General features: G+C 36.7%; 1 protein-coding gene across 1 annotated transcript; it reads left to right on the top strand.

Annotated features, from left to right (window-relative positions):
- The first annotated feature begins 18,569 nt into the window (after positions 1 to 18,569).
- On the top strand, positions 18,570 to 55,588 carry LOC127803300 (ATP-dependent RNA helicase DEAH11, chloroplastic-like). The gene is made up of 3 exons (XM_052339425.1): positions 18,570 to 19,587; positions 48,209 to 51,350; positions 54,191 to 55,588. Exons 1-3 carry the CDS (start codon positions 18,721 to 18,723, stop codon positions 55,402 to 55,404), a joined length of 5,223 nt encoding a protein of 1,740 aa, XP_052195385.1. The 5' UTR covers positions 18,570 to 18,720; the 3' UTR covers positions 55,405 to 55,588.
- The last annotated feature ends 16,501 nt before the right edge of the window (positions 55,589 to 72,089 follow it).

The raw sequence follows: 72,089 nt of genomic DNA, 5'->3' as shown, positions 1-72,089 counted from the left end.
CAATGACTCATATTTAATTTAAATTAAATCATACTAATAAAATCCTCAATTCGTATAATTAATACATGACACCGAAACGAATTAAGGGAAGACGAGGGGTTCACAAAATGAAAAAAGATCACAATGGTAGAGGGAGCTTACCTCTATTTAACTATTTACAGCGTTTCCACACTTAAACACCACCAAATTAATACATGCTGTAAATTAATATACATTCCCAAAATTAATAAAATTGAATCCAAAATGAAATTTCAACCATACAGAATGTTTAATACATAATTCTCTACATACCTGGCTAATTAAATCGCATTTAAACCTTAATTAATCTTGAAATTTCTCCAAAAAATTAGCCTCGGCACTGCTTCTTCTCCTCCAATTTCTTCCTCTGCTCGCTGCAAATTCTTTTGGCCAAAAGATGCTAAAATCGGTGCTTAAAAAGGAGAAGAAACGGGCCACCAGAAGCTACCGCATGGCAGCCAGCTGGTGCCACCGCCTAGCCCCAAAATGACGTCCTTTTGGGGGCTTGGTTTGCTGAAAAATCAGCAATTTTCTTCCCCCAGCGCGCGGCCGCCTCCAAGCCTCGAAATCGTGTCCCCGCGTGCCAGCTGCGCTAGCTGTTCCTTTGATAATATATACAAGGCCCATTAATCTTAAAGAAGTCTCACAGCACTTCAGAAAATTACATTTAAAACCCCACAACTTCTAAAAATTAACACATACACCCCTAACTCTTTTTCTCACTTATTCAACTAACACCAAAAGTTTCCAGAAATTCCACCAAATTAATTTATTTTCCTATTTTCCTAAATAGTCTCTAATAAATAATTATTTTCCCAAAATTACATAAATAAACTTTTTTCCTAAATCCTCAAATACCCAAATAAATTTATATTTTATTTGAACCCACAAATATTCAATAATCACCACAAATACAATAGTTAATAATTATCAACCATTTCTAAATAATTTAATTAATTACCTTTAATTCCCTATTTTCCTCAAAACCACATAAATAAATACTTCCTCTTAAATTCTCAAATATTCAATAATACCCTCAAACACAGGTTTGAATAATTATTATTTATTCTCAAATTTTGGGATATTACAGAAGCAGCTAAGCCTTATCATGTAACTTGGTTCTAGAGCACGAAAACGGTTTAGATATGTCGTTTTGACATTTTTGAACTATTTTTGTAATTTTCGTTTTTGGTCCATTTCGGGGACATTTCATAAATTACAAAAAAATTATTGAAAATGTGTTTTCGGCTGGAAATGCATTTCAAGCAACCAATCCAGTGTTAAGTTCAGTCTTCTTCGTCTTTGCATTTTCAAAATTTCCTTGCAGTGCATCAGAGCTTGTTGCTCCATCGTTGTTCCCTCGTTATCAAATCTCGAAGACCGAGTATCACTAAATGTCGTTTCCTCTTGCAATCGTCATTGGTCGTTCCCTCTCTTAGTTGCCAGTCATTCCTTAGAGATCTGGAACGAATTTGTGTGAATCGGATCTACTCCCGCGTTCATCTATTGCTTTAGCCTTGCAACTTTCGGGGTTCAATTTTGCTTCCTCCATGTGGTTGCTGCTTGCATGTGTTGCTGCTCCATTCTTTCCTATGATGTCCATCTTCTTTGTTCCGTTGCTTTGTTGCGCCTTGCCTGAGGTGGCTTGGCTTTCTCAAATTCCAATTGTCGCACTCATCTTCTCCAATTTTTATATTCATGTAATCTCCTTATAATTTTTTATTATTTTATTTTTTCATATTTATCTTCAACCTCCTCCAATTTTAATCTCCAATTCGCCACACTCAATTTCAATTATCTTTTTCAATTTATATATATATATATTTTTTAATTTACATTTAATGTAACACCCATTTTCTCGAGCGCATTATAACTTGAAACAATTATAGGACAATAAATTTGTTTCTTTCAAACTTAATGCTAAACCGCATCATTCCTTGTATCCATTCCAGAATTTTCAATCATTTTTCTCGAAAGAGAATTATTATACACATCAAATTACGGAAGCTAGAATCGAACCTGATATCTTAACATTGATTATAAATCAATTCTTACATCTTTATTACTCACAAATAAGGATTTACATCATCATTCATCAAAACGTTCAGAATTCAAAGTAGTAGAACTTAAATACATGAGCTACATTACATACATTTCATTCATCATTCAATTCATCATGCACTTTGCTAAATGCCATTTCATGCATCATTCATCATCGTTCCTGCTACAATCTCCACCTGGAACGTTTGAATATTCTGGGGCAAAATCCAAGTTAGATAATGAATCATCTAAGTAAGGGTACAACAACATATTTTCGTACATGGATACAATATGCAAAATGTCATTTTCATTTCATTTCAGTTTGAGTTGGCCACACCCAACTGCTACTCCAAATTTTTACATTCTTCTTACCAGGCCGAGGTGTATGGGTGCACCATTGACAGAGCAGCGGTGCCAGTCCATAATCCCAAACCCTTATGCGATGCATGATCAATAATATCATTGTGAATATATGCACATTTCATTATCAATACATGTAAATGCAATCTACATGGTATTTTCATATCAACGCATGACAACATGATAAAATCATTTACTTAAAATTGGGTTTTTGGGTTGAATCATTTACAAACTAAGCATTTTTCATAAAATTAAATCCAGTTGGGAAGTACCACTTACTTTCTCGAGCTTATCGAGCTACCTTGATATTCGTGCCTTGCCTTGAAATTCATGCATCTCCCTGATTTGTGTGTCAACCTCAAAATTAGCACAAATCACTTCAACTTTAAGGCTCAAAACATCCTAATCACCATATTTGATTAAATAAGTATTAAAACTTATTTTTTCGTAATTTATTACATTTTTTTTATTTTTCTCTCTATTTCTTTCTATTTTTCCTCAATAAAATCAAACTAAATATTTCTCAAATATTTCACTATGACAATTCATAAAATAATATTCTTAAATTTCTGAAATTTTTTAGAGAATTTTACTTACCTTAACTTAGCCTCTCAAGCTTCCTTGGTATGTGTGCCCTAATCTCGAAACGTGTGCCCATAACATTTTCTCACCCAAAATCTTCGAAATATTAATAAATATCCATTTCCCATTTTTCGGGATTTTTCTAGCATTTTTTCCATTTTCTTTTCCTTTCGTTTTCTTTTCTCATCTTCTCTTCTTTTTCATCCCTTGCAACGCACCAGCGCGCACATCCACCCCGTCCGCCCGTCAGCCGCCCTCACCACCGCCATTTTTGGATGTCGGCACCTCCGTCGGTTGCTGCACCAACGACGCCATGCCTGTCGTCGCGAGCTGCCATCGAGATAGCTTCCCCTACCTCGCGTCCAGCTATCGAGCTCACGGTCATAGCTGCCATGGCCACTGCTTCGCTTGCTTCTGGCCGCTTCTCGAGCCTCCACCGAGCCCTTCGGTCGCCGCTGCATCGTGCGACCATCACTGCGGCCGCTGCCCCTGCTCCGCGCGCTGTTGTTACTACTTCGCTCGGGTGCCATAGCCGACTTCAACCCATCTCTCACAAGCTCTCTTTCTCTCATTCGATCTCTCTCTCTTGGCTTCTCTCTATTCTCGGTCAGCTTCTCCCTCAATCACCCAGCCAATTGCTCGATGCCTCAGCCGCCCATGCTTGCTCTTGCAACTTCGACCATTGCTCTCCCTCTCTAAACTCTCTACAACTCTATCTGTTTGCTTCTCAATTCTTCCTCTCTAGTTCTAGGCAATTCTTTTGCCTCGAGCCTGCCATGGCGTCATCCCTCAATGCGTGAGAATCACTCTATTTATAGAAATCGACCATCACGTTTGTAGGGCGTGGCTTGAAGTTGCAGGGCATAGCCATTCACGCACACACGCAACCTATGTATATATATATATATAATTATATATTACATCAATATATTTACACATTAAACCTCAATTTTCATCTCTATTACACTTGGGTAATTTCTTTATTGCAACTATGCCCTTAAATCTCAAATTAATTTGCATTACAAGACCGAAAACACAAAATTAATAACTTCACATTTACTCAATAAAGACGATTTCGCCCCAACATTCTCACCAGGCTATCGTTTCATCTTGAAACCATTGAATGGTTGTTCATTACGAAAAATCAGAGTCCATCAGGCTTCCGTTGACTTTCCGAAAGTCCCCTATAATAATTCAATTTTGCAGCCTAAATGGCAGTTGCATTTTAGCTGTACCGAAAATCGTTCACAATCCGATTTCTTTCGATACCATCAATCTTATCTCGGAACGCTCATCGAGACCATATCATTTCCCTTATACAATTTCACTCTGAGACATTTCCTGCAGTCGATTCGATATTTATAACTACTATCAAGCCAATTTTTTGATATTCTAAACTTATCGAAATTACATGACAATCTCGTACAAACATGAGCATTTAACTCTTATATTTTTTAATTTATACTTTACACTGTGCATCCATTTCTTATTATTTTAAAAAAAAGTCATTTTCTAGTTTTTATTTCATATTAAAAATATTTTTCGTTTTAGTTTTTATGTAACCTAACTTGATTATTTAGCACGAGGATTATTATATACATAGATTTTATTTTATTTTATTAGGGGGAGGGGTGTTTATTATATTACTTGTTTGATTGTTATGTTTGATGTTTCGTTAGCCCCATTAGCCTCAAATCCTGCTTTTATGCAACCTAACTTTATTATTTAGCACGAGGATTATTATACTCATAGATTTTATTTTATTTTATTAGAGGGGTGGGGTGTTTATTATATTACTTGTTTGATTGTTATGTTTGATGTTTAGTTAGCCCCATTAGCCTCAAATCCTGGCCCTGCCACCAGCTCCAATGATGTTTAAGAGATGCATGCAAGATATGTTTGTGTTGGACAATTAGTGGCCAATGTCTAACATAAATAAGGAAATAAGAACTTAACCCATAATTAAGAACCTCTTTATTAACCCACCATTTTGGGCAAGAGAAATAAGGAAACCCAGTAAACATGAACTGTAAAAAAATAATAATAATAATAAATAAAGCTTCATATCATCAACCCATTTCTTAATCTTGGAAAATAATGATTAAAAATAAAAAATTAAGGAGTTATTATTTTCGTGTTTTAGTTTTTAATTTTAAATTTATTTTTAATTTTGTGTTTTGAATATCTATTCTAAAATTACTAAAAACGCGTTCTTTTTATTTATAACATTTTTTGCGTTTTGAAAATTTTAAATGTGTTTGTGATGAAAATAATTAAAATAATTTTTTATTATTTTAAGTTTTCTTTATATTTTTATTATTTTAAAAAAATTAAAAACTAAAAACTAAAAACTAAAAATTAAAAACTAAAAACTAAAAACTAAAAACGATTTGAGAATAACGAGGAAAACTGAACTTAAGCTTTGCGGCTTTAGCACCCCCAAATATTAAATTGGAATCTAAACCTAGCCGTTGGGCTCTAATCAAATACCGTGACAAATGTCAATAATTAGCATGGAGGAATATAATGGAGTACAAAAACCAAAATTTAACTACCTTAATAAAATTTGAATTCATGATAGTTAAATAATAATTAATTTGCCATTATATAAATATTCATTTTATTTTAAGTTTTACCTAAGAAATTAAAAAATAATTTATAATTATTAAATGTTTCCTAATGAATTTTTATTTAGTATTTTTTACGTTTATAGTAGAGACCACCCTTTTAGTAACTATAGAAGAACTAAGAAGTATGAATAAAACCAAAGATCAACAACGTAGATGCCTAAGGTACAAAATACTATGAAACCAAATAGTTAAAATCAGTCCCATGCATGATAACTTTATTTATAATGGTTTACGTTTTTAGTAAAGGGTTAAGATCAATATTGATCATACGATTACATTCAAAATGACCCTTTTGATTGGTTAATTATTAGGATAATTACTCATAATGTTGCCTCTTTGATAACCACTTCACGACCAATTGACTTTGTTAAAATCTTATAAAGTAAGAACCCAAAAAAAAAATAAAAAGAAAAAAACCCAAAGAGTAAAAAGAGTACACTATTCTCACGTAGTTGATAATTGCTCCGCAAGAAGATTTAATAATATTTTTTAGTTGTTTTATATGAGATATCTTTGAGTTGATGTATTCCCATCTTATGTACCAACTGTATAAATATTGCAATTAGTAGTGTCTTAATAACTAAATCTACTAAATTATCAGTTAGTCATATTTAGTCAAACATCAATATGACAATTGTTTTGGAGTTTGTGTGCATAAAATAATTTTAAAAAAATATGTTTCGTTAAATCATCTTTAATGTATCTTATTTGTGTAGTATATGTAACATTGCATTCAATTCATATAATCCTATCAACGTGTTTTAGGTGTGTTTTGTAGCGGCCCTCTCTCGGATAATCCCGCTAACATAGGAAAATTCGAAAAGAGATCGTAACATAAATGGATATAGAAACAAAAACTCAAATTAAACATCAAATATTTTTTTTTACTTGCTCACTGATCATCAAGAGCCAAAAGAAAGCATTTCCAATAGCGATTTAATTTACACAATTCTTTAGGCTCAAGGCCACACAATCAAAATATAAGGGCAAATATCATTTACAAAATAAATCTCACTCTACATGCCTTCAAAACAAATCACTCCCATGAACCTTTTCGACTGGGATATATCTGTACACAACTAGACCCGGGCTTGAGCATCGCCTACCGGGTTTATGGCCATCTTACCCACGTCAGACACTCTTTAGGATATCCTTTTCTCACCCCACGGTACATAGCCGCCACGCAAAATAATAAGTGCGCAAATAATAATACAATGCAATGCTCATGTAGGTTTCAAGTGAACATATCAAACATACTTCATTATTAGAAATGTTCTCATCATGATCATCATGCGCACTTAGACATTTCAAAATTATATCCTCACATGAGTCAATGGTATTTTCATCACATAATTTAGCATCATTCATTGAAATTCATTTCTATACCATTTCTCAAGGTCAAACAAGTTGATTACATGAATTCACCATTAAAAACTCATGATTTTCATTTTCAATTATCACCATTAATTAACTTCCCCATTTTTGGGACACCTATATACCCGCGAGATGATTTTTAAAGCCAACTAAAACATCACAAGAGCTTTGGGGAAGAATTACAAACTTTAGAAAAGAGTCGGACCAAAGAGAAATAATTAATACATTCTGTTGGTTGACCGAATAAAAGAGTTAGTCAACCGACTGAAGACTTGGTCAATCGATGAAGAAGACTTTATTTTATTTGAGAAATTTTCACTTTTTAGCCCAAAAAAATTATTTTATATTTTTAAACTTTTTTTGTCTTTTAATGAATATTTATCTATGACATAACAATAGAAATCTATAGTTCTTCAGGAATTATTTGACCCTCTAACATATGAATTTTACTACTAGTACATAAAGATTGACAAAAATGATATATCGCAATATTTTGATATCAAAAAATCGTGATATATCTTAAAATTTTGTTCACCCCATTCTCTCTCTACTATTGCTTGCTCTAGCAACTGACCTTCTCGTCGTCGTCTCGCCTTTCATTGTTGCATTTTCCATTTTACCGTCGCTGCACAGAGGAAGGGGTGGGTAGCGACGGTAAGAGGAAAATTGCAATAGTGAGAGGCAAGGCGACGACAAAAGGGTCGGCGACAAGCGACGGTTGCTAGAGCAAGGGAAAGAGCGATTGTGCAATTTTACAATTGAGTGAGAATACTTTCGTCATTTAAGTTTTATTTTCTGTAAACCTGCATGTCAACCGTTATGCACATGTAGTAAATTCCTTAAAGATGTATGGCAACATTGATCTTCAAGATCATCAATCATAAATGATTATTAAAAATAAAGAAACTATAATTTCAAATATTTAAATTATAAATAACTAGATTGAAGAACAAAAGTAATATTTTATACTTTAATTTGGTCGAGACCAGTGTTGATGACATGTTGTAAAATTTAAAAGGAATAGAACAAGAAAGTAAAGACAAAAGAGACATTCTTTGTAAATATAATACTTGATCTTGAATTATATAAAATGAGTCAATGAAGTAATTCTATTTATAGTGGATTACACGTAAGATTATCTTTTTAAATAGTTATTCATTATGATAATTATTCACAATATTGTGATAATTATTCACAACAAATGCACGGGCGCACATCTATCGATCTATTTTATTATATAACCGTTTTGGTGTTATATACGGTTAATAAAGTGAATTCTCCTCATATATTTTATTTTGAAAAATAATAATAAAGTATATTAATAACATTTAAATTTAATGACATCTAAATTATAATAAACTTAATTTTACTATTACATTAAATTTTACTTTTATTTACTCCCCTCTTCCCATTTTGTTAGTTGTTTTTTATCTTTTTATTTTTATCCATAATCTTAACAATTAGTGTTTCATCTCTATATATTTTTTAGGCCTAGTTGTAATAAAAATTAATTATTTTTATATTTTTGTAATCTAATTCAAATATTTTAATTTTAGCAATAACTTCCTAATTTGATTAATTTGGTGCAATTTTATTCAAGACCCGAATACGATTGAAAATGTGTGTGTCTTTGCTGACCTGACACACCACTTAACATTTTAAAATATTTGAGTGAGCCCCACATATACGTATATATAAAAATAAAAATATAATGTTATGTTAAATATATATATATATTATGTTATATATATATATATACACACGGAGAGAACGAATGGTAGGGGACAGATGGCAGCAATGTTGGGTTAGAGGCGATGACTGATCTGGAAGTTGGAGGCGGTTGTAGAGGCCAATCTAAAATGAGGAGGAAGCCCAATGACCGATGGAGAGGACATCATCAGCTAGTAAAAATAAAGGGTCATCAATTGGTTTATGTGAGGTGGTCGTAAGCAGGAGGAAACCTAGATCAAAAACAAGAAAAACCAACTGTCATGTAGCAAGGTAAAGACATGAATCATTGGGCTTCCTCATCTTTCTTCTAGATTGGCCTTCCTCGTCGTCTCTAGTTTCTAGATTGCCCGTTGCCTTCAACCCATCGCCATCTATCCCCTGTCCTTCATTCTCTTTGTGTGTTGATGTGGCACTATCTAAAATTACAAGAATACCCCTACACGCTGGTGGCTTCGCTCGTCACATGGATTACTCGAGAGGCTGACACATGGCAAGTCAACAATCTTGTGCGGAGTTTGAAAAATCCGGGCCGGTCCTCATCAGGTATAAAAAGTTCCACAGCTCTCACATTTATTACGACTTGCATTTATTCTACTAATTTAAGTGTCGGAGTCCACCCCGGGGGACCCTAGCCCCGCCACTCCATTGTCTTGCAGGCTCTATCACCGAGGTCCGACATCGCCAAGTCCGAGGTTCGATTCTCGAGGTCCATTCGCAGAGGTGGCACGTGGTGGTCAGTCCCAAAAACCATCATCATTTGGCGTCCACCGTGGGGCTGACGTCTAGACTCGCCAGCCTCTTCTTTCCCTACCTCGCGCTTCGGACTTCAACTCCTCACCTCGGATCTCGGTCTTTCCACAGGTATCACACAACTTTCGCTCCTGGCCATAACTACCTACATGGCTCCCCGAAGAGATGTGACTCGAAGCCAGGCTAGGGCTAATCTAGAGGCCCCACCGCAAGGGGAGAATCCACCACCTCCGGCCAATCCAATGACGGAGGATCGACTCACCAGGATGGAGAATCAGGTCCAACAATTAATAGAGTTGTTGATTGGTTATTTACACCAGAATGAACAACATCGTCCGCACGTGCCCTCTCAGAGGGCGGAGCACCAGTCACCTTCTCCTACTCGGGAGCCTCGTCAATCCCGCCAGTCGAGCCAGAAAATCCATCCCTCTGAGGCGGCAAGATCTACTTCTTCACCCTCACGAGAAGGAAGGACTTTGCAGGAGAGGCGATTGCGTTTCCTAGAGAGGCAAGTTCAGGAACTCAAAAAAGGAAAGGAAGAGCTGCCCCACCTTGGCTCTAACCAACCATTGAGCAAGGGTATCATGTCAGAGGTCCCACCAGAAAGGTTTCGTATCCCATCCATCAAGCTCTATGACGGAAGCACGAACCCCTATGATCACGTAGAACTTTTCTCCTCTCATATGCTGGTGCAATCGGGGTCCGACACGATGTGGTGCCGCGCATTTTCAACTACTTTGGGAGGTCATGCCCGGACCTGGTACTCCTGTCTTCCCTATCGTTCCATCAACAGCTGGGAAGAGCTAAAGACCTGCTTCCTAGCCCATTACGCTCCCTTGAAGCGCCACCGGAAGTCTTCTTTGGCTCTGGTGAACATCAAGCAAAACCAGGGTGAATCCCTAAGGGATTTCGTGGCTAGATTTAATGAATTGAGCATTGACGAGTTCAATCAGCGGATCGCAATGGTGGCTCTCCAGAATGGCTTGAGGGCGGGACCATTCGCTCAGTCATTGACCAAGACTCCACCTCGTACTTTCACAGAAGCCCTTACACGGGGTAATAAGTACATCAATGCGGAAGAGATGATGAAGGTGAAGCGAGATGAACAACCGAACAAGAAAGAAAGAGAAAATGAGATGAAAAAGCCGATGGTAGAACAAAAGACGGACTATCGCCCTTCCCGAGCTCCTGATCGCCTGGGTTTTGGGGGTGCCCATGGCAACCCGGTGAGTTATACTCCCCTCAACGCTAGTCGAGCAGAAATTTTACTGGCATTAGAGGATAAGGATTATCTGCGACGTCCTCCACCGCTGAGGTCTCCACCCAACACTCGAAGAAAAATAAAGTATTGTCGTTTCCACCGCGACCATGGTCATGTTACAGAGGACTGCATCCAGTTAAAAGAAGAGATTCAGGAGCTTATCAACCGGGGTTACCTCCGAGATTTTGTTGGCCAAGAAGGCGTGAGTTCGGGTAGAGTTGAGTCCAAGTCAGATAATAGGAGAAGGTCTCCTACTCGGGATCGCTTTCGAGAGCGAAGTTGGACACCGTCCCAGAGAGAAGGAAAACAGCCTGCTGGGGATGGATGAGCTCCGAGACCTGTCATAAATCCGAAAAGCCGCATTACTATGTACTATAACCGATGAGTCCACGCTAGGAGTTTCATGCCATGAGATCTTGTATTGTGACGGTTCGACGTGAGCCATGCTTGAGACGCGAATAAACTAACTCCGAATTGGGAAGGACCGTACCGGGTGATAGAATTCTTAAGTCCGGGGGGCATATCGACTAGAAGACATGGAAAGCAAGTCCTTGAAGCATACCTGGAATGTCCAAAACTTAAGGAAGTTTTTTCAATGAGGAGGGGAATTCCTCGAACCTCTTTGTACTCTTTTTTTTACGACTAATGGCAAGACTTCGGATTCTCTCCATCTAATAGCAATCTCACGAAGGCCAACACTTCGCCAAAGAAAAATCCAAGGGTTACGAGCCCTAGGTTGTCCCCAAATGTGGACTAATGGCCACGAAAAAACTCATCCAAGGGTTACGAGCCCTAGGCCGTCCCCAAATGTGGATTAATGGCCAAGGAAAAACTCTGGCCTAACATCCTCCTCTGTGAGGGAGTGGCTAAAATCCAATGGTCACGAGCTCTAGGCCGTCCATAAGCCAAAGATGGACTAATGGCTAATGAAAAACTCTAGCCCAACACCCTCCTCCATGAGGGAGTGGCTAAATCCAAGGGTCACGAGCCCTAGGCCGTCCACAAGTCGAAGATGGACTAATGGCCAAGGAAAAACTCTAGCCTAACACCCTCCTCCGTGAGGGAGTGGCTAAAATTCAAGGGTCACGAGCCCTAGGCCGTCCACAAGCCGAATATGGACTAATGGCCAAGGAAAAACTCTAGCCCAACACCCTCCTCCATGAGAGAGTGGCTAAAATCCAAGGGTCACGAGCCCTAGGCCGTCCACAAGCCGAAGATGGACTAATGGCCAAGGAAAAATTCTAGCCTAACACCCTCCTCCGCTAGGGAGTGGCTAAAATCTAAGGGTTACGAACCCTAGGCCATCCCCAAAGATGGACTAATGGCCAAGAAAAAAATTCAGAGCCCAACACTCTCTTTCGCATGGGAGTGGCGACAATCCAAGGGTCACGAGCCCTAGGCCGTCCACAAGCCGAAGATGGACTAATGGCCAAGGAAAAATTCTAACCCAACACCCTCCTCCGCGAGGGAGTGACTAAAATCTATGGGTTACGAACCCTAGGCCGTCCCCAAAAGTGGACTAATGGCCAAGAAAAAAATTCAGAGCCCAACACCCTCTTTCGCGTGGGAGTGGCGACAATCCAAGGGTCAATAGCCCTAGGCCGTCCCCAAGACAAAGAGGGACTAATGGCCGAAAGAAACTCAACACCCTTCTCGATGAGGGAGTGACGAAAATTCAAAGGTCAAGTGCCCTAGGCCGTCCACAAGCCAAAGATGGACTAATGGCCGGAGGAAACTCAACACCCTCTTTCGCGTGGGAGTGACGACAATCCAAGGGTCAAGTACCCTAGGCCGTCCACAAGCCAAAGATGGACTAGTAGCCGGAAGAAACTCAACACCCTCATTCGCGTGGGAGTGGCGACAATCCAAGGGTCAAGAGCCCTAGGCTGTCCCCAAGACGAAGACGAACTAGTGGCCGGAAGGAAATCAACACCCTCACGGAAGTAGCTAAAATCCAAGGTTCAAGAGCCCTAACTCGTTCTAGAATTAAAGGAATGTAGAAGGTTAGAGAAGGAAAACCACAGCTGGGCACAAACCAAATGGAGTTCAAATAGGCATGACCTACCTTGGAAAATCTCGAGCCACACATGCGACAAAGAAAAGCCAAAGAAACAGGTTAGTCAAGTTAAGGGTTATTTTGTTATTATTAAAAAAAATACATATATATATATTTATATATATTAAAAAAAAAGGCAAAAGCCCCAAGGGTCGGCCATGGCCGACCCAATGTGCGCCCATATATATATTTATATTTATATCTCATTTATATATATATCTGTATATATATATGTAATAAAAAAAAAACACAAGCAGCAAATAAAAAAGTAAGGAAGAGGGCAATAGCCCCAAGGGTCGGCCATGGCCGACCTAATATATCTATATATGTATATATATTTTTATATTTAAAAAAAAAAAGTAGCAAGCAAGCAGGAAGGGGGCTCTCAGAGGGAGGTCGGCCATGGCTGATTTGGCCAGGGCCGAACTCCCTGGCCCTGGCCGACCTCGGCCATGGCTGAGGAGCTCGGCCTCGCCAAGATCTGGCGAGGCCAAGCGTGGCTGAGCCAGGGCCAACCTGGGCCAGGCAAGCCTTTGCCTGGCCGAGGAAGAAGATGAATTAAAAAAAAAAAGAGACAAAAAACAAGCAACAAATAAATAGCAAAATAATATATAAAAAAAAGGAAGAGATAAAAAAAAAGGAAAAAAAAAAAGGAAGAGAGGAAAAAACTAACTTCAAGAGTTTAGGGTTTGGTTGTCTCATACTTAGAAATATTCTTATGCACCTTGGGAAAAATCTACAGTTAAATAACTTTAGAAATTAAGTTACTCCTCTACCCAGCGTGATTCTCAGCTCAGCTCAAGGAGTGGGGGGTAAGTGATGTGGCACTATCTAAAATTACAAGAATACCCCTACGCACTGGTGGCCTCGCTCATCATATGGATTACCCGAGAGGCTGACACGTGGCAAGTCAACAATCTTGTGCGGAGTTTGAAAGATCTGGGCCGATCCTTATCAGGTATAAAAAGTTCCACAGCTCTCATATTTATTACGACTTGCATTTATTCTACTGATTTGAGTGTCGGAGTCCACCCCGGGGGACCCCAGTCCCGCCATTCTGTTGTCTTGCAGGCTCTATCATCAAAGTTCGAGGTTCGATTCCCAAGGTCCATTCGCAGAGGTGGCACGTGGTGGTTGGTCCCAAAAACCATCATCATGTGTATATATATTTAACATAATATTTTATTTTTTATTTTATTTTACATGTGTACATGTAGAGCTTACTCAATTGTTTTAAAATGTCAAGTGACATGCCAGTCACTAAAGACACACACTTTTCCAATTGGATTCAGGTTTTGGATAAAATTACACCCAATCAATTAAATTGTGATATTATTTACAAAATTGAAACGTTTGTATTAGATTGCAAAAACTTAAAAAGCTTTGAATTTTTATTGCTATTAGTCCTATTTTCGAATGTATCTCTATTTTTTAATTACAAATGCAAATATTCAAAAATAAGGTAAGGGTTTTTTCTTTTTATTTGGCTTTCTCTTATTAGTGATAGAGTTGTGCAAATGCCTCTTGAAAATTGAGAAACCCGTTAGTACGGTGCAAATTTATCTTTGTTTTTTAATTATTACAATACAAATAGTTACAAATAAGATCAGATATTATTTCTTTTTATTTGGTAGTAAGGGTGGGCAAATGACTGAAAATTTAAAAACTTCATTGATCTGGGCATTTTGGTTTGGCTTTTAGAACAATTTAGATTCTCTTTCTTGTTTTTAACTTGTTTTTTATTTTCAATTTTTTAAAACACTCAAAATGTGTTTTCTTACCCATTTTCAAAAATATATTTTTCAAAACACAAACAAAATTTATACAAAAAACCCAAAACGCTGAAATCATGTTTTGACTGTTTTAAGCCAAAACATAACATCTGAATTCAGATAAGGAAAAACACTTTATTTTCTCTTATCTTTCTCTTCAAGCTCGGTCGCCACCACCATCCACATCCACCACTGTCATCATCGCCATCGCCACCGCCCGTCACGCCCAGATCTACCATCCCTACCCACCACGCCCAAATCTGCCATCCACCCTTGCCACCGCCCTTCACGCCCATATCCACCATCACAATTCTTCTTTTTACAAAGCCGATCTGCCACCGCTCTCTTGGCCCAAAATGAATATGTAATATGTTTTTTTTTTATTAATTTTTCATTTCAATGGTATTTTTAAGATTTTAGATTATGTCAATATTTTGTTATTTTATGATTTATAATTTTTTTTAATATTTATGTTGTGGGTAATTTAAATCTCAAAATTAATATCAGATTTCAATTTGTAGGTACAAACAAATTTATCATGGAATTCATAGTCGAGTCAAATTAAAAATTACTTTAAAAAATACTTTGTAATTTTAATATATTATATACAGTTAGATTATCAGTTATCTCTTGTATTATATTTTAAATTATTTGAATTAAATTTATAATTTATTAATAAATATTTACAATTTACATTGAATTAAATTTATTGAATAAAATATTATAAAATAATTTTTTTTCAAAATTTGAAAATAAACGCATTTTTTAATTTTTATTTTGAGAAATAATTTTTTAAAATGATAAAAAAATACATTTTTAATCATCTTAAAATAGACACTGAAAACATGAAATTGAAAATGAATTCAAAACTCAAAATTAAAAACTAAAATACGAAGTGAAAACCACTTTAGTTTTGAGAAAATACAATTTGAATAGGTTCAATTATAAAAAAAAAAAAAACAAGGAATTTTGTTTAATAGACTAAAACCCATAATAAAATTGATTAACTTGAATTGAACATTACCCGAACTAAGCCAAACTTGGAACCAAACATGCCTTTTATCAATTGAGGCAATTTCACCTATTCCAAAACCCTTACGCCTCTTTCATATCTCTATATGTGTGTGTGTCTCTTTCTCACTCTCGCAATTGAAATCACTTTTTTCTTCGACGATCGAGAACTGTTTCTTCCTTAAGAATAAAGTTTTGAGCTTCATCACAGTCATCTTTCAAAGAGGTAAGCAGAGTTCCCTTAATTACCAAGCATCTTGTGAAGCTTATTAGATTTCATGTTGAATGTTTGGTTTAAATTACTATATTTACAAGGCAATAAATTAAGGAGAGCGAGTACAAATTGGATTTGCATTTATACATGGGATTGAATTCATGAGTTGAAGAGTACTTTGGTTCATTGATTGCATAGTATTCCTTGGGATTCTAGGGAATGGGATTTTAGAGCTTTAATTGGGGCATTCAAGATTTGGGGTGGAGAAAAACCAACAATTATAAGGTGAATGAGAAATAATTGTTGAGGGTTCGAAAAGGGCTCTTTTAGGGTTCTTAAGGAGTGGTGACTTGTGCGCCCTATTAGTCTTTGATTAATCCTTCATTGATTTCGATTTAGCCTCATTGTCATTAGATCTAATTAACCTATGCTATTATTGTTTGATCTAATTAGCCTTTGTTATCGTCATTGCTCAACTCTTCTTGGTATTTTATTTGTTTCTTTCCCTTCCATTCATATTGTTTTGGTCCTTTTCGCTTCATCCATCTTTCCTTTCCCTTTCGCTATTGTTAGCCCAATGTTTCCTCCATTAGGCTTGCCTTTCTTTTCCACCACAATCAACACTCGATTCTAACCTTAATCCTTATAACCCTTTCTTGCTGCAACTTTTGCTACTATAAAGCACATTCAACTTTTGGTACTAGGAGTAATTGGGTTTCCATTGAGAAATAGGCCGTGGGATTCGAATAAGTGCTAACCATCATGGATTTCTATTTGTCTTCGCATCTTTCTTTGTAGAAGGGCACCAAATCTTTGTTGCAAATGTGAAAGCTGTTTAAGGGTTTTGGTGGCAAAAGGATGATAAAGATAGAGATTGCATGAATAGTCATTAAGGGCCATTCTCTTTGCGTTTTAATTTTTAGTTTTGAGTTTTTAATTTATTTTTAGTTTATTTAAAAAAAATTAAAAATGTGTTTTATTTGTTATTTTGAAAAATTATTTTTCAAAACAAAAAATTAGAAAACACGTTCTGTTTATAATTTTGAGAATAATTTTTTAATGAAAATTTATTCAATGAATTTGATTATTCAGTAAATTAGAACTATTTAATATTAATATATTATTAAAAAATATATACATTTTAAAGTTAGTGAATCTTGCAACATTTTTTCTTGTTACAAAATTAAAATACGGATAAATAAATAATTTTTCTTGGCAAAAAAATAGTCAAATTTTGAAACTCAATTTGTAAATGAGCTGAATTTGAGCTCAGTAAAAATTGGCTCGTTAGCTCGATTAGAGGCTCATGAAAAAGTTCGATAAGAAGTTTACAATTAGATATAATAATATATATATGTATAATCTATTAGATATACATTTTATAAATATATTATTTAACATACATACATCTACATATCTATTATTATTAAGTTTTTCCTCACTTTTCTCTCATTTTTTGATCTTTTCTTTGTCAAAAAAACCCAATCCCCTCCATGAAACCCACCCATTTGTTCTCTCTCTCTTCTTTATTTTTCCCTTCCTTGTTGTCTGTTGCTCTCATTCTCTAGCCCTCTTTTGTTCTGCGATTTTCTCTCGCTATCGTCGCCACCTCACCTCTTGTTGCCATCACTTCTTCTCTAGTCATCTTCCCTTCACCACCTTCATCTCGCTATTGTTACTGTCTCACCTCTTATCTTCGTCTCACCTCTTGCTGTCTATCGCCGCAAGAAGATAAATGGTGGTCGACGACAGCTCGCGGCGGTAATGGTGGTGGCAAGCACAGTCAACAGCTGAGTCTTAAAGAGAAGAAAGAGTCGAACCTGGATGCGAGGATGAAGAGTGTTTTTTGCATTTTGGACTTAAAGAGCTTGTTTTTGTTGAAAACAATTAAAATGACATTTCAACGTTTTGAGTTTTGTGTATAATTTTTTTTTGTGTTTTGAAAAATATATTTTTAAAAATGGGTAAGTAAATGAGTTTTAAGTGTTTCAAAAAATTAAAAATTAAAAAGAATTTGAAAACAACAAAGAGAACATAATTTAAATGTTTTAAGTTTTGTTTTCTTTTGATCATTAGGGGCTTTAATTTGTTTATTTGTGCTTTAGCTTGCAATCTTGTTCCATAGAAACCTCATTTGGTTGGACGATGGTGATGATGGGCTCATTTATCATGGCTCCTTAGTTTAGTTCCTGTGTGCTTCTGTTATTAGATTCTGGTTTGCTTGTGCCTACAGTACAGATGCTTTTAGGTGTTGACTTAAGGTCTCCTTAGTACATCCCTTGTTTACAATAAACCAACAATTAAATGTTACATTTTATTTAACAAAATACTTTTTGTAAAACTTTTAACAAAATGTTTCATTTATATCTATTTTCACAACACAATTGAAATTGGGCACGTGTGATTTATGCGTTAAGATTATTATTATTTTTTGGATTTTATTGCATATATAAGGACAAATTTGACAATAAATTTTTCTTTTTATGTCATGTGGTCATGCAAAATTACGTGGTGATTTTATTTTTTGGATTTATTTTTTGAACTTATAAATTCTTGGGATTAAGAGATTTATAAGATATTAAAATTGGATCAAATAAAAAATAAATTGACTATTTTTTTTATTAATTTTGCTAATAAAAATTGACCGACTTTGTCTTTGCTTCGCATGTAAGTTTAACGTAAAAGAGGGACGATCGTCCCAAAGTATAAAGTCCTGGTCTAATCTGATCAGACGCCCGCTTCATTTTCCTAAATACAGCCCCCACTCTCTTTCTCTCTCTCTCTCTCTCTATCTCTCTGTATATACATGAAATACGTCTCTCTCGTGCTTTGTGCTTTGCGCTTTGTGCTTTGCCTGTTTTAATCTTACTAGTGTCTCTCACTGATCTCTAGGGTTTTGGAATTTTTTGGAACAGTGAACGATGAACAGAGCCCCTCCGGCGGCCTCCGGCGGCCGTGGCGGGCGTCCACCGCAAAGAGGCGTTATTCAGGCGAATTCCATGTCATACCAGGTGCGGAAGCCCCAGTTCGGTGGGGACTATCGCGGCGATCGACCTAAGGGTTCCTACCACCTGCAACGCTTCAATTTCACTCTCGACCTTCGGTCGCCCGGTGGGAGTTTCAGCAGGGAGGAGGTTGAGGATTTGGTTGCCGGAAGTAAGGTCAAGCCTGATAATGTCGACATTCATTCCTCCGGTTCTGTCGCTGCGAGGTTGTGCTTCCAGCAGTGGAGTGACGCGTTTGAAGCGACGGTGTATTTTTGGGAAGTTCGACTCAACGGCGGTCATTTATTCAAGCCGGTGCTCGTGCCTAGCATTTCCTGCGATATGGGCAAGCTAAGGGACCGTATAAGAACTCTATTTGTGGAGCTTGTCAAGCAGTTGATGGAAGGGGATTTGGTACAGCAGTGGGAGAAGAAGCGTGGGGTTTTGATGGACGAGATTGCCGGCGTTGCCTCTGCGCATAGAAAGCGTCACGGGGTTCGGCAGCTTCTGCTGAATGTTTTTGAGGAGATTTCAAAAAAGAAGGCAGCTTTAGAGTCCGAGAAACATCTGATAGAGAGGAGGATCGCAGAATTTAAATTTTCTATGCAGTGTATCCTTAACTATCTTGGTGTGGCACCGTCGGTCGAATGCAGTGATGAGGAGTTGGAGGTGTTTAAGTTCAGCAGACACTTTGAATGGGTCCGGCTTCATTGTCTGATCAGGAGGGAGTGCAGGCGGTTGGAGGATGGCTTGCCAATTTATGCCTTTCGCCGGGAAATACTTCGACAAATCTATAGCCAACAGGTCACTTTCTTTTTGCCTGGTTCTCGGTTAAATGTCATACAGTTCTATTGTTCTTGTTATTTAGTTGAATAACTGCTTTGATGTCTAGGAGGAGGCTGGAATTCGTTTCTAAAATTTAGTTATCTGACTATTTCTGCTACAAGAACGTAAAAAATTACTCATGAAAAAATGAATATAGTGTTTGGACACGTGGATGAATAGAAGAACAACTTAACCAAAAAAAAAAAAAAAAAGGAATGGAAGAGCAATTTTCTTGGCTTTATATTCATGGAACAGAATCACATCAATTTTCATTCTTGAAAAGTTTCAGCTCTTCTCTAGGTTTTGGGTGGCATTAGGCAAACTTGCTATACTTTCTGCTTGAATGTATATGTCCACTTTGAAGCTGCTTTCGGTAAAGCCTACATGCTCAAAATTTACATTTATCATCTTTATAGTCCTCATTGTTTGGTGGCGCTAAAGTGCTTTACTTAATGATTTATCTAAGCCCCATCACCAATGCTGGTGCCAAACAGCCCAAGAATTTCGATGCAGGAGGCTTTCCTAATCGAGTGTCTTTCCTGACTTCAGTTTGTTTACATGGCCCACATAGAGCATCTCCCTGCATAAGTGGGTTTTTAATTGGTGAGTTTTAGTCCCCATTCCCGCCTCAACTCCTGGCCATCCTTATGTGCCCTTTTTTCTTCGTTCAAAATCTTCAGATCCCTATGCTCTGAAGGCTTGGTCATCTAGTGGCGTGTTCCTTTTTCCTACATTTCATCCTCCCTCTATCTGACAGGTAGAACTTAACTAGAATTTTTGTAATTAAGTAGTTGAGTTACCTAGGATTACATGTTGAATGAATTTTCTTTGATCATGGTAAGGGTTTTTCACATTGAATTATTTTCAGAAGATACTACTAATTTGATAAAGTCCTCCTCCAACTGCTAATCCATGTTTATAAAGACATGTTACTGGTTGGAAGACTAGAAAACATATTTTTGAATCTCTAATTTGCAAATCCTCCTGATGCAGGAGCATACTCTTTTGATTTTTTTTGTGTTTCTAATTTTGTTATTTGCTTAGCTTATGGTTAGTGTTTATAATGTTAGCTTTTATTAGTAGTTATGTGACTAGCATGTGTTTTTAGATATAGATGGATGGGTGATATTAGAAGAGTCAATTAGAAGAGATGAGTTATTGAGAAGGCTAAAATGTTGGCTGAGACAGGATATAAATGTTAGGGAGGGACCATAAAAAAATAGAATGGAGATTATTATCAATAATACTTTAAAGGATGAGGCGGAGATGTAAAGAGGTTGGAAGATTATGATATTGAGTTTAAGTTATTCCAGGAGAAGATACTTTGAATATTATTTATTATGTCACTTATGTGCACCACAGGTGTGACCCACTTCTCTATCTCTCTTTTTTCTCTCCTCCCTATTTTTCTCTCTTCTGCATCTTTGGCTGAAATCTTGTGTTTCTGGAGCTTTGTCTTCCATGGAGGACATTTTTGCTTGCAACACCCCCCTTTTGTGTTACCACGACGTGATAATGCATCAGAGCCTGGAACCATTTTATCCCAACAATTGATCAAATCAATCAATCAATCAAGCAAAATAAATTCTCAATCTGGCCTTAATTAGTCCATCAAAATCAACTGTCTATTTGATTCCCTTTTGTAAACATGGATGTAGTCATCTGTATAGTTACTACCTCAGCTCCAAGTCAAGTATGACATAAGAATTGATTGTTTTAAGGAGTGGCACATTATGGCCATACATGCCTTGATTTTCCCAAGAAACAAATGGACCCACATTTGCAATGCCTGAAGATTGATCTGAATTTATATAAAAAAAAAGTAAAACAGTTCAAAGCAAATGGAAGAAAGAAGACCTAAGATGCATGTGGATTGAAAGAGGCCATGAACACGTGAGAGTATCAGGCTAAAAGCAAGGCATTTGCAGGGGCTAACAGAAGAGAAAGAGTCAGTAGAAGAGAGGTTGGTGATGGCTGAACCTTTGGCCATTGCCGAGAGAGAGAGAGAGGACATGTTTCCATTGGTTTGCCATTGCCAAACCACCAGTGTGAGAAGGAGAAGAGATAGAAGAGGCAGAGAGAGAGAGAGGGAGGAGGTTGTTTTAAAATAGAGGAAAAATGGTCAATTTTGGTGATTTCTTAATGATGAAAGAGGTCTGTGCCATTTGTGAAAACAGAGGGGTGGTCAGTGCCTTTTCGCCAAATCTCATGGATGCCATGTGGAATTTACCCTTAATATTATTAGCTCAATAGTAGTCATGTGACTTGTGTGTAAAATTAAATATAGATGAATGGCTAAGATTGGAAAGATTCATTTATGATAAACAGCTAGAATTTATTAATGCTGTAACCCTTGTATAAATAGTCTTTTGAAACACTCTGTAGGCAGCTGTTTTTACTCTAATTCAACTTTTGAGGTTTTCTGAAACCCTAATTTTCAAATCAATGTTCCTGCTTTAATTTTACAAGGTTCAAGCCCTAATTATACTCTTTTTTCCCTATTCTTCATCTCTTACTACATCATTTTTTCTCTAAAACATTCCATAAGACTTCTATGGGCACTTTGTTATAGACTTTTTCCAACTTTATAAATAACATTTGCAAATATTTTTGTTTGTATCTAGACCTTCATTTCATTATTACTCCGCCAGGGGATGTTATCTACTGCCGGTCCCAAGCCTGGATAAAGGAGGAGGGTTGCGTTAGGTAGCCGACAACCAGCGTAAAACCTAGTCGGATCCAAATATGAATTCTAGACAAACTATCTGTTGGGGCGTAATCCACGTAGAAATCTAAAATTCATGTAGCCGACCCTACATAGTGGGATAAAGACTGGATATGTTGTTATCTAGACCTTCTCATTAGGCGTTTCAATGAGTTGATAGCTTTCATTGTTGACCTACCAGAAATAAAATGAAATTGGTTTTTGGTAATCTTGGTCTCTTTTTAACCTTTTGCTCAATTACCCTCTTCCCAAGTTTCATACTATAGCTTATTCGTTTGATCCTCCGGTATAAATAGGTAATGAAGTGCTTTTCCTCCACTTGTCTAACATTCTTGCTAATCTAAGGATAACATTAGATAATTTCATTAATAAAAAAAATTCCTTCTTCCATTTATTTCCTTGTTTCTATTTATTATGAACAAATTTGAACAATCTGAGTGAATAGGAGGATTGTCTCAAGTATTTGGAGGCTAAACGAAAAATATGTTTCCTTGGCTTGTATTGAACTTTGAGATGAAATATATACACAAGCTAACCTAAAATATCTCCTAAAATACAAGGATAAAATACAAACAAATTCAAACTACACTCAAATATTACAGATAAATCAAAAACTTTGAATTTGGTTAACTGATCTCTTCCACTCTTTTTTGGAATTGCTTTATCACTTCTTCCACTTATCTTTTTAGTTTGTAATTTTCTTATCTTTTTTTCCACAACAACCTTGTCACTTCAAGCAGCTGTCTACTTCATTTGGCAAGAGCACAATAGCCGCTGCTTTCGTGACAATGAGCTCTCCCCTTTTTAGCTTACTTCTCAGATCCAAACCTTAGTTTGGTCCAGGTTAGCTTCGATGTGCTTCCCTCGTACTTTGCAAGGTTTAGCATTTGTCCATTTTTGGTGCCTTCCACCTTCTTGCTTGCTTTAGTTCTTCTTCCATCTCTGCCATGATGTTTCTTTAGATGCTTCTAATCATGTGGTGTGTGAGTTTGTTTTCTTGGCAGGTCCTTCGGTTGGGCTATCCCTCGGGTCATAGATTTCTTGTGCGCATGCGAGTTTGTTATAGAATTTTGTGCTGGTTTCAAGGGCCTACGTTATTTTGTTGGAGGCCTCTGCTTGTGAAGGATTCCCATATGACTGCTTTGTTTTTCTCTGTTTCGTTTTGCCTCGCCTGTTTGAGGCATTTATGTTATAGCATTGCTGGCCCCATTATTTCCTGGTTTGCTATGTTTTCTCGGTTCATGTAGTTTTCATGTTTGTAGGGCATGCCCTTGTTTTTTCTTGTATGCGCTTTCCCGTCCATGTTAGAAATAATTTTAACTTATTCTTTCTTATTTATCTTTTTCAACACTCCCCCTCAAGTTGGTGAATAGATATCCATCATTCCCAGCTTGCTTTTGATTGACGCAAATCCTTGTCTTGGCATAGCCTTTGTAAGAATATTTGCCTCTTGAGACTTAGTAGGGATATAGGAAAGACTTATACCTCCATTTTCGATTTCGATCAATCCTTGCATGTTTCATTCGGTCATGTTGCATCAGATTATTCACAATGCTTATTGTTGACTTGCTGTCACTATACAACTTTATTGGAGAGGATATATGTATGTTTAGATCCTTCATTAGTTTCTTCAACCAAATAACCTCACATATACTTTGAGCAATGGCTTGATACTCTATTTTTGCACTGTTACGAGCCACCACAGTTTGTTTCTTCCTTCTCCATGTAACTAGGTTATCCCATAATTTTGTGCAATAACTTGATGTAGACTTGCCATCCTTAACAGAACCAACCCAATCTGCATTTACATATTCCATAATTCCTTTGTCTTCACTCTTTTTAAATAATAACCCCTTCCCTGGTGTTCCCTTGAGATACCTGAGGATGTGACATGCAACATCAATGTGTTTTTTAGTGGGAGAATGCATTAATTGGCTTACCACACTCACAACATATGCAATGTCAGGACGAGTGAGGGATAGGTAAACGTTGATATCTTCCTCTGCGCACTTGATGTTCACTTTTGTTTTCTTCTTTATACTTCCAGTTTGGTTCTAATGGGGTGCAGGTAGGTTTATAGCCAAGTTTACCCGTTTCCTTCAACAAATGTAGAGTGTATTTCTTTTGGGAAATGAAAATACCCTCTTTACTTCTAGCCACCTTCGTTCCTAGCAAATATCACAACTTACCTAAGTCTTTCACTTCAAACATATTCCTGAGCTGCTTCTTGAAGTTCTCTACTTCTTGATTATTATCCCATGTGATGATAATATCTTTCACATAAACAATTAGGATTGTCCTTTTTTCATCTATTACGTGCTTTGCAAACAAGGTATGGTCAGCTTACCTTTGCTTATACCTAAGCTGATTTAAAGTAACACTAAACCTTTTGAACCATGCTCTAGTGGACTATTTAAGGCCATATAGGGATTTCTTTAGCTTATATACCTTTCCTTTTCTATCATTTGTCTCAAAACCAGGAGGTATTTTCATGTAGATCTCTTTTTCTAGCTCACTGTTCAAGAAATCATTCTTTATGTCTAGTTAGTGCAATTCCCAGTCTAAATTAGCTTCAAGTGAAAGTAAGACTGTTATAGAGTTTAACTTAGCAATCGAAGCAAAGGTCTCCCTATAGTCCACTTCTTGAGTTTGTGTGAAGTTTTGGGCTAGTCTAGCTTTGTACTTGTCATCAAGGCTGCCATCTGACTTGTATTTAACTGTAATCACCCACTTGCTGCCAATAGTCTTCTAAAAATCAGCCTAGGCGGCTGTCGCGAATTTGGCCTAGTTGCCCCCCCTAGGTGCCTGCCCAATTAATCGGCCAGCAGCGGCGCCATAGATGTTAAAGGCGTGCCTAGGCGTAAGGCACCAGTTTGACGCCTCGCCTGGGTTGAGGTGAGGCATTTTCCAGGAGGCGCGCGCGTTGCACAACGAGGCATCGAGGCATGAGGCGCGCCTTTAATGTCTATTGCATAGATGTTAATTTTTTGCCTTTAAAAAGCTACCAACTCTCTCTTTTTAATCCTCTCTCTTCTATCTCTGTAAACCAGCTACTGTCCACTGCCCCTACCATCTTGTCTAATTTCTTCTTCTCCTTCTTCTTCCTTGTTCTTCTTATTCTTCCAGGATTTGATTTCTTCCCCTTTCTTTTCTTTGTTCCAATGTTGCGACGTCTATTGCCGCTACTGTCATTCACCTTCATTGTGACTTGCTGCCACTGTGACACCCAAAACTTAATAACATGCTTAATATTAATAATATTCATATGAACTCCAAGGTTTAGCGCAGAAAAATAAGACTTGGCGCTTTCATAAACTTGTATAAGCTTTAAAGGCATATGATAAAGCAATAGTGTACATATAACATAAGAGTTCAATACTGAGAATCTTTCTAAAACAAAAGAGAGAAAACAATATTCTAAATTCTTGAAAATTCCTTTTAACGAGCCACCATGCTCCATGTGCACGTCCACGACCCAATCTCCTCATTCATGATCACTTGGGGGGGGGGGGAACTTAAGGGTGAGATTACTCGAATCTCATTAAGTACAAGAGAACCATCAGGCGTATTTAAACAAAACATGACATGACATGACATGAACTTGAAACATAAACGTATAACATAAGGGGACACGATAAGTTCTACCAACTTATAGGGGTAAAAATCTTCGTGTGTAGGACTACTAAACCCCGGTCCCGTAACTTGCTTGAGAACATGAAACTTGCTTGAAACATAACATGAGGGTATAAACATGATTAATGAGCGTGCTTAAACATCGTAGATAGTTCATAGTGTACTTACCTTCAAACTTGGCTAGACGAGAAAGTAGATTTTAATGTTTTCTCTCTTAACAAAACCCTTGCACCTTGTTGTTTAGGTTGCAACAATGAAGAAAGTTGGAGGAGTATATGGAAGGGAGAAGGGTATTTAGTTCAAATTCACCAATGGCCTATCCATAAACTTTTTTGGCCAATCACGTGTCGCCACCTCAGGGGATCATTATGAGACCTTATCTGCCATCTCAAGGGTCATTATGCATCATCATGAGGCCTTAACTTAACTTCCAAGTAATCCAATGGTTGTTTGCCACGTGTCCTTAAGGATAAGATTTTGGAGACTTAGAGGCTAAGCAAACTTCTATAGTCAATCACGTGTTGCCACCTTGTGACGTCATCATGAGCTTTTATCCTTATCTCTAAAGTCATCATGAGTGCTTGCCACATGTCCCTAACTTGTAGACTAAGCAAACTTGGAGGTTAAACAAACTTAGACTTCAATCCAAAGTTGAATTGAAATATAAACTCACATATGCACCTTTTCAGCCATTTATACCTTTGCCCTGCCATCTCATGGTTTAATTTGTGTCTCATCATGACTTTTAATTGTTAGCTACCCAGTTCGTTACCCTAATGACCCAGTTACGAAGTTCCAAGAATTGCACTTTGGCCCCAAATTTTCAGTTAATTGCACTTAGACCCTTTTCAACTTGGTCTCCGGTTAATTTTTAATTGCATTTTAGTCCATGGAGAAATGATTAATTACGCTAATACCCCTAATTTTTTGGTAAATTATACTTTTACCCGAACCTCAATAATTATGATTTTTCCCCTGGTTCAAACATTGAACTTTTGCCTCAAAACTTCCACAATCCCTTGAAATGTCCTATTTTCTCAAGTATTTGAATATAATAATCTTGGGTATTACATCATATTTGAGTCTAAAAATATCAGGTATTGCAACCACCACCACCACCAGTTCTTCTTCTGATTTGAACCTAGAAGATCTGGCTTTTGGCAATGAAATTAGATTTGGATTTTATCTTCTGCTTCTAATTTTTCTAGTGGCAATGAAATTAGATGGACCCACCAGATCACTGGGATGAGATGAATCCAGTGATCTGCTGGGTTGATTGCACAGGTGATTCAACACCCCAGCAAATTGGAGTGTGGAATCATCCACAACACACCCGGTCTCCGAAGCCATCAATGAAGCTTTTTTTTAAAAAAGAATTTATATAGACATAATATATTTATGTTTGTATATTATATATAGTATTTTTACAATGTTTGAGACTTTGAATTTGAACTTTGATGATGTTTCTAGTTTAGAATTTGCATGATGAATGAATCAACTTTGATGTTGGTTTAGAATTTGAAAATGATGAATCATGAATGATATGCATATGTTATTATTGATAATTTGATAGTTATTTATGATTTTACAAGATTTTGAATTTTTTTTTAAAAGGCGCGCCTTGCTTCGCAAAGGCGCACCTAGGGGTGTGCAATCGGTTATAACCGAACTAAACAGACCAAAAATTATGAACCGAATCGAATCGAACCATATGCAATAATTGAACCGAACCGACCGACTAACCCCAACAAACCGAACTAATCGAAACCTAAACCGTGCTAACCAAACCGAACTGAAAATTGAACTGGAACATAAAATAACCAAGAGATCGGCCTTGCTGTTGCTGTCGGCCACCTAGTCGACCGGTGATTCCAATGATCGGAACTAATCATCAGATTCCCTCAACCATGGTGACCCACATACCCAAAAATTAAAAGGATCTAATGGTTGGATTTTAGTAGATTTAGGTTTCAAACTTTCAATGTAAAAGAGAAGTAATCGGAAAACTTACCAAAAAACCATCGGCGTCGTCTTCGTCTTCTTCTTCGCCATCGGCGACGACAACGGATGGTGGAGGGAGAGAGAAGAGATGAAGATGAAGAGCCTTCGGCTAGTGCGGTAGTGCCTGATCTATAAAGCATCGAAGAGCCTTCGTCTTCGCCATCGCCATCGAAGAGCTTTCGTCTTCGCCATTGCCAAATTTGTGAAGACTCGAACTCGAAGAAAAGAGAAGATGAAATGGCGAGATGCAAGAGAGAGATGGAGAGAGAGAGAGAAAAGAACTAAGAGAAGTATAGAGGCCCATGGGGTGTTCCGTGTGAGGGGGGGTGGCTAGTTCAGTTCGCCGGGGGGGGGGGGGGGGTTGGCCGGTTCGGTTGGGTATTTGCTACACATATGATTCGATTCGGTTTTTTGAGTATTTTTATCAAAATAACCGAACCAAACTGCTCTTTTTGAAAAATCGAACTGAGCCGACTGAACTTTTTGGTTCGATTCGGTTAGTTCGGTTTAATCAAATTTTTGCTCACCCCTAGGCACGCCTCAGGCTCTAGGGTCCTTTGTGCCTCGATGCGCTTATCGCATTTCAGAACTATGGGTGGCGCTTATACGGCCCAGACGGCTCCTAGTCGCCAAGGACGCCTAATTTTTGACTATAAATTTTAGCCGTTTTAGGGCTTAATTTTTGGCTATAAATTTTAGCCGTTTTAGGTTTTATTCATTTCTGAAACCCCTCATCTCTCAGCCGTCTCCCCTTCTTATCTCTTAGTCGTCTCCCCTTTCTCTAGCCCAAGGCCGCTGTTGCTTGAACGTCGTCACCTCAATGCCTCCAGTACCTCATCGTTGCCGCCAGCTCAATCGCAACCTCCTCACCGCCTCTATGCCATTGCCACCATCAAGCTCCATCCTCGCCGACTCAATGTCATTGTTGCCGCCACCAAGCTCCATTTCTGCTGCCGGTACCTCTTGTAACCCCCCCCCCCCCCCCCTCTAGTTATTGGGTGTTTGTGTTTTTACTTTATTTTTTTTCTATTTATATATTAGATATATATAGGTTTGTTATGCATATTTATACATTTTACTTGGTAAAAATTTACATCTAATTTTAATTTTTAATTAGGGTTCAAATTCTATTCATATTGCATATAAGATGATAGATGGATGGATGAATATGCCATTCACCAGTTGCATTCACCATGTTTGGAATTAAAGAACAAACTACAAGGAATATAGCAACACCTATAGCTATCCTACAAGCATTGGCCTTCAATATTTTACAGCAATTTAATCTAGGTATTTAGTTTATCTTTGAAAAAAAACAAAAAACTATGAAGTTTTGATGAAATATGGAATTTGAGAAATTTCAAGGAGAACATAGGGTTGTTATCAAATATGTTATTTTGCATTGAGTTAAGCGAGGTTATATATATATATATATATAGGTTTTTGTTGCAAGCTTCTTCGATTTAATTAAAAATGTTGGATGGGACTAAGAGTATGGGAGCATCGTCCGATGCACCTTCAGTTCTTAAAACAAAGTCAAATGATGTTGGATGGGAGTATGAAATGTTAATTGATCCGAAGAATATGGATAAAGTTAAATGCAAGTTATGTGATAAAGTTATGTCTGGAGGAGTTTGCAGAGTAAAAGAAAACATCGGCCACATTTTCGGATGATAAAGCCAAATGCAAGAATGCTATTGCTGAGGCAAAAAGTAGGAAGAAGAATAAGAAAGAGGAAGATTTGATGAGATCTTTTGTTAATATTTTTGAAAAGGGGGAAGAAGATGATGAAGATGAATTGCAAGAGTTAAGGAGCAAAAAAATGCCCCGTACTCTTGGCCCTATGGATAGGTTTGCAAGATCCATCAGCCTCGGAGAAAGTGCGGTGTCGGTAATGATGCAAAGATAGCAAAATATCAACAAAACACTCTTTAAAGAGAGAACACAGACTGTTCGTGAATATTGTGCTAGATGGGTGTGCGAAGCTGGTATACTTTTCAATGCTATTGATAATGATAGCTTCAAATTGTTTGTTGAGGTGGTTGGTCAATTTGGGTGGGGCTTCAAACCTCCCAATTAATACCAGTGGAAGGAATCATTATTAAAGGGAGAAGTTGACAAAACAAAAGAGTTACTGAAGAAGTGTGAAGAAGAGTGGGCACAAAAATTAGTGCTCCATTATGACAAATGCTTGGACAAACAGAAAAAGGAGCATCATGAACCTATGTGTTAATTCTAACGTGGGTACTATTTTTCTTTCTTCAAGAGAGTCATCAAATGAAGCACATACAAGTGAACTTATCTTTGAGTATGTGGACAAGTGCATTGAGCAAGTTGGGCCACAAAATGTCGTCCAAGTAGTAATTGACAATGCTGCCAACAATATGGGAGCGACCAAATTATTGAAGCTGAAGATGCCAAATATGTTTTGGACATCATGTGCTACTCACACCATAAATTTGATGCTTGAAAGTATTGGAAATTGCCGAGGTATAAGAAAGTCATTGATCAGGTCAAGAGTTTGACAATCTTCATTTTTGCACACCATAAGACCTTGTTCTTAATGAGGTCATTTACAAAAAAAAGGGATATAGTGAGATTGAGAGTCACTAGATTTGCTTCTTCTTTCCTTACTCTGTAGAGTTTGATGGAGAAAAAGGCTCAAATGAGGACAATGTTTACTAGCTCTGAATGGGACGAGTGCAAATGGTCAAAGACTGTTAAAGGGAAAGTAGCCTATGCTACAATGATGAGCATTGCTTTCTGGAATGGTATGACTTTATGCCTTAAGGTTTTTCCACCTTTGGTGAAAGTGCTTCGAATTGTTGATGCAGATAGAAAGCCTTCTATGGGCTTTTTATATGGAGAGATCAAGCAGGCAAAGAAAGATATTAAAGAGGCCCTAAATAATCTTGAGAAGAACTATCAACCTATTATGGAGATTATTGAAGCAAGAGTGAAAAATTGGCTAAGAAAATATATCTTGATAATGAAGTGATGAATGGGTTTTTTTAACTGTGTGGAGATGTTTAACATGATATGATCATTGTGAATTGCAAGGTCATGTTATAAATGTTGAGTTGCCAAAGTAAACATCAAGAGCGAGCTTTTGAAAAATTTTGGGCAGCTTAGGGGTGTGCAAAAAATGATAGACAATTATGATTCAGATATAAAATTCCTTTAATCATTTTCTTAGTTTCTATTGTGTTACTTGTGTATTAGTGTGTAAATTTGTTTTATATGACCTATGTAGTTATGTGGTGGATGACATGCAACTCAGACTCCAAACTTGCAACAAATGGCGATAAGGATCCTCTTGTTAACTAGTAGTTCATCTAGTTGTGAAAGAAATTGGAGCGCTTTTGAAGGGATTATTGTATATTTTAAAATGTTTTTATTTTAATTTCATTATCCCTATGAAAGTATGAATTATATTTCTTTAATATCAATTAGTTATCTATCATTTAAATTGATATTGCTTTTATAAAATTTATGTAGATATATACGAAAAAAAGAAATAGATTGGACGTGCATCGATTGAACAATCTAGTCTTTGTCCAATTTAATGCGAAACTAATGAACAAGAAAAAAAGGGAGAGGGAAATGGAATGTTGATGTGTTACTTGCCAGTGATGCCAACAATGCACGAGGATGGATTGTTGATGGAGGAGATGATGGAGAAGTTGAGTCTGGTACGGGGCTCACTTGGGAAGTGGTTGGTGAAGCATCCAGAGTAGACGGGATGATGCTTCAACCTCGAAGAAGTTCTAGGATGAGAGAGTTTCATGAAGATGATTTTCAATCAGAAGAAGAAGATTAATAATAAATCAATGAATTTGATTTTGAGTCCGATGAAGATTGTGTGTTGGAAGAATATGGAGAGGAAAAAGTTCAGTCTGATAGTTGTTAGTTAGATTCTTCGGATATGGTTTATGTTGTATTATTGTTGCTTTTGCCTTCTTGAACCTAACACTGATTCCGTTATGCTTTATGTTGCATTATTGTTGCTTCGGATAGTTATTGTTGCTTTTGTATTATTTTTCAGATATGGTTTTTTTTTCTTAGGCTTAATTTCATTATTCACTTGTCTTTCCAACTTTGATTTACTTAAAAATAGCATCAAATTACATCAAAAAGTTGAAAAAAAAAAAAAAAACAAATTTCCTAGGCCCCAGCCTGGCGCCTGAGTAGTACCTAGTGTGTTTTACAACACTGGCTGCCAACTGCCTTCTTGTTATTAGGTAATCTTACAATATTCCAAGTACCATTCTTTTCTATTGCCTATATCTCATCCATAACTGCTGCCTTCCACTATGAATCCTGTAGAGCACTATATATATCTCTAGGAATCTCAATTCCATCAATACTACCGGTGAAAGCTTTGAAATGTGGAGATAAGTTTGAGTATATCAAATGGTTAGAAATAGGATATTTAGCACATGATAGGGGAAAGAGAAGGATGATAATTATGCACAAAAGTAGTGCGCCCAAAGATCCTTGGGGAAAGAGAATTAAGGATCCTCGTATGATTAGGATAGAATTCAAGGAAGGCACTTAAGGGAGTTTTGAATGCAAGAACCTTGGAGGGAAGTCGATTAATGAGATATGAGGCTGTGAGTATGGCTTCTCCCCAATAGGAATTAGGAACTAAACTGGTAAACATGATAGACTGAGCGGTCTCAAAAAGGTGGTGATTTTTTCTTTTTGCCACCCCATCCTGTTGAGGATTGTAATGACATGAACTTTGATGAATGATTCCTTGCTCAACTAGATAATGGTTGAATTCATTTGAGAAATATTTTCGGCCATTATCTGAATGGAGAACATGGATGGAGGATTGAAACACATTGCACACCATCTGATGAAACCTTTTGAAGATAGCACCAGCTTTAGATTTGTCTTTCATTAGGAAAACCCAATAAACCCTTGTATGGTCATCCATGAAGGTGATAAACTGACGAGTATTAGTTAGGTTAGGAATTCTTGTTGGTCCCCAAATGTCACTATAAACCAAGTAAAACGGTTTGGAGGGTTTATGGGAATGAACAGGATGGGGTATTCTAGTTTGTTTTGAAAGAGTACATTGCTCACAATGAAAGGGAAGTCTCTCTTCATTGATGAAAAGATGAGGATACAATACTTTAAGGTAGCTGAAACTAGGATGCCCTAAATGTTTTTGCTATAAGAATCTGGAACGACAGAAAAAAAGGACTGATTATGTAACCTAGATCCAAGGAAATGACAAGATTTTGAAATATAATAATGACCATTCTTTTCCTTATCATTGCCAATTGTCTTCCCTGAAGATAGGTCTTGAAATTCACAATGAGATGGGAAGAAAGGCACCTTACAATTCATGTCTCTAGTTAGCTTACTCATGAATAATAAATTGCATTTCAAATTTGGCACATATAAGACATATTTTAGAGTTAAGCTTGCCAAATATATTGATCCTTTTCCTTGAGCCAAAGAAATTGTTCCATTAGCCATGGAGATTGTTATATCCCGATCGCATGTTTCATAAGTTGATAAGGCCTCAAGTAAACCTGTCATCTGGTTTGAGGCACTTGTATCTATAATCCAAAAATCTGTAATAAGTCTATGAGAAAGTAAGGATTGCCTAGGTATACCTTGTTTAGCTAGGAATGCTGCTGGTTTAGGATTTTATGTAGAATAAGAGGGTTTTCGTAATCTTGTTTGGTTTAGAATATGCTACAATAATTCCAATTGATCTGTAGATAAAGTCAGATTGGTTGGTTTCTTAGCTTCAGATTCTGCCACATAGGCATATTGAGTTACCCTCCTTTGAATTTTTAGCTTCCAATTTGCTGGTTTACCATGAATCTTCCAACAACTTTCCCTCATATGATATGGTTTGTTACAGTGGTCACACTACTGTTTGTCTCTTTGGGCTTTCCACGAGCTGAGTTAGCAACTTCCATCATTGAGGTAACAAGGGCTGACGTTTGAGGGCTAGCATCATTGTTAGGAAACGCTAATGAATTTAGCATCACTTTCTTTTAGCTTTCCTCTCATCTCACTTCTGTAAAGGCCTCTTGTATAGATGGGAAAGGTTTAGTTCTTCGCAACTTTCCTCTAACTTCATCTAACTCAGTGTTGTGTCCATGGAGAAAGTCAAACACTCACTCATTTTCCAACATCTTCTATTTTATTCCATTTTGGGAACATTCCCAACTGATCTTGTTAAATAAGATAAGTAAGGGGTATAGTGTAATTAACTTAAAATACCTGTTGTATATATATATTTTCTTATATTATACATTTGGTGAAATACATACATTATTTTATTCACATGGTGTTAGAGCCACAACCCTAACCCTAATCCTAATCCCAGTCACCTCCACCGCGGTCGCCGATAGCAAATTTAGCCTTCTCTATAGTTAGACTTCTTTGTAGCTCGGCTAGTCGCCTTCGTTGCCAACGGTTGGCCTCTGCCATCATGACCTCTGTCTCAGCCACCATCGTCGGTCGTCCCCTTGCGGGCAATCGTTGGCCAGCCAGCCGTTGCTGTTGCTTTCCTTGTCTTTGCCTGTCGCCGTTACTGTCGTCATCTACTTCTCGGTCGCTTCTACGCTGTTCGACCATGCCTAATCGTCGATCGACCTTGTTTGGATTTCGCCTTGCTCTGTCGCCTAATCTAGAAATTGACTGATCGTCGCGCCTTCTCCAGTTGCATTCTCCCTCAGCCACTATCGTTGATTTTCCTTGTTGTCGTTGTTGCTTAAATCGTTCGCTAGTTTCAAGTCTCAAGTTCCAAGTTGCTGACCTAGCTTCTCACTCAGATCTGGTCCGACCTACCTGGATCTGCAACCCGCTTTAGATTTGGTCAGCCTAGAGTTGTCCCATTAGGCTAGATCCGATCAGTTTGATTTTTTGCCCAAATTTGCCCCAGATTCGATATTTTTTGGTCTCTCTCATGATACAAGTCTGGCTGTTTCTTTTCGTATCACGTCTTCATCTATAGTACATTCTTCATCCCCAAGCCTCTCTACCACACCCACAACTGTAACCATTCCCTATTTTTCGAGCACACTAGTTATTATCATAGAGAAATTGAATGGGTAAAATTATTCTGCTTGGTCATTAGCGATCAAAATTTGGTTTCTTAGACATGGCCTTGAGGATTATTTATCAAAGACTATCTCATCAAAAACCATCTCAACTATTCCCGAGATAAATCAACCTTTTTGGCAAAAGGTGGATGCACAATTACTAAATTTGCTGTGGCAGACTATTGAGTTAACTTTGATACCTATATTTCGAGCTATTCTTGAGTGTAGTGTTCTATAGACCCGAGCTCATGAGCTATATACGAGTGACATCACTCGTATTTATGATCTGATTGGTGCTTTGTTTAATCTACGATAGATTAATTCAGATATAAACCACCTATTTGGGTAAGCTCAAAGCTTCTATTACTGATTTTAACGAGTTGATGCCCTTTGATATAGATATAAAGAGACATTAAGAGCAATGTGATCAAATGTTTACCGTTCTCTGTCTTTATAGGATTCGACTAGAGCTTGAATCAATTAAGACAGATTCACGATAGTGCCTCTCTACCGCCTTTGACAAAGGTATTTGCCAGGTTACTTAGTGCCTCTTCTATTACTACTGATCGTGGCACATTTGTACTTGGAGATCACTCTGCCCTTGCTACTACTCATATTGATTCGCATCCTAGTCATGGAAGTAATTCAGGTGGACGTGGTGGTGGTGGGTGTCCTTAGCCCCAGTGCGTCTATTGTAATTGTCTTGGTCACACTCGGGAGATTTGCTATCGCTTATATGGTCGCCCACCTCAAGCAACTAGTATTGCTAACATTGTTGTTGGAGCTTTAAAGGGTCAGGCGCCTATCACGTCCAGTGATTCCTCACCAGTGACCATCTCCGAGGGGGAGTATGCTCAGTTCCTTCAGTTTCGGGCAACACAACAAGCCACTTCACCTGTCACATCCCTTGCTCACATTGGTAACCCCATTGCTTGCTTTACCAAGTCATCTTCTCTTGGCCCATGGATCTTTGACTCCGGTGCCATCAATCACATGTTTGGTAATCGTTCTCTTCTATATCATATTCAATCTTGGAAGTCTCTATCTCCTGTTACATTGGTCGATGACTCTAACGCCTTAGTCACGGGTATCGACGCATCATCACCCCTTCCTACTTTACCATTGTTATCTGTTTTACATTTACCATAGTGTCCCTTTAATGTACTTTCTATCAGTCAACTCACTCGTAGTCTTAATTGCTCTGTAACTTTTTTGTTTGATTATGTTTTTGTTCAGGATCAGAGGACTGGATGGATGATTGTCACGGGGCTTGAGTCTCAAAGACACTACTATTTGTCTCACTCTACTTCATCAGTGGGGTGCACGACGACTGCTTCCCCACTACAGGTCCATTGTCGGTTAAGGCACCCATCTTTACCCAATCTCAAGAAGATAGTTCCCAGTCTCTCTGGTCTTTCTTCCTTAGATTGTGAGTCTTATCAACTGGGAAAACATAGTTGTAGTTCTTTCATGAATAGAGTCAATAAACGTGTTAGTTCTTCTTTTTTAGTGGTCTATTCCGATGTATGGGTCCCAGTTGTGTTAGTTCAAAAGAAGTTTTTTGTTATTTTGTAATTTTTATTGATGATTTTTCTCGAACTATATGACTATATTTAATTAAAACTTATTTAGAATTGTTTTTTTTGTCTTCACTACATTTTTTGTTGAAATTAGAACTCAGTTTAATGTGCCTATTCGTGTTCTCCATAGTGGAATGCCCTTGAATATTTGTCCTCACCATTTAAATCCTATATGGCATCCAATGAGATTCTTCACCAAACTTCATGTCCTGGAACCCCACAACAAAATGGGGTGGCTGAATGAAAGAATCGTCATTTAATCGAGACAGCCTGCCTGTTTCTTCTTCATATGCATGCCCGTTTCTTCTTCATATGCATGTTCTGCTTTAATACAGGGATGATGCTGTCTTAACTGCATGTTACTTAATTAACAAAATGCCATCCTCTATCCTTAATGACCAGATTCCTCATTCTGTTTTTTTTTTTTTCCTCGGGTTGACTTATATTCTCTTCCTCGTTTTTTTGGGAGTACTTGCTTTGTTCACCATCTTATCCCAGGTCGTGATAATCTATTTGCTCGTTTCTTAAATGTGTTTTTCTTGATTATTCATGCCTTCAAAAGGGGTATCGTTGCTACTCTCCTCAATTAGCTCGCAATTTTTTTCCGCGGATGTTACTTTCTTTGAGTCATCTCCTTATTTTCTCCTTTCGTTTGAGTTCTCTGAGTCCACGTCTACTAGCTTACCTTTGCTTGTTACTTTTCTGGACCTTTCCTCTTCTCCCCCTCCTCCATCACCTTGCATCTCGCCTCAATCTTTAGGTCTATCAGTGGTTTCCTCAAACTGTGGTCCCATCTGTAGCGCCTATTGTCGCCAGTCCAATGGAGTCGTCCACTGACTCATCCTCTGTGCCCATTGGTTTATCCTTCTCTAGTTTGTCTCCCTCGGTTTTTGATCTTGACTTACCTATTGCTCTTTGTAAAGGTACTTGTCATTGCACTACTCTCCATTCCATTTCTCATTTTGTTAGTTATAATTCTCTGTCCCCTGGATATTTTGCTTTTGTTTATTCTTTATCTTCTGTTTCTCTTCCTAAATTTGTTTTAGAAGCTCTTTCCCATCCCGGGTGGCGGGTTGCTATGGTTGAAGAAATGTCTACCTTACATTCCACTAGGATTTTGTACCTCTTCTCAAGGTTAAGTTTATTGTTAGTTGTCACTGGATTTACATTGTTAAAGTTGGTTCTGACGGCCAGATTGATCGTCTTAAGGCTCGCCTTGTTGCCAAAAGGATACGCTCAAGTTTTTGGTATTGATTATGGCAATACGTTTTCTCCTGTTGCTAAGATCTTATTTGTTCACATTTTCTTGTTCTTTGCTGCTATGTTTCATTGGCCTCTTCATCAACTGGACATCAAAAATGCCTTTTTTTCATGGCAATTTACAGGAAGAGGTGTATATGGAGCAACCTCTTGGCTTTGTTGCTCAGGGGGAGTTTGGGCTGGTGTATTGTCTTCAAATATCCTTATATGGCCTAAACTCCTCGAGCTTGGTTTGGTCGATTCAGTTTAACTGTTATTGAGTTTGGGTTAACTCATAGTGGAGCTCATCATTCTGTTTTTCATCGCTCTTAGTTTGACTCCCACATTCTTCTACTTTCTTCTACTGGTATATGTTGATGATATAGTACTTACAAGGGATGAATATGTTGGTATCACTTAATTGAAGGTACATCTTCACCAATAGTTTCAGACTAAGGATTTGGCTCTCTTGAAATATTTTTTGGGTATTGAGGTAGCTCGATCAAAGTAGGACATTTATATTTCTCAATGAAAGTATTCCTTGGATATCCTAGAGGAGATAAGGTTGCTTGGATGTAAGCCAATAGATACCCTAATGGATCCGAATATCTTGTTACTAGGATAGGGGGAGCCTCTTTTTGATCCTGGGCGTTATCGTCAATTAGTTGGGAAGTTTAATTACCTCACAGTCACATGTCTTGATGTTTCATTTGTTGTGACTGTGATAAGTCTATTCTTGGATTTTTCTTGTGATAGTCACTGGGATGCAGTGATTTGTATTCTTTGGTATATTAAGGCTGCCTCTGGTCGATGTGTATTGTATCATAATCATGGACACATTTAGATTGTGGAATATACGAATGTTGATTGGGCATGATCTTCTAGTGATAGGCGATTCACTTCTAGATATTGTGTATTTGTTGGTGGAAACTTAGTCTTTTGGAAAAGTAAGAAACAAACTATTGTGGCTAAGTCCAATATAGAAGTTGAATATAGGGCAATGGCTATAACAACATATGGGCTAATGTGGATGAAACAATTAATTGAGGAGTTAGGAGCTACTCAGGTCAAGTCTATGCAATTGATTTGTGACAATTAGGTTGTAATGCATATTGCTTTTAATCTTGTGTTTCATGAGAGAACCAAACATATTGAAATTGATTGTCACTTTGTTAGAGAAAATGTGCTCTTTGGGGCTTTATTTATAGCATGTGGGTTCCAATGATCAATTGAGTGATTTACTCACCATGTCACTTAGAGGTCCTCATGTGAATTATATTTGTACCAAATTGGGCATGCTCAATAATATATGCTCTAGCTTGAGGGGAGTGTTAAATAAGTAAGGGGTATTAGTGTAATTAACTTAGAATACTTGCTGTGTGTCTATATAAATATATATATATATATATTTTCTCTTGCATTATACATTTGGTGAAATACATACATTATTTTATTCACAAATCTCATAGAACAAGTCCATTTCGTACCACAACTTTGTCAAAATATGATAATATTTAATGATTGAGTTGTTGCTTTGCTGTCTGGATAGCAAATTGGATTTCAAAACAGTGAGTTGTATTTTCCATGTGAGAGTATATTTCTTGCACTGCTTCCTAGATCTCCTTGGCTGTTTTGTAGAATAGGTATGTTCTTTCAATTTTTGGTTCCATAGAGTTGATTAACCAAGCCATGACAATGGAATTTTCAGCTTCCCAAATACCATAGGTCGCTGCTTCCATGTCGGGCATAGGTGTTGCTTCTGCAAGGTATCCAACCTTCCCTTTGCCCTTAATCACCAGTTGAATTGATTGAGACCATTCTCTAAAGTTGGTTTTATTCAGTTTATGCTGAGTAATATGAAGAGAGTGGCTGTCAGGTGACATTGGAGCGGCAGGAATCTTTGTGGCTCTAATTGGATTAGGGACAGTGGTGGATGTTTCACTGGCTGCTTGGTTTCCAGCCATTATGTGCACCCTAGAACTCTACGGCACATAGGTTGAGGAAAGAAGTTCTGCCACAAAAACTGGTGGCTCTAATACCATGAACAAATTTGAACAACACGAGTGAATAGGAGGATTATCTCAAGTATTTATAGGCTAAATGGAAAATATGTTTCTTTGGCTTGTATTGAACTTTGAGATGAAATATATACACAAGCTAACCTAAAATATCTCCTAAAATACAAACAAATTCAAACTATACTCAAATGTTACAGATAAATCAAAAACTTTGAATTTGGTTAACTGATCTCTTCCCCTCTTTTCTGGAACTGCTTTATCACTTCTTCCTCTTATCTCTTTAGTTTGTAATTCTCTTTATCTTTTCTTCCACAGTAACCTTATCTCTTGCTTCCCATCCATGGAAGAAATAATTTAAACTTACTCTTTTCTTATTTATATTCTTCAACATATTATTTTAAGGATAACATTAGATAATTTCATTAATAAAAAAAATTCCTTCTTCCATTTATTTCCACGTTTCTATTGAGATATTATTTGGTCCAACTGTTTTAATATTGTCCATTTTTTTCATACTTTATTTCTTTCATTTAGACAAATTGGTCTATAGCACATGTAATTACTAACTTCTTCAAAATTACTAAGATATCCCAACGTAACACTTATTTCTCCACCTTCATTGAATGACTGAGAAATACACATTCCATCTCTTTTTGATTGCTCTCATTTACTAGTGACTTCTTGTCTTCATCTTTTCTGCATTTTCATTTAGCTCAAATTCATTGTTTTTCTTTCTCTTGTTTTAGATAAGCATATTTCTTTCCCCATCTTTTGTGTCAAGTGGGTGGTACAAATTTTCATAAGCTCGTAATTTTGCTTTTCTAGCTGCCTTCATTGCTCTTTTTTTTTTTTTCTTGGCTGCAAACTATTCAGGTTTCTTCGTTATAACATGTATGTAAAATCTTATAGCAATCTCTCTTGGTGCTGTACCTCTCCATATTGTACCACTGCAACTCTTTCTGGTTTGAAACCTTTTGCTTTAACTCTCTTAGAATTGTTTTGTCATATTTTGAATAGCAACAACCATCTCAATCCACATTCAATTAGTCTCTTATTCTGCAGTCCAATCTCTTTTGCCTGACTTTCCTTGAAAATAACTTGTCTTTCATATTAAATCCCACCATTTGATTCTTGGGCTTTGTTTTGTGTCATTCTTCTTCATTTTTTTGAGTGGGACGTGAAGGACCATAAGCCTATGTCTAGTGGTTAGGTGTTCTCCTGATATAACTTTACCCAAGAGATCTTTTTGCCTCATGAGAGAGTAGTCTATTTGGGTAGTTGACAAGTCATTTTTATACATGACCAAGTGCTCATCCTGCTTCTTGAACATGATATTAGCCTCATTATTTCTGTTTCCAAATCCATAACCTCCACACACATCTCTATACCCATTTACTTCTTTGCTCATGTGAGCATTTAAGTTATCTGCTATAAATATAATGGTCTTCTCATCTGAATATATTCCTTGGTCTAGCCTCTTCTAGTCTTTCCAAAATTTTATCATTATGTTTTCTCCTAATCAGGGGTGGAACCAGAAAAAAGTTCATAGGCGGACCAAACTTACACCGACAAAATTTGTGCAACTAAAATAATGTAAGCAATTTCGTTAATTATATCGCAACCTAATTTGTTGTCATGTATTTAGATCGTGAATGCATGACAGTGAATATAAACATTATTATAAGTTATAGTTTTTGTTTATTCTTTATTTTTTTTTTAAATTAAGATGTTTCTTTTGAACTCACGTGAACAATACAGGAGTGTGTGTGATTGCAGGTATATTTACATGGTAATTTGTTTCTGAATGTGGACGTTCTGATAAGTACCAAAATATTGGTGTTATAGTGTATCATATTCTTGAATGGTAACATTGTTCAGATTAGCTTCCTGATATATGAAATTATGTAATTTATCAACTCTAGGAATGCGGGTGTGATGCTGTGCTAGGATTGGATAAAGGTGTTTTTTTCCAACTGTATTCTTGTTTAGCTGATTTCCAACAATTGGAAAATGTATAAATGTCTGATGTGTTTGTGTGCTAGTTAGGAATTGTTTAAATTGGAAATGAAATGCTTCCGTTATGATACATTAAGCTCTATGTACATCTGTATATGTGAATTTGACTCCTTCCTATTGTTTGTACAACTAAAATGTGTAGCACTTTTTTTGGGTTTTTTTTCTTTTTTTTTTGGGGGGGGGGGGGGGGGGGGCGCATTGCGCATTGCCCCTTCCAGCTCCGCTTGGTTCTGCCTTGCTCCTAATACCAACTTGTGGTACATATATACTGCCAATATCTGTGCTCATCTTATAGAACATCCTTATTTGTACTAGTCATGTCTCCTGCTCTTTTCATATCCACTACATCATTTAAGGTTTTATCCATAATTATCAGCACTCCATTCCCTGTATGATCCTTCCTTGAGTGCTAAAGTTTATATTCAGACTCAATTAATATTTTAGCCTTCTCAACAAGCCATCTCTTCTCTTGGAGACAAATAATATTAGTTATCTTGGTCATCACATCTGCCACTTCCATATGTTTTTCTGTCAAATTTCTGATGTTTTATGATCCAACCCCTTAAAATCTTGATCTTAGACTGACTTTGTCATATTTACTCAGATTTGTCTATGAAAATGTGAGAATCTTTGCAGATTTAACACTACGTTCAGCATTTATGCAACTGCCACTTCAGCTTATTTTTCACTGCACTTGGTAATATAGTCTCTAAGAGGGGGGTACACCCCAACGATTTACTCATTGTCTAGAATTCATTATAGTTGTTTATGCCCCTCAATAGTTAGTTTTATGCTAGCATTTGGCTACATAATGCCATCCTCATTTATCTGAGCTTAGGACTGCCTGCAAATAGGAGGAACACCTTCAACACTAGAATTGTTGAGGGGATTACTCAATCCGCAAGTAGAGTTATATCAAAAGTTTCTATGTTGGAGAAATTTTTTTTCCCTCTTCCAGTTGCCTTTTGCATGGAAAATGATATTGATTGGAGATGCTATATTTTCCTGCGCTCAGCTTTCATGTTTTGAATTCAGCTTTAAATCTGCCTATGTACAAGTTTATGAATCCATTTTCTTGTGTAAAACTTATGAGTTTCTTTTCTTTTCTTTCTAATCATTTTTGTTGACGAGGAAAAGCAAAGCCTAGAACTAAGAAGATAAGGATGCTATCTAAATTCAATTTATCTGTTTTGTTTATATGTTTTGTGTTTTATTTATCTGTTGTAAATTAGTTGTTATAATCTAGTATAATGTGATCTAATCCTAATTTTTAGGAATGTAATCTGCTCCTAAAACTTAGGAGAATGATTAGGAGTTTGTGTCTATAAGTTCATAGTATTCTCGGTATTGATGATACGAAGAATTATTCTGATTTCTTCTACACAGTATTAGAGCCACTCATTTTCGGCCTAATCTACCAACAACCCTAGTGCCTTTAGTGCACAACCTCTTTTCCCATCCGTTAGAACCTTCATTGTTTTACGTGTTTTTTTTTTTCCCCTGGAGATCATGTCAAGACTATAGATGTCAACACACCCTTTTCCGCCATAATTGGAGAAATAGTTCTAGTTGATCAATCCCCTATAGCTAGTGAATTGCCGAGTGTTCACCAGTCCTATTGGTTAGACGGTAGGAATTATCTACAATGGGCTCAACTAGTCAAGATTCTCCTCAAAGGATGTGGGAAAGGGAATCACCTAATTGAAATTCCACCAAAGGAAGCAGTTCCAGCCTTCACGACCTGAGATTTGGAAGACTCACGAATTATGTCTTGGCTGTGGAGTTCAATGCAACAAGAGATTAGTAGGAATTTTATGTTCCTAAGCACAACCAAGGAGGTATGGGAGACTGTCCAACAAATCTTCTCGAAAGTCAAGGATGCTTCGGTAATCTTTGAAGTTAAAACAAAGATAAACTCTATCAAGCAAGGGCAGTTGACAGTGATGGAGTACTACAACCAGATGAAAGGATTATGGTTGGAGCTTGATCACTATTAAGCTATCAAAATGGTGTACGAAGAGGATGTTGCTACTCTTAATCAGATTGTTGAGAGAGATTGAATAGTTGAGTTTCTAGCCGGTCTAAATTCAGAATTTGATCAAGTGAGGATTCAAGTCCTGGGTGAGGAGAAATTCCCTAACTTAAATGAAATGTTTTCCATCATTAGGGGTGAGAAAAATCGAAGATACGCCATGCTTACAAAACACAACAACGATTGTGAAGGGTCAGCACTAATGATTAGTAAACAAGGAGGAGGAGGAGGAGTGGCAAACTTAGAGTTCAGATCCCTGGAAAATCTAAATTTCAACCTGGATTTCAGAATCATGGACCTAATTGTGAAGGGCAATGGTGCACTTTTTGCAAAAGGCCACAGCACATTAGGGAAACATGCTTCAAGTTGCATGCGAAAGAAGTGGTCTTAAGCAGGATTGGAGGTTTCAAAAATATGAAGCACCAAACCTACCTATCCAATAAAGATTCCAGAGAAGAAACTAATAAAGTGGATTCAACAGAGGCTGATCCTACTCTGTTAAACTCAGAGGAGCTAGGAAAATTAAAGGCCTTTCTTCAGACATTCCAAGATGGAGCATCCTGTTCCTTGGTACAACAAGGTAAAACTCTTACCCTTGAGACTTTTACAACTTCAAAAAATGATAAGAATAGCCTATGGATCCTTGATTCAAGAGCCACATATCATATGACCCTTGATCTCCATGCCTTTGAAACCTATGACATCATTGAACCAACTAAACAAATCACCATTGCAAATGGAGCCTTTGTCCCAATTTCTGGAAAGGGCATAGTAACTTTAATCCCTTGGCTGCCTCTTAATCAGGTCCTACACGTCCCAAGATTAACTACAAACCTGGTTTCTATTCATAAGCTAACCAAGGATTTGAATTTCTTGGTTGTATTCTCACCTCACATGTGTAAGTTTTAGGCCAAGGACACGGGGAAGATGATTGGTGTGGCTAAGGTTCATAATAGGTTCTATATCTTGGAAGGGAAGAGTCATTGTCCTACGAGGAGACAACATGGTATGGCCTACTCCTCCTAGTCAGCTTCTAATCTTTCTACTACTTGGTTACATCACTTTAGATTAGGTCACCCTCCATTTGTCTTGTTAAAACAAATGTTTCCAGATTTGTTAAATTCTCTAGATCCTAGTAGTTTTAAGTGTGATGAATGTATTATTGCTAAACATCACTGAGTCTCTTATCCTATCAACTATAAATTTTCCTCTAAACCATTTAATTTGATTCACTTTGATGTTTGGGGGCCATCCAAAATACCAAACTGTTTTGGGGCAAAATGGTTCTTAACCTTTATCGATGATTGTACTCGTATGTGTTGGGTGTTCCTTCTAAAAGATAAGGTTGCCATTGGGTCTGTGTTGTTCTCATTTTGTAAAATGATTCACACCCAATTTGGCACATCTATAAAAAGGTTTAGAACCGATAATGCAAGAGATTACTTTAACAATTGCTTACATAATTACTTACAAAAAGAGGGCATTATCTATGAATCATCTTGTATTGATACATCTCGACAGAATGGGGTAGCTGAAAGGAAGACGAGACACCTCCTTAATGTCACCCAAACTATCCTACATCATCATCATGTACCAAAATATTTTTGGGGTGAAGCTGTGTTGATAGCCACCTATGTTATCAATAGGGTTCTTTCTAGGATTCTTAATGGTAAAAGCCCTTTCCAGCTTCTAGCATCATTTTTCCCTGACCTCAATCTCCATACACCATTACCTCTAAAGGTGTTTGGATGTGTTTGTTTTGTCCACATACTCAAAATACGTAGAGACAAATTGGATCCTAGGGCCCTTAAATGTGTTTTCCTTGGATATTCTCCGACCAAAAAGGGGTATAAATGCTATCACCCATAAATTCTGTCTCAAAGGATGTCACTTTCATTGAATCCCAGTCATTCTTTAACCGAATTCCAGCCAAGCAAGACACTAGTAAACCAGCTAATATAGAGTGGGAATACCTCAGTCCTATTCTTGAAACAGCTCCATTGGTTCCTAGTCATTCACATCATAATACTAATCCTATTCTTCTTGTCGACCCAATGCATGCCTCCCCAATTCCATCGGTTTCTCCCACTAAGCAGGCAGATTCTAGGCTTATATCTCCTATTAGGTATAAGGGCTCTCCCTATGTATACAGGAGAAGACACTCCATTGGTGATCTTTAGCCACACTCGACACTAGCCCTGGATCCTGGTTTGGAAATACCATACTGTGAGAACTCACCCAACATTTCGAACCCACCTCAAACTCAACCTGAGCCTACAAATTTGGACTTGCCTATTGCTATCCGAAAAGGGGTTAGAACTTGTACCAAACACCCATTGGCCAACTAACTATCCTATCATCACCTATCTCCTATCCATAAAAGCTTCTTGACTTCGTTGGATACAATGGCTATTCCCAAATCAGTGGAGGAGGCAGTAAAAGATACCAACTGGAAAGAGGCCATGTTAGAAGAAATGAGAGCACTAAAAAAAAAAAATACATGGGAGCTGGTACTAGGCCAAAGGTGATAAAATGGGTAGGTTGTAGGTGGATTTTTAATGTGAAATACAAGGTTGATGGGACACTTGACATGTATAACGCATGGCTGGTTGCCAAAGGCTATACACAGTCTTTTGGCATAGATTATCTAGAAACATTCACACTAATGGCTAGAATGACTATTGTTAGAGTTCTCCTAGCATTGGCAGCTAATTGTGGATGGAAATTGCTGCAACTTGATGTCAAGAATGCCTTTTTACATGGAGATTTAGAGGAAGAGGTCTTCATGGAACTACCTCTAGGATATCAGCATGAAGAAACAAGGCACAATTAAGTATGTAAACTCAAGAAGACATTATATGGGCTCAAGCAATCCCCGGGCTTGGTTTGACAGATTCTCAAAGGCTATGTCATCTATGGGATATCACCAAAGTCAGGGGGATCACACCTTATTCATCAAACATAAAGGAGAGAAGGTAATTTCTCTAGTTGTATATGTCGATGACATTGTGGTAACAGGGAATGATTTGAATGAACAAGGCTGCCTAAATAGAACTTAGCCCGAGAGTTTGAGATAAAAGACCTTGGACCATTAAAGTACTTCTTAGGCATCGAAGTGGCCCACTCCAAGGAATGTACCTTCTTGTCCTAATGGAAATACGTCCTAGATCTATTTGCTGAAACTGGGCTACTAAGAGGAAAAGGGGCAAGGGTTCCAGTCAATCCCAACACGAAATTACGAGCAAATACTGATGAAAAGGATGTAAACAAAGGGAGATTCCAACGCTTGGTAAGGATGCTAATATACCTTTCTCATACTAGGCCTGACATATCCTTTGCTGTTAGCCTAGTAAGTCAGTTTATGCATAACCCTATTGAAGCTCATATAAATGCAATGAGAAAAATCCTAAGTTATCTCAAAGCCACTCTAGGGAAAGGGATGCTATTCACTCTTGGGGCTGATTTGAAGATTCAAGTCTATACATATGCGGATTATGGTGGTTCTCTTGTGGATAGAAGATCCACAACTGAGTATTGTGTATTCCTAGAGGGGAATTTGATATCTCGGAGGAGTAAGAAGCAATGGGTGGTAGCTAGATCTAGTGTTGAAGTCGAATTTAGAACTATGGCTCTAGGTGTGTGTGAGCTTTTATGGGTGAAAATTATCCTAGAAGATTTGAAGATTTCAGTGCAAAAAACTATTGAGCTGTTGGGAGACAACCAATCGACTATCAGCATAGCTTATAACTCGGTGCATCATGATAAGACAAAACATATTGAAAATGACAAACATTTCCTAAAGAAAAAATTGGATTCTGGTCTCATATAGATTGCTTATGTACCATCCAGCCATCAAGTTGCAGATATCTTCACCAAAGGATTGCCTAGCACTCAATTTGAAGTTCTAGTAAACAAGCTGGGTATGATTGACATCCACTCCCCAGCTTGAGGGGGAGTGTTGACGAGGAAAAGCAAAGCCAAGAACTAAGAAGATAAGGATGCTATCTAAATTCAATTTATCTGTTTTATTTATATGTTTTGTGTTTTATTTATCTGTTGTAAATTAGTTATTGTAATCTAGTTGAATGTGATTTAATCCTGTTTTCTAGGAATGTAATCTGCTTTTAAAACTTAGGATAATTATTAGTAGTTTGTATATTCTTAGGAGTTTACTAGACTTGGGAGTTTTATCTATAAGTTCATAGTGTTCACGGTATTGATGATATGAAGAATTATTCTGATTTCTTCTGCAATTTTGGTTGTCTTTAATGCCATTTGTATAGGTAACGGTATTGATTGGAGAAACTGGTTCAGGGAAGAGTACCCAATTGGTTCAGTTTCTTGCCGATTCAGGAGTGGCTGGTAATGACTCCATTGTATGTACTCAGCCTCGCAAACTTGCAGCTGTCTCCTTGGCTCAAAGAGTTAAAGAGGAAAGTTTTGGATGCTATCTAGATAATTCAGTCGTATCTTGTCCAGCATATGCATCTGCTCAGCAGTTTAATTCCAAGATATTGTTCATGACAGACTACTGCTTGTTGCAGCACTATATGAAAGATAACAATTTATCAGGGATTTCATGTATCATTATTGATGAGGCACATGAAAGAAGCTTAAACACCGATCTCCTTTTAGCATTGTTGAAAAATTTACTTTGTCAGAGGGACAATCTTAGGCTGATCATAATGTCTGCAACAGCTGATTCAATCCAGCTTGCAGAGTACTTTTTTTGTTGTGAGACCTTTTATGTCACAGGCAGAAGCTTTCCGGTTGACATAACCTATGTCCCCAGTGCAACTGGAAGCAGTTCTGATTCTGCTGGCATTGCTTCATATGCTTCTGATGTTGTGAGGTTGGTGACTGATATCCATAGAACAGAGAAAGGTGGGACAATTCTTGCCTTCCTAACTTCTCAGATGGAAGTAGAATGGGCATGTGAAAAGTTCCAAGCTCCCAATGCTGTTGCACTACCCTTACACGGAAAACTTTCTTATGAAGATCAGCTTTGTGTTTTTATTGACCATCCAGGCAAAAGAAAAGTGATATTTGCCACAAATGTTGCTGAGACATCATTGACAATTCCAGGGGTGAAGTATGTAGTTGATTCTGGCATGGTGAAAGAGAGTAAGTTCGAACCTGGCACTGGTATGAATGTGCTCAAAGTTTGCAGTATCAGCCAGAGTTCTGCGAATCAGCGAGCTGGTCGTGCTGGGAGGACTGAACCGGGAAGGTGTTATAGGCTTTATTCTGAATATGATTTTGATTTGATGCGTCCTCATCAGGAACCTGAGATTTGTAGAGTTCATCTTGGTGTAGCAGTTCTAAGGATTCTTGCTTTGGGCATAAAAGATGTACAAAGTTTTGATTTTGTTGAAGCACCAAGCGCAACTGCAATTGATATGGCCATTAGAAATCTTATTCAGCTGGGCGCTGTTGTATTGAAGAACGATGAATTGGAATTAACTAAGGATGGACTGAAATTGGTTAGGTTGGGTATTGAACCACGGCTGGGCAAAATTATTCTTGAATGCGTCAATCACCACTTGGGTAAAGAGGGTGTTGTTCTTGCTGCTGTCATGGCAAATGCCAATAGCATATTTTGCAGAGTTGGTAATGAAGAAGACAAGCTTAAATCTGATTGCCTCAAGGTGCAATTTTCTCATCACTCTGGTGACCTGTTCACTCTGCTCTCTGTTTACAAAGAATGGGAAGGTGTGCATCGAGAAAAGAGAAATAAGTGGTGTTGGGAGAATAGCATCAATGCCAAATCCATGCGGAGATGTGAAGACACAGTCTTTGAATTGGAAACTTGCCTTCAGAGTGAGCTCAATCTCATTATTCCAAGTTACTGGCTTTGGGATTCGCAGGTTTCTACTGAACATGATGAACATTTGAAAAATGCTATACTATCTTCCCTTGCAGAGAATGTAGCTATGTATTCCGGCTATGATCAACTTGGATATGAGGTTGCATTATCTGGCCAGCATGTTCAGTTGCACCCTTCATGTTCATTGCTAAGTTTTAGTCAAAGGCCTAGTTGGGTAGTTTTTGGTGACATTCTATCAATATCCAATCAATATTTGGTCTGTGTGACTGCTTTTGATTATGGATATTTGTCTAACCTTTGTCCTCAACCACTATTTGATGCCCCAAGAATGGAGAATTGCAAGCTTCAGTTGAGGGTTTTGAATGGGTTTGGCTGTACATTACTAAAAAGATTCTGTGGGAAGTCCAACAGCAATCTCCTTAATCTTGTTTCTCGCTTAAGAACAGCTTGTATGGATGAAAGGATTGGCATTGAGGTTAATGTTGAGCAGAATGAAGTTCACTTATTTGCCTCTTCACAAGACATGGAGAAGGCCAGTAACCTTGTAAATGATGTTTTGGATTTTGAAAGAAAATGGTTGCAGAATGAGTGTGTGGAAAAATGCTTATATCATGGAGGACCTAGTATCTCACCTTCTGTTGCTTTATTTGGAGCTGGTGCAGAGATAAAACATCTGGAGCTTGAAAAGAGATGTTTGACTGTTGATGTGTTTTATTCAGATGCGAATGCTGTTGATGATAAGGAGCTTTTGACATTTTTGGAGAAAAGTGCCTCAGGTAGTATTTGTGGGGTGCACAAATTTACAAGCACTGGACAAGACAGTGATGAGAAGGAAAAGTGGGGCAAGGTAACATTTCTTAGTCCTGATGCTGCTGAGAAAGCTGCTGAGTTGAATCTAGTTGAATATAACGGTGCTTTGTTGAAAATAATTCCTTCACAGAGCACATTTGGAGGTGATCATAAAATGTTTTCATTTGCTGCTGTTAGAGCAAAAGTATATTGGCCGCGTAGGTACAGTAAGGGGCGGGCTTTTGTCAAATGTGACAGGCAGGATGTTAATTCTATTGTTGATGATTTCTCTAACTTGGTAATTGGAGGAAACTATGTACGCTGTGAAGCTAGCATGAAGTACATGGACAGTGTTATGATAAGTGGACTTGACAGAGGACTCTCAGAGGATGAAATTTTAGATATATTAAGAACTGCAACAGATAGGAAGATTTTGGACTTCTTCCTGCTGAGGGGAGACGCTGTGGAAAATCCTGCATGTAGTGCTTGTGAGCAAGCACTTCTCAGAGAAATCTCCCCCTTTATGCCTAAGAAGAACCCTGTTGGTTATTTTGTACGTGTCCAGGTCTTCCCACCTGATCCTAAGGATGTTTTCATGAGAGCCTTGATCATGTTCCACGGAAGTCTACATTTGGAGGCAGCAAAAGCTCTAGAGCAAATTGAAGGGAAGGTATTGCCTGGATGTCTTCCGTGGCAGAAGATAAAGTGTCAGCGGTTGTTTCGTAGCTCAGTATCCTGTCCTGCATATGTCTATTCTGTTATCAAGGAACAATTGGAATATCTCCTTGCAAGATTCCGGCATCGAAAGGGTTTGGATCTCTTATATTGATGAATTAGTTAATTACATATATTTTATAGTTTTCCCCCAAATTTGGAATTATTTTCTGCTGTGTCCTACTGCTCTCTTCCTGATTTTTTTTCTGTTTTTAATGTGATTTTGTTATCTTGTCATTGCTTGTTTATCAAAAGGTATCAACTTTTCAAGTGTCTTTTCTGACACAACTATTTCATAACTATATATAGATTAGGCTTGTTTTATTTTCTTTAAACAGTTTGGAATTCAATTGTAATTTAGCATGGAACGTGATGAAAATGACTTTTCCTGGTTGCATTCCGTGTTTTGGCTTTTATATGGAGAACAGTTAGTAAATGGATAAGTTTTGAACATTTCCCTTGTTTTTTAGTCAGGTTTGGGAGGGGCAGGGTGCTTAATCATTAACACTCCCATAAATAGTTAAAAAAGGAATGACTGTGTTATGTGAATAAAAATAATGTGTATATTTCACTAAGAGTGTACAATACAAGAGTATATATATACATACAAGTATTTAAAATTAATTATACTAGTACCCCTTATTTATCTTATTTATTAGACTGAATAAGATTGAGTTTTTTTGAAATAATGGTTCATTCAGGAAAAAGTTCATGGAGATTTGCTTGTAAGTGGGAGAGGTATTGTGGCCCAAACATATTTCAACTCTCCTTAAGTTTTGTGCACATTTCTAAATGATGATGGTAATCTTGTATCAAAGTATCTAACATTGTGCTATGTATTTCAATGATCACGAAGAGTCCATGTATCCATATCCTACTTCATTAGGATGTATCTTGGAAGCTCGAAAACTTTATTTTGGGTGTTGCATTTTTTCCAACATATATTGGACATTCTCATTGGACACTAAAAAATATTTGTAGGACAACTTCAACTGGTATGTTACTCATTTTTTTAAATTATTTTTATTTGTTGACAAGTCTACGACATGAGTGTTTATGGGTTGGAAATTTGATGGACAGCGTAACAGACATAGAGATTTTATAATTCTTTTTGGTGTAAAATCTTCAAATACAACCAGTTTTTGGGTAACAAATGAATTGCGTCTTGGAGTATGCTGTGTGTTACATTTGGTGATGCTGGCTTCCATGATAGACTTTTTGTTACCTTGGATAAGGGCTTGTTTGAGTAGGATAATGTTATGTGGAGGACTATTGCTTTATATGTTCTATGACATATTTGGAAGGAGAGAAATAGTGGAGCTTTCCACAGTGTAGAGAAACAGAGTTTTTATGTCACAGAACCATTCTCAAGGGGGGGGCCTCCCTTCATTTGGTTTGCTTTTGTGTAGGGTTTGCCTCCTTAAGGCTGTTCCTTTTTCACATTATATCGTCAACTGTGCATTATTGTTAGGGTCAATGGCACGACATTCATAGTTTAGTCGACTTCTAAAACTCACATGAGATAACAAATCCATACAAAATAACAATGTGGAACAATTTTATGCTGGATGCCCTTCTTAAAACCACCCTTTAATGAAAGAACGATGAGATAACATTCCAACACCATCTTCATATGGAAAAGTTTCATGAGATGATGGTGAATGAAGATAATTGATATGATTATGTTCCATCACATAGTTAATATGTGGAACCAACTTTTACAATATGGAAACTGTCACGACCTGGATGTAGGCAGACATCCAAGCCCTTGAATGCAGCTGATTATTAATTTTATTTTCGATTACTAATTTTATTTTCGGTTATAGAGTTGATAACTAATTATATAGTTCATAACTGTAGTGATAACTACAATATTCTGAGAAAACTACATGTAAGAGTGGCTATATAAAACACTCAAACTGTTTGCAGTGTTCATGAATACAGAATTCAATTCTCTCCCTACTTTCTCTATGTTTCTACCTCATTTCTCTCCATTTCTCCCTCTCTTTCAATTCTATCTTCGAAGAAAACCATAGTTGGGACAGGGTTCCTGTTAGAAACATGACTCTTTTTATATACCTATTAAGAAAGGGAAAAAATGAATGATGTCGTCATGTTGGATGTATCATATTATTAAAATGTATGGTAGTTTTACACTGGATTTTTTTTTTGCATCGTCGTTATTATGGAATGATTGGTATCTTAATATTGGATTAAGATACTTATTCAATACTTTCATGGCATTTTGGATAAAAAGTTCATGAACACTAATAATAAAAAAAATGTTTTTTTTGGAGTATTCATGCAATAGTAGTAGCCTTGTTTTCTTAGTCATTGCATTTTGTCACTTTGCATATCATTTTGTGCACCCAAATTTGTATTGATGCTTCTTTAGGATACATGCACCCCTAAGATCAAGAGTTTAGGATGTTGAAGGTTGTCTCCAATTATTTTTACCTTCAATATTGGACTGCATTTGATTTTGAGGTCACTGTGAGACATTTGGGAACTCAAATCACACTGGTTATGATTGTTAAATGGTTTGAATTCACGGCAGGAAGGTTTATTTTATGCATATTTTCCTAGCCATGTTGGATATCATTTTCTCTCTTTCAATTTTTGTTAATTCTTCTTGTAGTATGTTGTACGTGGTTTGATGTTTTTGTCAGAACAGGTTAAAATCCTCACTTCCCGCAAGACAAAACTAACTTCATTCCCGTGTTACACAGATATGCCAAAGGTTCTGATTTTATATTCCTGGCAATGGATTTTAATGTGGGTCCATAATCATGGGATGTGTCTATTGTTAATCTATAAATGTTCAAGTAACTTTCAAGATAATCCTGCAATGTTTGACATTTAAGTAACTTTCAATATAATCCTACAATGTTTGATATTTACCTACTTGCTGACATTCATGACTTTTTGCTCACAGGTGCTGAATGTTATCTAGAGAAAAACGAGAATGGTTCCTATCGGGTAAATATATCTGCCAATGCTACAAAAACTGTGGCAGATTTGAGAAGACCTCTAGAGCAGCTCATGAGAGGGAGGACTATAGAGCATGCCGGCCTCACTCCAACAGTTGTAAAACTGTTGTTTTCTAGGGACGCCATCATGCTCATGAAGTCACTTCAGCGAGAGACAGGAACCTACATTCTTTTTGACAGACACACCCTAAGTGTAAAGATATTTGGCGCTCTGAAAAAGATTGATGTGGCACAACATAGATTAATTCAGTCCCTTCTGACCCTATATGAGAGAAAGCAACTTGAAATCCGTCTTCGGGGTGGAGGTATGCCCCCTGACCTGATGAAGGAAGTGGTCAAGAAGTTTGGCCCGGATCTGCAGGGCCTAAAAGAAAAATTTCCTGGTGTGGAGTTCACCCTCAATTCTCGACGCCATGTCATCTCAATTTCTGGTAAGAAAGACGTAAAGCAAAAAGTTGAAGATGAAGTTTATGAGATTGCACAGATGAGTACTGCGTTAGCACAGAGGGTGGACAATAAAGACGCCTGCCCAATTTGCTTGTGTGAAGTAGAGGATGGTTACAAGCTTGAAGACTGTATGCATGTTTTTTGCCGCTTGTGCTTAGTGGAGCAGTGTGAGTCTGCCATCAAAAGCCAGGACAGTTTTCCCATGCGCTGTATGCACGAGGGGTGCGGGGCTCTCATTTTGCTTACTGACTTGAGGTCTCTATTATCAGCCGAGAAGTTAGAGGAGCTTTTCAGAGCTTCTCTTGGGGCATTTGTGGCACTGAGTAAGGGTTCTTTCAGGTTCTGCCCATCGCCTGACTGCCCTTCAGTTTACAGGGTAGCAGAGCCTGGTACATTCGGGAAGCCATTTGTGTGCGGGGCATGTTTTGTGGAGACGTGTAACCGGTGTCACATGGAGTATCACCCGTTCCTGTCATGTGAGAAATACCGTGAATTCAAGGAAGATCCAGATTCGTCGCTGAGGGATTGGTGCAAGGGCAAAGAACACGTGAAGAACTGCCCGGTGTGCGGGTCTACAATTGAGAAGACAGATGGTTGCAACCATATTGAGTGTAGATGCGGGAAGCACATATGCTGGGTTTGTCTGGAATTCTTTGGGAGCAGTGATGATTGCTATGGCCATTTGAGGTCTGTACACCAGGCCTTTGTTTAGTCCTCTCTCTCTCTCTCTCTCTCTCTAATGTGTGCGTTTCTGACGCACTGTATATATAAACTCGGTTTACCTTCTTCACCGCCTAACCTAGCATCATGTCTTTTTTTTTTTTAGTGTGTAGATTTGGCAAATGCATGTAAAAAGTCTCGTTTTAGGGTAAATGTATTCGACATATTTGGTGTTCTGTAGAGCGTTTTAAGCTGTAGTATGTTACATTGCCCTATCCTCTCTCTCTCTCTCTCTCTCTCTCTCACACGCACACGCACACGCACACATGCCCATTTTGTAAAGGCACATAGTTGAGGCCAGGTATCTTTTTCTGAGTTTGGGATTAGGAGAGTAGTATTTCCAAGGCAAGGCAACTGATAGAATCAAATCCGGAATTTGGGTGAATTATGTATCTAGGTAGGGCCATGATTTATTTCTGAAGCATGGCGTTGTTTCGAGTTGTCTTGTCCCATTTGAAAATGGCTCAAAGTGCTATTCTTATTATTAAGGGGTCAAGTGTAGCGTGGGCCCGTTTTCCTCCCACTTCCACCTAGCTTGGGTTGCTGCTGGTGTTGAGCATTCTTCTTACTCTTCTTTTGTGTGTGTGTGTGTCGGGGGGGGGGGGGGGGGGGGGGTTGTAAACGACTCGAGTTTAATTGTGTTTGTGCTTGATTTGCTTATATTTAATAGTGTTTTGAGCTTGTTTGATTTATGAATTTGCAGCACATTTGGCATAGCTTTTAGGCCATGGCAATATTGCACGAGCGGAGGTTTCCGCAAAAGGATCCAGTACCTTTCTGTATGTTAACTTCCATTTTCTTCATTTGACCTCTCTCTCATCTTCTTCATCTTGCCATTACATGTGCCATTGCCATCACCGTCCGCCATCATCTCTATCAACCCACTAATCCTTGTTCAAACATGTCGTCCATCTATTGTCATTCTTTTTGTCTCACCTTTTTATTTTTACCTTCTTTCTTGGCCCAGTTGTCTTTATCGTTATCACTAGGGTTAGCTTTGATAGTTTTCTCTATCGCTATAACTAGAGTTAGCTCAAGTCATGGTGATAGGATTTTTTTTTTATTTATAGCTAAAACACCTTTTTACCCTTGAACTCTTTCCGGTTAATCACTTGTGTCCTTTAACTTGAGTGGGATTAATTATGTCCTTTATTTTGCAAAAGAGACCTATTACACCCTTCAAATCAAATTTTTAGATTGATCATGCACTTTTTATTATCCGGTTAGCACCATATGTTAAATCACACACAATTAAGGAGAGTGAGTAATGATATAGGCCTTTCCTCTCTCTGTCTTCTCTCTCCTAACACATCTTCAGCTTTTTTGTTGTCGTCGTCCACTGCTCGCGTTTCCATCGTCGGCGTTCACCCGTCACTTTGTATATATAATAAATTATATAGATATATTGTATATATATTGTTGTGTATTAAATCGATTTTTCAAATAATTGTATGCTATATATGTTTATTCCTTAAAATCATATGTTAATCAAAATCATATGTACGTTTAAATTGATTCCTCAAATAAATTAATCGATCGGGTTTTGATAAATATATAATTTATTGTATATATGTTACTTTGTATAATATATATATGTATGTTAATTGATTGGGTTTGTAGTGGCCCATCAATAGAAGGGAAAGTCAAGCTGCAGCAACAATAATGAAACTCGATTGAGTTTTGATAAACATATAATATATTGTATATATGTTATTTTGTATAATATATATATATAGATATATTAACCGATCGAGTTTGTAGTGGTCGATTGATCGAAAGGAAAGTCAAGCTGCAACAACAACGATGAAACTTGGATTGAGTTTCATCCTTCTTCTTCGTCACACATAGCTTCTCTGTCACTCTCGTCCGTCTCTTGTGCCTCGCTCGTCGCCTTCTCCATCGATGGTGTTTACCCCAATGACTGTACACTATATATATATATATATTTAACAGTGCATTGTGTATATGTATGTATTAATATAAAATTTGGATAAATAATTATATATAATTTATCAAAGATAAAATAATTGTGTATAATTTATTAATGTATATATTATATTAATATAAAATTTAGTCCAAATGCATGTATGTCAAGCGCAGAATTTTTGGATTTGAAGAGTGTAATAGGTTTTTTTTGTAATTTGAGGGATACCATATGTCCTTCAAGTTAAGGAACAAAAATATGTTTTTAGCCTTTTTTTTGTTTTTTTAATATTTTGGCTAAAAATATTTTTTATTGTTTTAATATAATTATAAAATATATGTAATTATATGAAAAAATAATTATATATAAAACAAATATATATATATATATATATATTGTGGAAGACAACCGGGTAATTTGGTCATTTGTCATTTAACTTCCAAGGAATATTTCCTTTGCCCTGGACCAAACATAGAATAATAATTACCGTAAGTAATATCACTATTCAATTTGGTATTTTGATACCAAATGTGCCATAGGTTTTGTAAAGGTCATTCAAGCTTTCTTCATTAATTTATTATGGTCTTCATTTAGCTCATTTAACTTAAAGGGAAAATTATGTGTGGTACCCATGAGTTTAGGCTTATTACAAAAATTCTCTAATATTTAAAAAAAATATAGTAAATACCTTAGCCTTTTAATAAGACATTGAAATTACTCCCCCATTGTTAAGTAATCATCCAAAACCTTAAAGGTTCTTGCTAGTATCAACATAATTGCATATAAATTTTTTTAAATACTCTTGTGAGCTTGTAACTTCCATTTTACCTTTGTGATACATGATAAAAATCTTAATTACTCTAAATGTTGACTAAACAATGATTCAAGTTGGATCTTGACTAACAAAGAAAGGAGAATGCTTATTAATGAATGTCGACTATAAGTGGTTGATATTTATAGGTGCGACAAGTTGAATAGCGTATGAGGGCATACTTAAGGCTTCAAATAAGAGATTTAAACTATCATTTTTGTTGAAAAACAAGAGAAAAAAAGTAAAAGGTATGATATGATTGTGTTTTTGATATGTTTGTATAAATACTTACTAGAAAATTATAAAAGAAATATGAGAAATAGTGAAACATTAATTGGGTTATGCTGAAATCTTTACTAATATAAAATTCCCCTAGGTCTATTGTAACTCCTTACTCCATGAAAAACTAGGATTTTTTTCCAATACCTGATTTTTCCTAAATAATGGCGTTAATTATAAATGTAATAAATCATAACATGTAATATTTATAACATCACATTAAATGATTTTCCTCATTACTTCTAGAAATAATTAGAAATAATGAAAGACCTTTCCACTTTGTGTCCTAGGAATCTTTGGGTCAGCTCCTCCTATTATCATAGTTGCTATCTATGAAGCCCTTTAGAAAAAACATACAAAGTGCATCTAAGCCCAATGGCGGAGCCAAGAAAGAATTTTAGTTTGGGCCAAATTATAATTTTAGCTCTGATCAAATTATAAAAATTATAATTATTTATAATAATATATATAAAAAATCAAAAAAATAAAAAAGTTAGCTGGGGCCGAGGCCCCAGCTGGCCAAAACATGGCTCCGCCACTGTGTAAGCCCTTTGAGAGATGACAAGACTACTACAGAGTATCATACCATACATTTCCCTATTGCAGACCTTGTGGAACCTCATGCTAGTCTTAACCACCCACTTGGGAGTAAAAAAAGATACATTTCTCCTGGAGGCATTTGACTTGGAGGATTAGTAGGAGACTTTCTCCTCACCTACTTTTACGCAAGAAACTCACTTGGAGATATACTAGCTCGAGAAAGGGAAAAAGCATGTGGCTAGCTACAACCAAACAGAGAAAACTTTTAGAAGAGAAAATATCCAAAAATTGTGGGAAGTATAACTAAAGAGGAAGGACAAGTCTTCCTTAGAGGACCACTGAAGAGGGGCATAAGAAGTGAATAACCCCTCACATTCACTGCCCGGGAGACATCAGACATGAAAAGGATGATAAAAGAAATTTTAGAGCAAAAACGATTGGTATTGACTTTGGAGGAATACCAGAAAAGGAAAATTCCCTTAACTTCAAAGATAATGGATAAATCCCTTCCCATGAAGTTTAAGATGCCTATGTATTTGAGGAAATGGGATCCACATAATCATGTTTAAAGTTATGAGTCCTTGATGTTGTTTCATGTGATATATTTGTATAACAATGGCACCACACTCAAAAATGGGGATGGATTGGGTAATTGGCAAATTAAAAAAAAAAAAATTTAAAGAAGGTTTTGAAAGATAAAAATGAAACCGATGAAACACAACCAAAATAAAAAAAATTGAATGCAAGAGAGACACAAACAATTTAGAGTGATTCGGCTAAATCAAGCCTAATCCACTACCTTAACTTCCCATTAAGAATTTTCAAATCCACAAATCTTTCTACCAAACCTGGGAGGCCTTTTAGCATTAATCGTTAGGAATTACAAATCTCATACTTAGACAAGTAGGCCCTTTAGCTACACAAGTTAGAAAATACAAGAAATATATAATAAGAGAGAATCTAAGAGATGAATCTCTTAGTTATAAGATCTTTCAAAATAATCATAAGGCTTAAACAAAATATACAAAATGATTTACAAAGTCTTTTGAGATAAAATATGAAAGCATAATCAATATTGTGAAGTATGAATACAATAACAAGATTAAATTATTTCATTCCCATCCTTTAGTCTTCTCAAGTGCTTTCTTGAATTGTATTTATAGGCATCCGGAGAGTTTCAAAAGAAACTAGCCGTTTATAACCATTGTGTTAGTTCCAAATGATGGCAAATATATTCTAAGATGGAGACTGAATTGGGATTAGGGTAAATTCTTCGATAGATTAAAGCTTTATTAATGACAGAACACTATATTTTGAAATATCAAGGAGTTTGTTTAGAAATCAACCTTTCTGTTAAGTATGTTTCGAAACCTAAGTGAGTATGTTTCGAAACCTAAGAGAGTATGTTTTAAAACTTTCCTCTCTGTTTTGCTTATTTTGAAAACGTTTCTTTTGAAAGCATGAACAATGATAACAAGTAAGTAAAATAATAAAGCAAGTGCACATAAGGATTATAGTGGTTCGACACCTGCCTACTCTACTACTTTCAACCTTACCCACTTGAAGGATTTTCAAATACAACCACTTTCACTAGTGATCAACCAAAATAAAGGTTTTACCACGGTTCACCCAAAAACCTTGTACATGATGAGTTTTTATGGCTTAACTCAAACGTTAACACCACAATGAGTTTTACGGCTAAAGTCAAACCTTACAATCAATAACAAGATAAATCAAACTTATCTTTTACAACCCAACAGTTTTAATATAATGAATACCTTACCAAATGGTTGTACAAACCTCTTGGTATGAGGTGAGGAGAGCTTAGAATGGATGAGAAGTCGGTTTCAGTTTGCTCTTCATTTTCACACCACAATGCACATCAAGGATTGTTGAATGGATCTTCTTTGAGGGCTTGCCACAAAGATCTTGGTTCACTTTTTCTTGTGTATGTATCAATGTCTCTTGTATGTGTGTTCTTGTATGAATGGTTGTAAAAAGTCTTTCTTATCTTCAAAGAACTGATATATATACCAACAAATATAATTTTGGCTAATTATAATCGTTAGAGACGAGATGATAAAGTAGGTTTCGAAACACATATTATAGGTTTCGAAACAACAGACTTTTACACTAAGGTTTTGAAACATATATCACATGTTTTGAAACATCCAGCCTTTACAGTTGGTAATGCACTTAGAGACAGAATGATTGGGAGACAAAATTTTAATCCTAACATGATTTTGTTTTATTATCCATTTTCAAAAATTCTTAAAATGAAACATCAGAGTATGTAGATTAAGTCAAAGTAAGCTTTTAAACAGCTATTGGATAAAAAGAAAAAGCATGTCAATTTTTTAAATATTCTGCTAATAAAGTCAGATGTTTCGAAACATGCTATGAAGGTTTTGAAACATATTTCAAAAACATATATCAAAACATATGCAACACATTTTTTAAATGCTCTGCTGATATAAATGACAGAGGTTTCGAAACATATTATATAGGTTTCGAAATATATGCTTAGATTTCAAATAGATTTCAAAGTATAGCATATAAACTTAGCAAATATTGAAATCTTAACAAAAGACATTTCGAAACATGTATAGAAACATGACAGAATGATGTTTCAAAATATGGAAACTTAGTTTCGAAACATGATGCATGAATTTTGAAATTTTCAAACATTTGAACATTCGCGCCAAAACACTAATCATGCTTGTTTCAAAATATGAAAAATTTATTTCGAAATATGAGATTCTCATAAAGATTTTTCATTCTAAGATTGATTTTTCATCAAATACATTTTCTCATATATAAAAAAATATGATACAACATATTGGACATGCAAAACTAGTTGTTAGAGGCAAAAACGATTGATAACTTTTAAGAACTGATCGATAGGAAGTCGAGTTTTGACATTGGGAGTCAACTTCTGACAGTGTGAGTCGATTTCTCTAGCTAAGATTCGACTGTCCAAAAATAGCTCTCAACTCTGCACATCACGCTCTTTGTTGGGTCGACTATAAAGATTTGCAAGAGTCAACTTTCCATAAAAAGAGCCAACTTTCCACACTAAGAGTAGACTTTTGGTCCAAAAACAGTCATTGAACACAAAAAAATAGTCGATAGCTTGACTATGCATAATAAGAAAATTGCTACAATTTCAAGTACATTCAAAACTATTTTTGAACAAGAAAATAGTCAACATATTTAACTAAATAAAAATATAATTTTCCAAATGCCATCAAGCAAATTTATCACAAGATTTTTGGCATAGGATGAAACATGTAATACCCCAATTTTTTTTTATGTTGAAAAGTATTTTGAAAATTGTAAAATTTTTGGGTGCAAATGTAGTTTTTCATACATTAGGGGCTAAGGCGTAATTTACAAATCTTGGCCAAAAATGGTGAAACGAGTGTGGAAAAGGCAAAACTTGGGGGATAAAATATGGAAGGGAAGTTAGGGACTCTTAAAACTCAAAGGATTTGCGAAATAAGGAAAAAAATGCGATTTTACATGCATTTTGGCCTAAGTGCAAATTGTTAATTTTGGTTGAGGGAGGTTAAAAAGATGTTTTTTTTTTTTTTTAATCTTTGGGGATGAAATGAAGAGTTTGGAACTCATGGGTCTTAATGGAATTATTGGAAAACTCAAAGACTTCAAGGAAAGGTCCAAACTACAATTGGAAATTAGAAGAGGGGTCAAAGTGCAAAAAACCAAAAGTGAGGTGAGAAATTTGCAAAATTTTGGCCAGCCGCACTGTCATCACCAACCAACCACCTACCGACATCGGGAAGGCATGCTCCAGGACATGATGAGTCGATTGGTGTTGGCCATTGATTGAGATTGACTATGATGGGATGTGATTTAATGGTGAAGGTGACCGAAAAATTTGGCCAACAAGTTGTGGCATTTTTATCATGATTTAGGGCTAGTTGAGCCACTTAGTGGCTAGATTTGACGCTTAGGGATGAGCTAAGCTTGAGATTTGTTTGGTTTTGGCTAGGATTTGACTATAAATAGCACATCCAAGGTCGAGGGTTTTATTCAAGTTTGAGCTTCAAATTTGTGATGTTTTCGAGTGAATCGACTGTTGAGGATAAGGGGCTTTTGTTTCTTGTACCTCTTAGAATTTTTTTGGACATTTTGGTGAGGTTTCGTAGGTTTGAGTGGGTTTCGAGAGTTGGTCGAAAAATTGGGAAGTTGCCAGAGCCGAGCCTATAATCGGCCGTTTGAGGCACTTTCGATGGTGTTTTTGAGCAACCAAGGGCACTCCTAGGATCGACTTGAGAAGTAATTCAAGGGAGTGGGATCAAATTAGTGATTGTAGCAATCGCAGGTGATTGAAAAAGGGTAAAAGACGATCAAAATCTGGGGAATGTGTGGTACACGTGGGGATCTCACTCTCAGTCCACGTACTAGGATCGTGAGGGCGCGTGAGGTTTGAGGTATTTTTGATTTTTTTTAATATTTTGAGAATATTATTTTATGAATTATGGGAGAGGAAAATTTGAGAAAATGATGAGGAATTATTTATTGTGAAAATTTTGAAGAAAAATGGATTTATGAAAAATAGGAGAAAATAAGAAAAAATTTGGAAAATTATGGAAAAGTTAGGAAAAATAAAATATTGATTTCTTCGGATAAATTATTGGTCAGGAGGTGATTTGGCCATCAGACTTGAGGATTTGAACGACGTTTGAGGCTAGCACATTTTTCGAGATTTCGACGTGAAATTACTATCAAAGGTAAGTGGTTCAATCCAAACTTAGCCTATTTTATAAATCGCTGTGATTTGCATATGCAAGTATGCTTCACCATTTGTTTGACATATTGACATGCCTTGATATGTATACATCATGTAGTTGCATTCACATGTCATGATGAAATATGCATATGTTTACTATGATATTATTGATCATGCATTGCATATGTTTGAGAGTACGGACGGGCATTGCTGCTCTACCACGAGTGTTGTACAACACTTCGGCATGGTGAGGAGGTTGTAAAATGTGGAGTAGCATTAAAGTGTAGTTAATGCCTCGCCGGCTCAAACAAAAGAATGAGGACATTTTGCATACATGCATGAAATATGAATTTTGTACCTTAGATGATTCAACATATAATTGGACTTTGTCTCTAGAATATTCAAATGTTCCAAATGAAGATTGTAGTAGAAACGAGCATGGAGGAAGCATGTAATGGCACTTAGCAAAAGTGCATGTTGTATTGACTATGTGTTTATGCATCCTATGTATTTAAGTTCTGCTATTTTGAATTTTGAACGTTTTAAAAAATGATGATATATAACCTTATTTATGGTTAATGTTAAAGTTAAGGTTCGATTCTTTTCTTCCGCTATTGATTAAGTGCCTAGCTTAGCTTATATGATGTATGAATCCCATGCTAGCTAGATAGATGGAAATTTTTGGAGTTTTGTGTTATGTTGAGATCGTTTCTTAAAAAAAAAAAAGAACATAGTTTAGGATTTCCTGAAGTTATAACATGCCTGGGAAGTGGGGTGTTACAAAATTGATGTTCATGATTGGTGCTTATAAAACTTATAAAATGATTTAAGAGCACTAAGAGAGAATCATCTACAAAATATTTTTATTATAAAAACACAATTGCTTTTCATCATCAAAATAACATAACATGCAAAACAACATCATGGATAAGAGGATGTAATCATGTGCCATACTTTTCCTCTGACATTAACAAATCATGCTTGTGCCTGGTTCAATGACATTGTTGAGGGATCCATCTTCTCTTTTGGCCAATTAAGAGCAAAATTCTTTAAGATCTTCATTATTAATAACCACATGAGGAAGGATTGTACATATCTACTTAGTATTCAACAAAGTGGCAAAGCAACCCTTAGACAATATGTTGATCGTTTTAGGAACTCAAAATTGAAAATACAAGACTTACAAATGGGTATGGCAACAGTTGTAATGTTCCAAAGGATGAAATCGATACCATTGCAAGAATCCTTAGCTCTGGATTTGCTTTCATTGTTGGCAGACTTGTTTGCTCGAGCTAATAAGTATGTTAAGTTCAAGGGTAAGTAAATAAGATTTTGATGATAATAAAAATATTTTTATGATATAAATGTATTTTTTACTCGTGTAAAAAGTAAATTTATTTAGAATTAAAGGTGAATTGCTTTTAGACATGTTTCCTTATTTTAATAATTTATGTCTTAAAAATTTATATTTGAATTTTCATATTTTGATAAATGTATTTCTTTCTCATGCAAAAAATAAATTTATTTTAACTTAAAGGTGAATTGTTTATAGACATGTTTTCTTGTTTTAATCTTTTATATCTCAAAAGCTTATATTTGAATTTTCAAATCTCGATTTCTCATGCAAAAAGTAAATTTATTTTGAATTAAATGTGAGTTATTTTTAAATATGTTTACTTGTTTTGTTTCTTGTTGTTTGAGAAAGTCTAAACAATTTTTTGAATTTCAAACTTCATATTAACCCTTTCTTTAACGGCTAGTTTGTTTGGAAGATGTACATATATAGAGTAAGTATGGAGGCTCAAGGTAGAATAAACTTAATAGAACATTCAAATAAGAGTGAGAAAGTTCAAAGTGCTGGAACTGTACTAGCTGGTGAAATTCTCAACCGTTGGTGACTTATTTGTAATTGTCTCTAGTTGTAGGTTTGTTATTTTTACTCACTTTTTGTGTGAGGGGATTGTATTTACTGGTAGTGTGTTGGTGATTCTTGCTTAGGCTAGAGATTATATGTTTGTTCTACCTCTAATTAAAACCTAGTGTTGATTCTCTCTAGTGGAATCTCAAGATATATAAGTTTTGAGAGTCTCAACCTAAGTCTTAAGGGAGAGGATTAGGCTCTTTAGAGCCAAACTGTTATAAATTTCTTTTGATCCTTGTGATCGTGTGATTTTATTGTTATCAATCTTACTGCAATTACCGCATATTAAGATAACAAATTTAAGAGTTTTCAAAAGAGCTAAAATTATTAATTTTTGAAAAACCTAATTCACCCATTCTTGGGTATTTTTCTAGGCAATAAAGTATATTTTATAGGCAGAAGTAATGCAAATAGTTAGAGGAAATAAAGATAGAGATTTAAAGAGAAAAGAAAAAGACTTTGATGGACAAGACAGAGGAAAAAGAAAACCAAAAGATATGATGGTACTCCTCGACTTTAATTCAAGGATTATTCCCCACTCACAAACTCATGTTCCAATATCTTGGCAGCTATTGAAAGATCGGGCCTTATTGAATTCCCTAAGAAGACTGACAAGCCTGTAAAAAAAAATGCCGTTATCCAATTCCACAATAGTTATGGCCACTCTACTGACAAATGTTAAGACCTAATGAATCAAATAGAGGCTTTGATTAGGGAATGGAATTGGGAGATTTTGTGGACATAGAAGCCTAGAGGCAAGAACAAACTAACTACCTTGGAGGCAAGGGGCATAACTTAAGGTGAGAAAAGCAATAAGAGAACAAAATTTCTTATTGATTAAATAAAAGATGAGTCCAAGAAGCACATGTTATCGCTTGAAGGCCTAAACCCCACAAAGAATTTAGAACCCATATGTACGCTTTAGGCAAGATTAAAAGTGTTAATAGTTATATATGTCATTCAATAATGCTTGAATAAAGTGGCTTTTACCTTGTTGTAGTTTCCTTTTTGTGTATTTTGTTTTTTAGGAAAATGAATGCATAAAAAAATGGTTAAAACTCCAGTAAACAAGCAAAACCTAGTATGGAAGTGTGGAATATGTGAAAATGATTTAGGGCTCAATATTTAAAACCTATTATCAAAGTGTGGAATGTTCGAGAACAATATAAGGCTCATTATCCAAAAAATTGAAGTGCAAAAGTGTGAGAACGGTATAAAAATTGAAGTACAAATGCATGGGAAACAATTTAAAAATCGAAGCTCAAAAGTGTGAGAATGGTTTAAAAATTAAAAATGCTAAAATAGCAAGAATGATCGAAGAAAAACCTAGCATCAAAAGTGCAAAATGCATGAGAACAGATTAAAAATCGAAAACACAAAAGGGCGAGAATGATCTAGGATAACTCAGAATCAAAAGCGATAAATGCGTAAGAACGATCTAGAATAACCTAGAGTAAAAAGCGAAAAATGCATAAGACCAGATTAAAATAAAAATGCAAGAGAGCAAGAATGATATAGGGCTCATCATCCACTAAGGATTAGGGAGCAAGCATAATACCCACTTTCTAAGAAAAAGTGAAGTTTGTAACGACCCTAAAGTGGGTCTAGGTGTTTTAATACTTAACGTCAATTTAATGGCATTTAAAATGTGGGTATAAGTATTTTTAATATTTGATGATGAATTGCTTTGATGGCATATAAATAATTTTAGATTGCATAATTTTATTTTATGGTTTGTGAAATCAGGAATTTAAGTTAAAGGGTCTCAATTAATTAATTAATGAGGTTACGGGTCTAACCTAGGTGGGAAAAATTAAGGCTGGTGGGCTTGGAATATATATATGGGGTATATAAGGTTTGGGCTTAGGCCCATGGTGAGAAATAAATTAAAAATAATAGACTTGGTGGTGTAATAAGAAACAGGAAAAAAGAAAATAAATTAAGTGAGCATTTCTCAATAGAACCCCTAGATATTTTAGTTTATAATATGAAGAGAAGGACATTTTGGTAATATTTAGAATTGGCGTGCAAATTTGTACGCACTCTCTTTTCCAGCAGTTTCTGTACGTGAACCTCCAATTTTAGGGCAGTACGTATCATCTCTTTCTGATTGCACTGTTCCATTGCTCCTTCATTTCCTCTTCGTGTTCTTCTTCTACTTCACATTCTCCATTTTATTCTCTTGCTTCTGCTCGTTGCTATTGCTGCATTGCTTCTTGTACGCGGGTAAGACTTCTCTCAGATTTGTGCATCCTTAACATGCAAGTTCTTCTTGCACTTCCACTTTATTTTCAGTGCAAGCTCGCTTATACATTTTGTATTTCACTTCCTTGATTTTCTGCTTTCTCCTTTAATGTTCTGCAAGTTCTTAAGCATCATTTTTAATATTCTTCAAGTTTCCTATTAGTATTTAACAATCTTAATGAAGTTGCAGTGGGGGTTTGCATCACCCCTGTTTCCTTCCAGTGAATGGCACCTTGGTAGGTAGGTATGCAAACCTTTGCTGGTTTGTATCCATAGCAACTAAGTCATATAGAGATTTATATGTGTACTAATATTCACCTCACCCCTATTCAAGCAACCCTTATAAGAGGCAGATAAACTGTATGTATACCTTTTGGTTAATTCTAATGGCCTCCCTATACATATACATACATATATATATCCATGAGACGAACAGCTTGGTGTAGATACCCTCTATTTTAAATAGCCTGTGTATATCTATTCAAATCAACCAGCGAGCTTTCCTCGGAAGCTCATTCCCTAAGCCTTAGTTGCGAGCTCATCTCATAAGCCATTTGTTGCGAACTCTTCTCTCAAGCTCTCGCCTCAAACCTTGGCCTCAAACTCTTAGTCGCTATCCCTTACTACGAGCTTTTTCCTGCAAGCTCTTACCCGCGATCCTTCTTACGAGCTCTTTGCCACAAGCTTATGCCCTATATGTCCTTTTGCCACGAGCCCTATCCGCGAGCTCTTTCCCTCAAGCTCATTCCTCAAGCTCTTGAAAGTGAGCTCTTACAGCGAGCTCGTTCCGCGAGCTCTTGCACAACCCCTTGTCCGTGAGCTCTTGCTCAATGTTTTGTCCATGAGCTCTTGCTCAACCCCTTGACCATGAGCTCTTGCTCAACCCCTTATCTGCGAGCTCTTGCTTGACCCTTGTCTGTGAGGCCCTTGCCTCAAACTTTTGCTGCGAGCTCATGCCGCGAACACTTGGTCACAAGCTCCAACCTTATTGCAAGCCTCCGTCCTTCAGGCTGCTGTGAGGTTTTGTTTTAAGAATTGTTTTGTTTCGGAAACAAAATCCTCTCTTCTTGTAGGTGGTACACACACACACACACACATATATATATATATATATGTAAAGTTGAATATATCCCATCTGGTTACTATTATCCTATGAATAACATAAATCATTTATCTAAAAATATGTATTAATAGTTGAGACTCATTTAAATAAATTGTAAAGAATTCATGAGCCTCTTGGGAATTGATTAAATTCTGGATAAATCACTGTGTCTCGTGTGCATAGTTGATGTGAGTGGAAAACTATCAAGTATTATGATATGGAAAGAAAATATATATAAGTATGGCAACAATTGTGAGACGAAGTTTCATGAGTTTTATATGAAAATGAATGCATGACACGATTTGTACACAGTTAGTATGTCCATGTTATGATGCATTGTATTATTTATCTTTGCGCACCTATTATTTTGCGTGGAGGGAAAAGGTACCCTAAAGCACCTGGAGTAGGACGATGTGGTCATAGCTTGACAGGTTGACTCCATATTTATTGTGAGGTTTTGTTTATGCGATACACTTTGGCATGTGTTGATTGATGGTTTGCGAGCCTATGAGATTTGATATTGATATTAAATTTATATGCACATTTGCATAATAGTACATGGTGGCACAATACATTTAACTTGGAATTGATCAAGTCATAAATTGTAAATCTTGTATACAATTGTCGAGATCTTGATTACTTTTTTTGGTGCCACTATATTCTTGGTTCCTATTCACTGTTTATTGTTTCTAGAACTTGTTGAACCTTATGACTCACTTGATCTTCTTTGCCATTGTAGGTAAAGGAAAAACTAGTATTGGGGACGAGTCTAGTGGGACTAAGGCCTAAGGATAGTGGTGTACGGGGACACGTCTTAATTTGAGGATCCTGATCTTTATTTTGGTGAGGTTTGAGACGAATTGATTCTTATTTTGTTACTTAACATTAGAGCCTCTTATCTATTTTGTATGGCCTTCGAGTCCAAACTCATGAGACATTGGGAGTGTAACTGAACCCTAATTTAGTTTCTACTGCTAGTAATGGAATGATTTGTCTGTTTATTTATGTTTTGTTCTATATCATTTTTGTAATGACCTTCTTTCGAATATCCTATGCTAGCGAAAATATTCGAGAGAGGGCCCTTACAAAGTTCAAGTGTTAAAAGTTTTGAATTATTTATGATTCAAAAGTGAAACTACAAAATTTTATATATTATGTGAGTTACTAACATGTTATGCAGAGAAACAAGCATGAACTTAGAATCAAAAGTGTATAAAGTGTGAGAAGGGTATAGAAAATCAAAATGCAAAAGTACAAGAACAATCTAAGGCAAACCTAGAATCAAAAGTGAGAAAATGCATGAACGTGATTTAGGGACCATCATCTAAGACAAAAGGAGATCATGAGGACCAATAGGTCATAGAAAACCAAGACCCCATGAAAGTACATATTCCAAGAATCCTTCAACAGAGTGAAGTCGTCCCAAATGATTGGGGAGCAAACCCTAACTCCATAGGGGAATGACACAAGAAGAAATGAAAGAGAAAATTATTTTATGACATTTGAAGCAAAAGACATAAAGTTTATTCAACCAAGTTGGAGGAACCTTCAAATAGAGGAATGCACAAGAACTCCACAAATGAGATTATCATATCAACATTATGTCTCTATCTCTCAAAAGGTAGTTGAGGTTAAGTTCTCATCAACAAATCCTCAATATCGAAAATTTGTTAATCCATCTTAGGGTTCCCTTAGCCACTTGAATAAGGCTTTAAAAGGCCAGAGAGAGGTTTTCCAAGTCATTAACTAGGATGGCAATAAGCTTTATAACACTACCAACCTGTAACATTAACATATGCAATTTTAGACAGAAGAGAAATAGAAAATCAATGCCATAAAAAAGGATGGCATTAAGGAAGAATCCTAAGGAAAAGTCTACAAGAGAAGGTCGTCCAATAGTTACTCTTCTATTTGGAAAACTTAGAGGAAAGAGTGGGGAGTAATTGTTGTGTTCAAAAAAGTGGGCCCATGCCCAAGGATATGCCCAAATCCAAAGAAAGATGCTCAAGAGCCAATCAGAAGAAGAAATCTATGGAAACAAGTTACAGGTGAAAAAGGTCATCGGGTGACTAAGACCGAGAGACCCTAATCCAAGTGATTAAAGTCGAGATCAAGGGACCTTAGTTCGAGTGATTGAGATCTAGACCAAAGGGCCCCAGTCTAAGTGACCTTAGTCAACAATTGCTATTCGAAAGACTCTTATAGGCCATTTAGACCCAAAAACTGTTAGATATAAGCTCTTAAGACCAGTTCTAGTGACACAATAGGGCTTAATCTTGTAATTCTTTAAACCTTATTTAATGACAAGTTTTATGTTTAATTTAATTTGAAATATGATTTGAATTGAACATATAAATATCCTTTAATATAATAAGGAGTGGATACTATTCTTAATTGTTAAGAATAATCGAGATGGATAATCCACAATACGTTATACTATAAATATGTTCTTGGCCATAGAGTTCCTAATTTGGATAATTAGTAACTCGCAAAGGCCGTCATATCGTCTTCCTCCTTGTTCGGTATAAGATACTGAAAGACAAGATTGGTGGGTCTCGTACCACTCTGTATAAGATACAGAAGGAAGACGAGTGGGTGCTCGTTATAGGAACGAGTTCACTGAACGGGACTATTAATATTGAATCACATGGGTTTTATCTCACGGGTCAATGATTCAATATTAACTACGGATTTGCATTAGTCCTTAGACCTGAGATGACATGGATATCTGTGTGTTAGTGGATTAGGATATCAGCGATATTATATGGTTGTCCTAATCAGGGATAGCCGTACGTATCTATGTGCCTAGTTCAGTGACACACGAGGTATATGTGCATCAGACATGGAATCTATCACCTCGAGATATACGAGGAGGATATCCTATGCAATCCAGTGATCATTTGACGATAAATCCTTGGATGAGGTAATATGACGACGGAATTTGGATTCCATAGAGGTTGTGTCATATTAGTCAAGTGTGATTATTGGATTTGGTCATACGACGAGATCGAGAGATTTGACTTACTGACCGTGATCTTATATCTCGTCGGGATATAGTATGATAGAGGGACTGTATTGTAGGGCACCGTAGTGTAAGGTTCAC

This window comes from Diospyros lotus, chromosome 6 (assembly GCF_014633365.1).
Source record: "Diospyros lotus cultivar Yz01 chromosome 6, ASM1463336v1, whole genome shotgun sequence".
Taxonomy (NCBI): Eukaryota; Viridiplantae; Streptophyta; class Magnoliopsida; order Ericales; family Ebenaceae; genus Diospyros; species Diospyros lotus.
This window is presented reverse-complemented; position numbering and strand designations above follow the sequence as displayed.

Coding starts and splice junctions, on each gene's coding strand:
- LOC127803300 (XM_052339425.1), top strand. CDS start 18,721: ATGAACAGAGCCCCTCCGGCGGCCTCCGGCGGCCGTGGCGGGCGTCCA. Junction 19,588..48,208: donor GACAAATCTATAGCCAACAG/GTCACTTTCTTT, acceptor CCATTTGTATAG/GTAACGGTATTGATTGGAGA. Junction 51,351..54,190: donor AAGATTCCGGCATCGAAAGG/GTTTGGATCTCT, acceptor TTTTGCTCACAG/GTGCTGAATGTTATCTAGAG.